This window comes from Gymnoscopelus microlampas (assembly GCF_963454915.1).
Source record: "Gymnoscopelus microlampas genome assembly, chromosome: 11".
Classification (NCBI taxonomy): Eukaryota; Metazoa; Chordata; class Actinopteri; order Myctophiformes; family Myctophidae; genus Gymnoscopelus; species Gymnoscopelus microlampas.
In genome coordinates, this window is record NC_139948.1 from 33,268,305 (window position 1) to 33,340,393 (window position 72,089).

At 44.1% G+C, this 72,089-nt stretch overlaps 1 protein-coding gene across 1 annotated transcript; it reads right to left on the reverse strand.

Annotated features, from left to right (window-relative positions):
- Nucleotides 1-25,539: 25,539 nt before the first annotated feature.
- Nucleotides 25,540-42,513, reverse strand: LOC311056273 (C1q-related factor-like; the record flags this gene model as incomplete). Its single annotated transcript, XM_084072769.1, has 2 exons — nt 41,815-42,513; nt 25,540-25,719 (listed from the first exon to the last, which is right to left on the reverse strand). Exons 1-2 carry the CDS (start codon nt 42,421-42,423, stop codon nt 25,540-25,542), a joined length of 789 nt encoding a protein of 262 aa, XP_083928895.1. The 5' UTR covers nt 42,424-42,513.
- Between the last annotated feature and the right edge of the window lie 29,576 nt (nt 42,514-72,089).

Genomic DNA, 72,089 nt, shown 5'->3' on the forward strand with positions numbered 1-72,089 from the left:
GGTGAATAGTGGTCATAACATTCCTGGATGTACTGTATAGGTGTAATGTTTTGTGTGTTCTTGCATAGATATAAAATAAAAATAAGAAGAATAACAAGAATGATTATGCAAGGGATAATTGCCGGGTAGGTGGTCATTATTGAAAAATAAATCCCGATGATTATGCAAACATCCTCCCCAATAGCCGATCGACAAGCCCCTTTTGGGCCGCATATGCCCAAAATAGGCACACCAGGGTTAACGTCGTTAATGCCGAACATATGCTTTCCATTGTAGATAATTAAACAATTGAGTTGGAGATAAGCAGAAAGCAAATCATTGTTTAGTTGCTTGTCATCAACTGATGAATGACTCAGGTGTGATCTCTGCTTCCCCGGTTCTAATCCTCATCAAGCCTCTCAGCTCGGCATTGTGTGTCACTGTGAAACAGAGATGCTGACGAGACTTTGATTGGGGTGGCACGGAGCTGCAGCATGCGGGTGGGGGAGTGGGTGTGGGTGGGTTGGGGGGGGGGTGGGGCGGGGGGAGGGGGGGTTAGGCAGAGGCAGTGTCACCTTGTCACCATGTCTGGCGTGCGGCCAAACTGCCGGCGGGGGGATTGGAGTGGGGGCATGTTGTCGGGGCGTGGTGCGCTGAGTACCGTGGTGATGAATCATTGTTGCTGCCGCAACCCCCCCACCCCCCAGCCACCGCCCCCCCGCCCTAACACAGTAATTATCCGCCTGCGGAGGCCGGAGGGTGGGACATCTGCATCAACACAAGACAAACAATCATTTGTGAGTGTGGTAAAGAGACGGGGTGACTCAGTGTTGTCAATGAGGGCAGGGCGATGAATGATTGTTTTTTTTTACTTAATGGTGGGAAGAAGACAATCCATTGTCAGATCAACAGTCATTCTACACAACGTGTGGTCTTTAGTACTGAGAGCTCAGAGAGCTGATACTCTTATTATTTAAATCAGTCTTTCCCAAACATACTGTAGGTCAGTGTTTGGGCTGGTGAACTCACTTTTAATGGCGCAGTTTTTTTGTTGTCAATTTAGTCATTATGCCAATTGATCCCTCCCACACACATGTCTGTGTTTCCACTGCTGTTGTATCCTGCTGACTCACCTGCCAGTGAGGAGCCCCCACCGGGAGGACGTAGAGCCTTCGTCCTACTCCTATTACTTGCAGTGACTATTATCACCCTCCCCGCCCGGCTTCCCTCCCCCCGAACACGGGACAATTGTGTAGACGCTCGACAAAGCCGGATGCACCACGGTGGATTAGAACCCACAACCTCCGCAGTGGTGGGCAGGCACTTTACCACTTTGCAATATTGCAATATTGTGCCGTTTAGCCTTTCCTACAACAACCCTCCTCCCCAAAATACATGTAAAAAATATAATATAGATATTTCATTATTATTATTTTCAAACAAATAGGGGAAAAAAAGAAAAATGCAGATTTACAATTAACAATATGAGCTTATAGAGCTTTGCTTTCTCAATTAATTATCATGACATCTAATACATTACATATCAGCAACAACACTAAAAGCAATAACATATACTGTGTGGAGGAAGAAACAGCGAGACAGGAGACGTAGGCACGTTGAGGTAGTTTACTTAGAACACCGTGAGCAGTACATACATTTCATTCATTCACTGCGAGCAGCATAACAACATCACATTAACCCGGAACCGGAAGTGTCTATATTCCCTCGAGCCTCGCTCTTAAAGGGACAAGCCCTCTTTGGTGAATGTCTCTCAATGTCTCTTTATGTGGGTCACCACACAGGCCCCCCCAGAATTCACCAATACAAAAAGTGCAACCACATAATTAGTCAACGTGGTGGGGGACGGATCAAGCGGCCGAATCGACTGCGCTTAACAGGAGGGGAATCGTGGGCAAGAAGTGGCCCCTTCCCCGCCACGGAAGGGGCCAGGGCAGGGACAGAGGTGGGGGCTGAAAGCGGAGGGCGCCCCCGCCGCGGGGGTAGGGCCAACTGAACTGGCTGGTCCTGGTCCAAGTGAGCAGGCTTCAGACGGTCTATAGTGACCCGCTCTGGCCTGCCCCCCATGTCCACAACAAAGTTTTTAGCGCCCGCCTCCAGGACCCGGAAGGGCCCGTCATAAGGGGGCTGCAGCGGAGTTCGATGGCTGTCGTGCCGGATGAAGACGTACTTCGCCGATGGCAGGTCCCTGGGGACGTAGGACTGGGGGAGGCAGTGGCGAGATGTCGGAATGGGAATAAGGGCCTCAGCAACGCCCCGGGACATAGTTCGATGTGAGGCTGCCGACCAGGGAGCCGTGGCATCCGGAAGAAACTCCCCCGGAACCCGCAGTGGCTGGCCGTACACCAGCTCGGCGGACGAGGCCTGGAGGTCCTCCTTGGGGGGCGAGCGAAGACCGAGCATGACCCACGGGAGGCGGTCAACCCAGTCGCTATCCGTAAGGCCGGCCCGAAGAGCGGCCTTCATGTCCCTATGGAACCGTTCACAAAGTCCATTGCCCTGCGGGTTGTACGCCGTAGTGCGGTGGATCTTCACCCCCAGGTGCTCAGCCACCGCACTCCAGAGCTCCGAAGTAAACTGGGGGCCCCTGTCGCTCGTGATGTCCCCTGGTGTGCCGAAGCGGGCCACCCAGCACCCGATGAACGCCCGAGCCACCTCCGCCGCCGTAGTGGAGGACAGTGGAACAGCCTCCGGCCATCTGGTGGTCCTGTCCACCATGGTGAAGAGGTGAGTATATCCGTGGGAGGGGCGCAGTGGGCCCACCAGGTCCACATTCACATGATCGAACCGCCTCTCTGGCACTATAAACGGTGCCAAAGGGGCTTTAGTATGACGGTGCACCTTGGCCCGCTGGCACGCCACACACGAACCAGCCCAGGTCCTCACATCCTTCCGGAGGCCAGGCCAAACAAACTTGACCCCCACCAGCTTAGTCGAGGCCTTCACACCTGGGTGGGAAAGGCCGTGGATGGTGTCAAAAACCTGGCGCCGCCAAGCAGCAGGCACCATAGGGCGTGGTTGGCCGGTGGAGATGTCGCAGAGGAGCGTGGTGTTGGCCATGTCGAACACCACCTCCTCCAGCTGCAGTGCAGTAGGGCCCGTCCGGTAGGCTTTAATGTCTGAGTCTGCGGCTTGGTCCGCAGCCATGGCTGCATAATCGAGTCCCAAGTGGACTGACCCGACGACCACCCGAGAGAGGCAGTCGGCGACGGAGTTGTCCTTGCCCGCCACATGCTGGATGTCCGTAGTGAACTCGGAGATCGCCGAGAGCTGACGCTGCTGACGCCCCGACCACGGCTCCGAGGTCTTGGCCATGGAGAATGTCAGCGGCTTGTGGTCCACGAAGGCCGTGAACTGGCGGCCCTCTAAGAGAAATCTAAAGTGTCTGGTGGCGAGGAACAGACCCAGCAGTTCTCTGTCGAAGGTGCTATATTTGCGCTCATTGTCGCGGAGCTGTTTGCTGAAAAAGGCGAGTGGCTGCCAGGCACCGCCCACCCACTGCTCGCACACCGCCCCCACTGCGTAGTCAGATGCGTCTGTCGTAAGGGCGACCGGGGCAGTGGGAGATGGGTGCGCCAGTAGAGCAGCGTTGGCCAGTGCGGTCTTGGCCCCACAGAAGGCTTTGTCCATCACCGCGGACCAGTCCAACTCGTCCTTGGGCCCTTTTCCCCGCAGGGCTTCGTACAAGGGGCGCATGAGGTGGGCAGCATGGGGGAGGAACCGGTTGTAAAAGTTCACCATGCCCAGAAACTCTTGTAAAGACTGTACTGTGCGGGGACGAGGAAAACTGGCGACGGCATCCACCCTGGCGGGAAGGGGGACGGCTCCCTGTGGGGCGACGTGGTGTCCGAGAAAGGTGATGGCGGACTGTCCGAACTGGCACTTGGCCGGGTTGACGATGAGGCCGTGTTCGCTGAGCCGCTCAAACAGCTGCCGGAGGTGCGTCATGTGCTCCTCCACCGACGCACTGGCTACCAGAATGTCATCTAGGTAGACAAATAAGAACGGCATGTCTCGGAGCACAGAGTCCATGAGGCGCTGAAACGTCTGCGCCGCCCCAATGAGACCAAACGGCATCCTCAGGAATTCGAAAAGGCCAAAGGGTGTGATGACAGCTGTTTTTGGCACGTCCAGCGGATGGACCGGCACCTGGTGGTACCCTCGCACCAGGTCCACCTTAGAGAAGATGATGGCCCCCGCCAGGTGGGCAGAAAAGTCCTGTATGTGCGGGACGGGGTACCGGTCGGCGGTCGTGGCGTTATTCAGGCGACGGAAATCGCCGCAGGGGCGCCAACCCCCGCCAGCCTTAGCAACCATGTGCAGGGGGGAGGCCCACGGGCTGTTAGAGCGGCGCACAATTCCAAGGCGCTCCATGGTGGAAAACTCCCCTTTAGCGATCGCCAGCTTAGCCGAATCGAGGCGCCGGGCCCGGGCATAGACTGGAGGGCCCTCGGTGGTAATATGGTGTTCCACGCCGTGCTTCGCCACTGCCGATGAGAACGTGGGTGTGGTAAGGTCAGGGAACCCGGCGAGCAGGCGTTGATACGGATCCCCGGTGGCCAGTGTGTTTAACAGGCAGAGAGCTCCGCCCCCACCAAGCGTACAGCGGTACGAAGCAAAGGAGAGGGCATCGATCAGGCGACAGTTCTTAACATCCACCAGCAGGCTGTAAGCACAGAGAAAGTCCGCGCCCAAGAGCGGCGTGGACACAGCAGCCATAACGAAGTCCCAGCCGAAGCGGCGCCCGCCAAAACACACCTCCACATACCTGGTGCCATAAGTACGTATGGGCGTGCCGTTAGCGGCGTCCATCTGGGGCCCGTGTCCGCCAGCCATGGTGTCCACGGCCTGTGCTGGCAGGATGCTGCGTTGAGCGCCCGAGTCAACCAGCAGCCGCCGGCCAGACACAGAGTCGGTTATGAACAACAGCTTGCAGTCCTGGCCAGCGCCCATAGCCGCTAATGAGCGCTGGCCCTGGCGTTTCCCTGCCCCCTGAAACTGCATGGCTTACGACACTGCTTGGCCTTGGCCCCAAACCTAGCGTGGTAATAGGAAAGCCCGTCGTCGGGTTGGCGTCGGGCTGTCACCGCAGCCGCGGTGTCTGTATAGTCCTCCAGGGATGGAGTTGAGGAGTCCTGGTGGGGCAGCAGCGCATGGACAAACTGCTGCCGGTTGGCCAAGAATACCCTGTCTGCTTCTGCAGCCAGACCTCGATAGTCCTTGGTGGAGGAGAGGGGGGAACTGGCTAATGCTGTGCGCACCGGCACCGGAAGCTGCCGCAGGAAAAGATGAGTAAACAGAAAGGAAGGATCAGCTGATCCTAGCACAGCTAGCATCTTCTCCATTAACTCAGACGGTCTGCGATCGCCGAGGCCGTTGAGGGACAGCAAGTGATCTGCTTTCTCCAGTTGTGATAGCTCGTACAGCTTCAGAAGGAATGTCTTTAGTGCCTCGTACTTGCCGGCTGCTGGTGGATCCTCCAAAAGCATCATCGCTCGCGCCGTCGTCGAAGCATCCAACGCCGCTACAACATGGAAGTATTTCGTTATATCCTGTGTTATTCCTCTCAGCTGGAACTGGGCTTCGATGTGCTGAAACCACGGGCGCGGATTATGCTGCCAAAAGTCGGGCAGCTTGATGGTAGCGGCGTATATATTAGCCTGAACGTTAGCCGCGGCGTTAGCTCCGTTCGGTGCGGGAGCTACTGCGTCCAATGCGGGGGCGTCGTCGTCGGACATGTTCGTTTTTTCACAGGGTCACCAATGTGGAGGAAGAAACAGCGAGACAGGAGACGTAGGCACGTTGAGGTAGTTTACTTAGAACACCGTGAGCAGTACATACATTTCATTCATTCACTGCGAGCAGCATAACAACATCACATTAACCCGGAACCGGAAGTGTCTATATTCCCTCGAGCCTCGCTCTTAAAGGGACAAGCCCTCTTTGGTGAATGTCTCTCAATGTCTCTTTATGTGGGTCACCACAACTGTATGTTTACAGAAAAAAAGTGTGTGTGTGGGGGGGGGGTGCCACTCACACAGGGCTCGCTGAGGGAGTCAGGTGTTTGCATCTCGGGGGGCAGCCTAGTAGGGGATGTTGGTAGGGCATTCCACATTTTGATGACAGTATAGTGGAATGCATTTCTCCCCATATTTGTGTCAAATTTAGGGCGAACAAGGTTCAGAGGAGCTCCCTCTGGTGTTATGCCCATGGGCGTCTCTCACTCTGGAGAAGTAGGCAGGGTCTGTGTATGGCAACACATCTGATCAGAGCCTCTTGTCACTGATCACATCTCAGTAAGAAGTCATCTAGGATCAATGCCTGACCCCTCAAATAAATCACAGCTGTCGGGCAGAAACCTTGTAACTCCATATATGTTTTTTTCCATAAATTAATGCAGCACTTTATACTTCATTGTATGGCAGTGTCGCGCAAAACTAGCGGAAATAACCAATCTACAAGCTCAACGCATTGTGGGCTTGTAGATCTGCTATTTTGGAAAATAAATAAGAATTTTGAAAACTTTCAGCTACTTTATAATGACATGCCCAAAATAGGGGCGTCAGGTTGAAAGTGTTCAAGTCTATCTGTAAGTTGTATAAATATTCAATCAAATATGTATTAACAAGAGCTTGTGAGTATAATAACTAGATCCATAGGAACACAACAAAGGTTATTTTTTTCATTTCCTGAAATGTTTTGTACAAGGCTTCTGCCCGACAGAAACCTTGTCGGGAGAGCATCCCCGGGTAGCATTCCTGTCACAATAGCCATGCACAGCAAATGTGTGTGTGTGTGTGTGTGTGTGTGTGTGTGTGGGGGGGGGGGGGGTGGCAGAGTGACCCTAGGGCGTTTGTTTAGTGACACAGGCGCTCGGTCCCAGTGGGGGTTGCTGGATAACAGACGTGATCGTAATGGTTGCTGATGCTTGATCATCCAGTGGTGCTGTTTAAGTGACACTCCAGTGGTTCCCTGATGGAGTGGAGTGAAGTGAGCACGGCTCTATCATTGAATGAACACTGCTGATTTATTAAGTGGTTGACTGACTCTATAGACCGCAGCCCCATGCAGACTGCATCATTTCATTGTGGCTGAGTAAATTGTACATTTTTCGGTGTATCGACAAATTGAACTTGGACAACTTTCTGTCTAACTATACTTGAAGCATGCGCTTCTTGCTTTACTTATTGACTTATCAGTAATTGAGCCGTGGTCAACTGTCCATGTTTTTAGTGTTGCATGCCCTCATGAAATGTGATGGTAGAGTGAGCCAAATGCAGGCCGTGGGCCCAGGCTTAGCAAGGTCACTGATCTCCAGCACTAATTATCACCTGAGGGTGCTCACTCTTCTTTTGGGACGGGGAGACTCCCCATACAATCACGGCCCGATACAAATGGTGTGAGAATGTGTTTGTGTGCTTATGTGTATTTCTTTCTTTATTTGTCCATGCATCTTTGTCTCTTTCTATGCACAGAGGGTCTGGGCATAGAAAGAGACAAAGACGGATGGACAAATAAAAAAAAGAAAATTGTTGCGGTGCCGTGGTCTGTGAATTCTGCTCTAGTCTAGTTAACTGGTTCTATAAGACCACTGTGCATTCTACCCATGTCTTGTTCTAGTCCCCCTTGATTTCTACAGAATGAGACAATATCAGAAGCCAGCAGACATCTAATTTGAAGACTAATTAGGTTATTCAGAAGTTATGAGAGTGGCCTGCCTGGCACTAATGGCTTAATGTCTGTTTTGTTGAGATTATGAACATTGAGTCACATTTTATAGTGCAGGGGCAAGTGATAACACTGTTATTGTTATGATATGTAGGGTGAGTGGGGTGCTCTGCCTTAATGTTGTCATCAGATAGACAGTGGGATATACAGTATGGAGGACCATAGCACTATTGACAGATTATTCCCAGTGATGGAAATAAATAAAGGCAATGTAAGAACACCTGTCAATTTAACAAAATAACGATAAACAACATAAAACAAGAAATTATATAAAAACTAAACGATTCAGATGCTAAAGCCTCTGTTAGTTAATCTGTAGGTTTGCCTGTTGTGTTATGTGTTCTCTGTTGCTCCCCCTGCCCCCATAATTTCCCATGGTGAATATGACAAGGTTAAGAGAAGGTGACAAATATGAGCGATGTGGCAGCGCACGCGAGAGCGCAGATAACGACGGCACACCGACACGTGCTATACTCACACAACCCGCCACTTACACTAAACGCAATCTTGTCATCTCCAGTGTTTGTGTGTGCGTGACTCATGTGGCAACCTATAGAAAGAGAAAGAAGAGAGAGAGAGAGAGAGAGAGAGGGGGTAACAGGGAGCTCCCTGGGGCGTTACAGAGGACAGTGTGGCTACAGAGGAGGTCCTCGCCATGACCTCTGTGTGTGCGTCCGGTGGTGCCACTCGCTCGGAGCACAAACTTGCACTATGGTATCCGGAGGAAATCAAAATTCATTGTGACGATCATTATTGTTTATGGCAGCTCACGGATTTGCTCTGTATTCCTCCCCTGTCCCTTGATTGGAAACACAGCACTGGCTGGAATAAAGTTAACGACAGAGAGAGAGAGAGAGAGAGACAGACACAGAGAGTGAGAGAGTGGGCTGTCATGGGTGGATGGGTGGGTGGGAGGCAGGGAGGGAAACCTCAGTGATAACATCTCTTAAGACTGTGACACACCACGCTGACGTCGGGCCGTCGATAAGCGTCTGTGGCCGAAAAAAAGCCTACAGCTTTGAAAACCAATCCTGATACCATCCCGCATCCCAGTATGAAAAACTGCCCTAAAGTATTTTAATTAGTTCTGCAGTGCAGTTGTTGTTTTTTAATCTCTGAATCTTTTCCACCCAGTTTAAGCGACTTCATTGAATTTAGATGTGTCCAGACGTATCGGTAGGCGGAGATGTCAGATCACCTGGCTGCATGAGACAAGACCACTTGAGACCTTACTGTAAGTCTCTCTGTTAAGCCATCAGTCTTTCTGGCCCTCATAATTAGCACACAAAGAGCAGCAATGGAAAGGGCCTAGCTTCAATTGGTCCCTCTGAGACTCTGGTCTCAGCCCTACAAATAAGATATTGCCTCATAGGCAGTATTTTACTGAAGCCAGAGAATAGATTTGTCTTCTGGCAGACACAGCATATATTTCATCCACGGAACAGCTGCAGGTTAGAGAGCCTTGTTGGTATTAGTGGACCTAAAAGTTGTTGAGAGTATCGGGGACACATGGGGATGCTTTCACGATATCAATTGCCCTTTGCACTCTCTTTCACGCACGCATGCACACACGCACGCACGCGTACAGCATAAGTGAGACACCAAAGAACACTTTTGCTGGAGAGAGGAAACGGGTTGGCCGCAAAACGGACTCTTGTTTTTCTAATTGGCTAAATCTGTACTAATTCTGTGCTATTAGGGTGGAAATTTGCCTAATTCTGAGAACCTCCTCCTACTCCATTGGGGGGGTGGCAGCTATTTGAACACTCCACGTCCCCCCACAGTCAGGCAGCCCTGGAGAGTGGAGGGCCAGCATGGTGAAGTAATTGAATAACTACCAGCAGATCTCCATTTGGCTGACTCCAGCTCATTGGATAGACAGGATTGCTTAGACAGCGATGGCTAGCTGTACCTGTACTGTACTGTACTAGACTGGACTGGGCTATACTGTACAATACAGGACTGGACTGGACTGAATTGAAATTGAATTGAATTGTATAATACTGTACTGTACTGTATCCCTCCATATACAGTACAGTACAGTACTGAACAGTACAGTATTGTACTGTATTATATATGGAGGGGATGGGAGAGGGGAAACACACTTGCAGCGAGGGAATATGAAGACCTCTAGAGTTATGAATGTGCACATGTGAGCCAGCATAACGGCATAGACAGCATAGACGGAAAAGTGACCTTGCGACCTTACCGAGGACCCGGTTCACCGGCATCCTCTCCAAGAGCTGTTCATCATCTGTTCATCTCCCTGTTCACTTTGACACTTTGACTCCAGTATTTTTAGCCGCCAGGGACTATAATTACTGTACAGCGTAGCACTGTAGAAGCCAAGCCATCTAGAAGAGGGTCATCTCTTGTGTCCAATGCCAGTGGGCCGAAGAAGTACGGTAATTCCTCAGTTAGTTTTTTTCCACATAATCGTCTCTGTCGGGTGGAATGTCTAAAAACCAAAACTGTTACTTTTCAGGATTCAAATTCAAAAGTAGCAGAACTACAAGCTCAAAACGCGTCACTTCCCGCCACGTTTCGAGCTTGTGGATCTGCCACTTTTGATGCTTGTCTGTGACACTGTAGTATGATCAAGTAGAGTATTTATTTACGAGAAAAAAAATACAAAAGTTAAAATATGGAGATAGGAGGTTTCTGCCTGACAGCAACGATAAAGTTTTATCTTTTATCAAAACTTTTAAAAACATAGTAATGCTACTCGGGGACCACTTATTTTGGCAATAATGCGAGGTGGGAATGCATGCCCCAATACCCATTGTACCTGAGTACTCGCTGTACCCTTTACCACAGTACTAATAGCGTTAGATATAAGATATTACAATCAACGGGGTGATTTATAAATGGGCACAGGCCTACTCGGGAACAATGCAAGTTGGGAATTCATGCCCCACCCATTTCTGTCAGAGTACCCAGTAAGGTACAGACTACCATACAACCGCTTGTCCAAATGGAGATATAGGGATCCCTGATATCGTCAAAATTGTCTGACTTTGTGTTGATGACAGTATATGGACATAAATGGATGACAGATGGACCCGCAGAGTTTCATTGTACACACTATACCACCTATATTGAGGTAACGGCACAAACGTGTTGCAAAGCTCGGCCAGTCCGTGAAGCCGATGAGTTGGGTTTCTCCCCCCCCCCCTCCCCCCGACAGACACAGAAATTCATGTTTTTGAGGTTCTCGACAACCGAATTCCCTCTCTGCACTGCACACCTCCAGGTTATCGCTGTGGTCGTCGTGTCTGGGCTGTAACCATGCCCAAATACAGAGGCCACACCATTAATAGAACATTTTGAGTGGGAAGTTCAGCATTTGAAGCTAATTAAGTATTGGAATCAAAATGTACTAAAAAGTAGATTTTACTACAAAATAGCAGATCTACAGCTGACAACGTTGTGAGCTTGTAGGACAGGTATTTTCGATTATAGCCTAAGTATGGGTTTTGTATTAGTAAAAATCTGCAAAGTAATTAGTAAGTCAAATAATTGTTGTAAAAAGTACAATATTCGCCTCTGAGATGTAAAGGAAAGTGAAAGTACCTCAAAATTGTACTTAAGTACAGTACTTGAGTAAATGTACTTTTCACCACTGCATGTATTGGAGGACACATGTGGCTGTCTACACCCTCCACAGACCAGCAAGTAGAGGTTGGCAGTGACAGGGACTAATTGGCATAAATTAGGGAGAGAAATTTAAGAAAATGTTGATTCAAAAAAGAGTATGACCAGGAGGTACACTATGACGATACTGTATTCTCAAAGCTGTTGCACTTCAACTTTCCTTTTGTTCCCGCCGAAAGTAAGGGACAAAGACAACGCATGGCGGGCGGTAGCGCGGAGGAGGAACTAGTTTACTTATTCATCAGGTTTACAAGACCTGGCGGATGCTGGGGGCTCTCAGGGATGATAAATGACATCCGAGGGACCCAGGTAGAAGTGGTGGGGTGGGAGGGTGGGTTGTAAATAATGAAACAGCATGACAAACAAAGGAAGCTCCAAAAGATGCATTGGCCGGGCCAAAACCCAAAGCCACAGGTGTGTGTGTGTGTGTGTGTGTGTGTGTGTGTGTGTGTGTGTGTGTGTGTGTGTGTGTGTGTGTGTGTGTGTGTGTGTGTGTGTGTGTGTGTGTGTGTGTGTGTGTGTGTGTGTGTGTGTGTGTGTGTGTGTGTGTGTAAATTGTTCTTTTATGGTTAAAACACATTTTTGGGGGTTAGGATTAGACATTTTTGGAGGTTAGGTTTAGGGGTTGGGGATGGAGTTATGCAGATTCATAGTTGCATGCTGGTGTCGCGGACCAGAAAATTGCCGATTCACAAGCTCACAACGCGTCGCGCTGTAGATCTTATATTTTTTGGGCTATTTCTCAGATTTTTTTGGCTATTTTCGATGCCATCCTAAAATGTTGATGTCCTCTCAAGAATAGTAGTAAAAACCTGTGCGTGCATGCGTGCGTGCACAGGGACTGATGGGTTGCTGCTGGGAACGTTTCGTCTCTCCATCCATCCCCTCTGAGGAACATTTAGGTGCAGCTCTTTCAAGAGAGCCTTTCCCTCCACGCGGGGCGGCTCTTGTGAAGTCGGCGTGACGACGACGACGACGAGGCTGAAGTTAGCGGGCAGTCTGGGCATGGGCACAGAGAAATAGAATAAATATATAAATATATGAGAGGAAATGTCAGCCCCCCCCACCCCCCCAGAGTGGGAAATGTAACTCCTAATGCAGCCCGAGGAGGTGGTGGACGGTAAAGCCATTAAGGTTTAGCGAGGGCCTGGGGTCCACTCAAGTTTTACACTCCTACTCAGAGCTGCAGTGTGTGTACCCCTCTCTCCCCCCCGCTCCTGTGCGCGTGCACACACACACACACACACACACACACACACACACACACACACACACACACACACACACACACACACACCTATCCTTGCGCACACACCACCATAACCTCCCCCTTTCAGAGCATGTTCCAGTCCGTTCCGTCTGAGCTCTCTCTCAGCGCTGGGCAGACTCAAGGAAACGGTTCATTTAAATGTACATAATTTGCTCTTGGAGGCTCACTCTTGGTCTCACTGTTCCCCTGTGGTGCCACACAGAAACAGTCCTGGAGAATGAGAGACAGAGAGAGGGAGAGAGAGAGAAAGAGGGAGGGAGGGGGTTTTATCGAGGAAGGATCCAGTAGAATGGACAGAAACGGGTAACTGGCCAAAAACAGGCAAGGGGAAGGAGGAAGGGCATTTTCTTGTGTTTTCATCTCGTCTTTGGCCATGACGATCCCTATACTCCCTATATGGGAAATCCAAAACATCTTGTTTGTGCATTCATCACAGAAGGCATTCAAAATTACTTCTAAAAAGGGTTGAGAATGGCTGAGACATCCCGGCATAATCCGATGGCTTTTTAGCATTTAAATGCAAAATACCCCTAGCCAATTGTATTTTACATACAATACCTTTTTCATGGCAGGCACGTATAGCGGCATGCTGCTAAGAGTGCTGGGACTTGCACGATATGCACACACACAAACACACACAAACAAACAAACACACAAACAACACACAAACACACACACACACGCACACGCACACACACACACACACAAAATGAAGAAACACGGTAATAAAGAATGAGAGAGTGAAAGAGAGAGAAGGATGAGGATGGAACAGCAGAAAGAGGAAGGAGGTGAAAAGGAGATGGAAATCGAGGACAGAGAGGCGAGGCAAGTTGCCCTTTGTCAAAGTCAACACTTGGCCTTTGCTGATCAGGAGGAGATTGTGCTCTGTGTGCGCCTCTGTTACAGCCGGTGTGTTGTCAGTGCGTGCAGGACACACGCCATGTTAGAATTAGCACGGGACATCCGAGCATCCGACGTCTGTTTGATTGTTTGTGCATGTGTGATGGTTTTTATAACATCAGGTTTATACTGACCCTGTCTTAGCACTGACGATGACCCCCATTAACCAGCGATGGGGCAGCATATGGATGGAAAAGAGAAGGAAAGGTCTGAAGCTTTAAGCATTTATCTCCCCCTCTGAAATACAAAGCAAAAAAAAAAAAACACTGTGAACAAATCCTCATAATTGCTTGTATTTGGGCTGAGTCAATTCACATCAAGTAATGTGCAAACAACTCCAAGCATGCAGAGGCTAAAAGATGTGCCTTCCTCCCATCTCCTCAACTTGACCTTCACGTCACCATGGATGGAGAGCAAAATAAATATTTACTGATTTACAGCCATGTATTTACATCAACGGGCCTGTCTGGTTGGCTTCGTTATTTACCAGATTGCAATTATTACCTAAGCTCCTCCATTTTATCCTATCCAGAAAGAGCCTGCCAGTGATTTTCCTCAGCTCCAAAATCCAAGCACTGTGATCAACTCACAAGAGGGGTTTGGCTTGTGAGTGTAATAAAAACTATAACAAAAGCATAATGCCAGTTAAGGATTTTGTATAGAAGCTTTTATAGTTGAATGAATAATTATAATATCCTTGAGGGTGGAATGGTTCAACTGTAAGTGATGAACTTTAACTGAACTGAACTGAGCTGAACACTTGCCCCGAGTATTGCTCATAAAGTGTTGTAAGACATCAAAACACATCCTAAGAATATAATAAGTGCATTAGAGTGATTAGATTCCAATCAGATTACTGTCACGATGTTACTGGCTGATTTATCACCACTCGTTTCTAGGGGCTTCCAGGCATTTGAATGGCCCAGGCATAATAGTTAATACTCAAGCAGCTGTCAGATCAACGGTACGGTTTGGGCCTACAGTACTTGTGTACTTGTCATCATGGCACCCAATCCGACGTCCATCTCTCAGCCAGCACGCTCTTGGTTGTCCTTCGTAGCATCAGTGTTCAAATAGCAGTTCATTATTTTACATTGAAGGCACCGACAATAACTCAAACAAAACTTGGGGAGAAGTGAAAGTAGACTTTTTCTGTTATCACGTCACGCACCACACATTCCTGTGTAACTCCCGTCTGCCACTCCTGGGTTCAAGCATCCTCTGGCAGCACGCAAGCGATTTTCTCTGACATGGTGAATTCACACTAAATGCGTTGACATACATCAATTCCAAGGATTCCAATTAATTTTCAATGGAGAGCATGCGATGTACGCGGTACGACACAGCAAGGCTTTTCAACCAGTTGCCATATCCTCGGCTCATGAGGATCTGGTAAAATGGTCAAAGTAGACCATGATTCAAGATTCTATTTCTGCATGGTCTATTTCACCTCAATTGTATTCATAAATGTATTTTAGTGTACTGTTTTGGTGTCAAATTAGATTGTGTGTATTTCTTGGCAGCCATGACAAACCGCCCAGTGAGAAATGTAACTGCGATACAGCATACTCCCTAGGAAAAGCAAGGCAAGTTTATTTGTATAGATTAGAACATTTCAACAAAAAGGTAATTCAAAGTGCTTTAGCTTGCATAAAACATTGTAAAGGACGACTTCACCCTTTTTCAACCGATCCATATAATTGGTCTTCACTAATGCTCATGATAAAATGGTAAAAAAAAAAAATCTACTCGTTCTGCGTCTCATATAGGAGGGCTGTGGACAGTTCAGAAACCCACCCACCATTTAATCATCGTTAAGGGCACGCTCCCACCGCACTTTCATTTTACCTCTGGGGCGGAATCTGCCAATGCTTTGTCAATGTAAATGCGTGGATTCACACAAGAGCGGATCTTTCCGGATGTCGCGCAGACCGTGCGTTTATCCGCTCTACACGACTTGGCCATTTGAAGCATATAACTGCTGGAGGCAGGAGCTGCTTTTCCTCCTCTGTCCAATCGGGTGAATCGAAGGCGGACCGTCCCAAGACTCAGGAAGCACCATGGTGCTCAAAGCAGAAGGCGGAGCGGGCTACGGGGAGGGTCCTGAAAGTGAGTGACAGGTGCGTCACTCACGTTTTTTTAGAATCCGCTGGCTGCAAAAAACTGTGGCCGTCCACAACCTGCGTTTAACAGCAGCCGACCATGTTTTGGTGGGAGCGCGCCCTAAGCAGGGTTTTTTTTTTTTCAAACAATATTTATTTATTTTAAAAAAGAATTACGCGAGAACAATGACTTCCAGCATGCACATTTTCCACAGTTTAGGCATTTAGCAGACGCTTTTATAGGAATAGAAAGCCTGCCGCTTCGATTCCCCATGGATGATGTCACTGGTAGGCGGGTTTCTGAACTGTCCACAGCCATCCCAATGTAATCTTTGATTGAAATGGTCTACTAATTATTAGGCTCTGCTAAGTCATAATTTTCTATAGGGTTAGCAATACAATGGCAGTTTTACCATTACAGCAACAATGTGAGCTTGTAACATACTGTAGATAATCACCCACATCAGCTTAAAGCACAACAAATTGTCTGCTTAATTAATGATTTGATGCATATTAGCAAAGCAAATACATATCAGTCTCATATACTGACTGGCAATCTGTGACAGCTAAAGGTACATTCTTCATGTATTTTCATATGAGCCACGTGCATCTGACTGACAGCAGAGATCATGACATTTTCATTTGAAGGACTACTTCACGAGTGTAAAATTACATATACAGCACAACTCCATATGGTTATGTGTGTATAAAAAGCACAGCATCAACATTATGTTCAAGTTCTATGAAGGGCACATGCACCAGTGCATGTTTGGACATCGCTATAAAACTGACAATCTTACTCTACAGTTCTGTCTCTCCCAATGACTCACTGGGTGAACACGTGCACCATGAGTTTGGAGTACTGCAACGCAACCCAACAGAGTTACCAGCTGGTGCTCGCTAATTGTCTATTTAAAATCTGTTCACATCCATAGTACCATGACTACAACTTATTTAGGTAAATGTACTGTAATAAAAGAAATGTTATGTTGAATGTTTCATTCCCAACTGAACTGACTTTCACTGTTATTGCCTTAAAAATGTGGTTGATTATTGATCACCAAATGACACCTCCAGGCATTCCTCCAGACCTTTCGTTTTTCCTCTTCACCTTTGGTTTTAATAATAGTTCCTTTGTTGAAGAAACATCCATGCTCCAGCAACCATTAGGAGAGGTGGGGCCTCAAATTCCACAGAACATCAGGCAGGGGGGAGTCATGACACACTCACGCTATTATTAAAAACTTTCATGATGTTTCGGCCAGGCTGTCTCTCATCAGAAGAGTTGCCCCCGTCAATATTGGTGACATGTGACCTCAGAATGCTGACTCGTATACCGCCAGTGACCATTTGTAACTGGCCAGATTCCTAATTACACTTCTTCAGCACTGGCATTTGCTTTTGTTTTCCTTTCATGTTGTATACTGTATCTATGAAAGAGCAACTGCAAGTTCTCCTGTGAGTCTGTATTTAGCCCATCCTTGTATGCAGTACACAATGCACAAGGCTCAATTAGCCACACTAGATAATCTGGCCTTTAGCTGGAGTACTTCAGCCCCTGCCAAACTTTGCCGGCTGCCATGGCAATGGGCGACACTGACATTTTCAGGCGGGTGCGTTCGTTGTCTCACCCTCCCTGATCTATACGTCTCTGACCTTTGGGATGGGAAGAATCTGGCATTGTTTGCCTGTTGACTGAGGCTCTCTGTATTTACGTTTACGGTGCTGCCAACATGCGTGCATGCTCATGCGTATGCATGTATGTATATCAGTGTTCTTGTGTGTGTGTGCACTGCTTTTTTATGCAAACCGATTTCTTCTTGAAGAGGCTGTATGAAGTGCTTCTTCCTCAAACTCGTAACGCCATACAGTAGCATCATTATGGAACAATAATGAGCGACACTCGGGCATGTTTGCATGATTAATTTGTATACCGTATTGAATGCACGCATGTGACTATGATAATGTATGTTGTATTAATGTGTGCATGTGTTCAAATTCTTTTTAATAAAAAAGTGTGCATAGACCTTGTGCATAAGCCTCTAGCCCAGTAATTGAAAATTGAATAGAACAGAGAAGTTGTGGGGCTCACGGCTCATGGCCTAATTTGGCAGATGGCTCACTGAATCTCTCTATGGAGTCATTCCCTGAAGTGTGTGTGTGTGTGTGTGTGTGTGTGTGTGTGTGTGTGTGTGTGTGTGTGGGGGGGGGGGGGGGGGGGGTGTGGGGGGGTGTGGTTGTGTGTGCCTGTCTGTCTGTCTGTTTGTCTATATGTGTGTGGCTCCCTGGAGACAAGCACTCGTCAAATCGTCCTCTCAACAATTCTTACGCTGTGATCTGCAGAGCAATGTTGTATGGGTGGAAGTCAGGGGAGGGGGGCAGGTGTCAGCTTTTTTTTTTTTTTTTTAACGATGTCTCTCTCAGGGCTGCTTTTCTCGTCTCTTCTCTCCTGTGGCCTCCTTCACCTTGCAGAGGCTCATTGCCCCTTTTTTTCTCCTCTGGAATCCTTGTCTCATTCTGGTCCAAACCCCACGCATGGAGCTGATGGTTGCTCTGTACTCTAGTACCCTGTGTCTCTGTGGGGAGTCGCTCATTCAGTCAGGTAATCCCCAAACGACTGAGGACCATAACAGGGCAAGTGGTTAGGCCCCACTATGACTCTTTACAGCAGTGGTTCTCAAACGTTTTCATGCCAAGGACCCTTTAATTTCCCCTTGGGGATGAATAAAGTACCACCAGTGCCAGTGCCAGTTCAGGGAATTTTCAAATAGCCAAAAAATAAGATAAAATAGAGTTTAAATTATTCCTAATTTTTCTGGCAACCTCCTGGAACTCCTTGAAGGACCCCTGGGGGTCCCCGTACCCCACTTTGAGAACCACTGCTCTACATTTTAGTGTGTTCACGTGTACGTGTGTGCTTGTGTATGTGTGTGAAGTCTCCCCGAGCATATGGCAAAATAAATACTGTACCAAGAATACTGTCAATTCTAGTTCCAAATCTGTTGTTGTCTAGTGTCCAGGAGGTAGTCAATGACACCATCAAACAGTTCATTCATACGTACCATATGTGTGTGTGCATGTGCGCCTGTGTGTGCGCGTGTGTGCACTAAAAATCATTTGTGGCTGTGTTCACACACAGAAGTATGCATTGATTCTATGCATTACATTTAAATAATGTGCTGTACTGTATTTCATGCATTTTGTCTTGACGATGCATGCATATGCAGTTTTTCCTCATGCATACTGTAGTGCATGCACACATGCAACTCCTGTGCATGTTCGCCAGTAGCTTCACCTTTGTGGCCTTTCGCTACGATATCCTCCCCGAGTCCTCCCAGTCCTGGATATGGGAAAACGCTAGTGATCACGGGTATGTTGTGGGCAGCTTCCTGTGCCCAAGTTACCAATGTGACACGTGTCTGTACGTGTTAATCACAGATGTCTGCTCTACCAACCCTAACCCCTCCCCCCCCAAATCCCACCCGCCCTGGCCCACTCCAGACCTCCCACAGCTCGCTCACTGTCTCTCCGCCCAAAGCGTGCCCAGCACAGGTGACACAAGGCAGCAGGAGTGGCTTGCCACACATCCATCAGGCTGAGAAGAGCAGCAGGGGGGGCTAAGTGAGTTATATTTGGAAATTATTACTCAGTATCAACAGACGGCTCTGAACAAAAAGTTATGCAAGAGTCTGGAGGCCTATTCCTTTATTGATAGAACAAGACGGGGTCTAATAACAGCATGGCTTCCCTGTGGATCTCTGACGTCATGTTAATAATATCCTATTGATGATGTGCGTCTAACCCAAATATCACGACTTATAAGCGTATGAGTATCTAGAAAAGCACTATATAAATTACATGATTGTTATAATATGGAGGGACGGTGGATCTGAGATTATGAATTCACAAAATGTGAGAAGTATTGACGCAAAAAAGATGTGAAGAATATTCAGGGATTTACTTCCTTGACCTACAGTATACTGGCAGTACAGTATACACAAGAAAGCTGGTGTTGATCAGTTTGCAAGATTAGCCACGGACACACACACAGATACACAGGCCCTCTTCTAGACGGCTCCCCGGTCGCCCCCAAGCCCCCGGTGAAAACAGAGCGATTGGAAGAACGTCACATTTCTCAATGCTGTGTGTCTGTTTTTTTATTTGCACAAAAGTTATACACAGTATCAATGCATGTGACATTCAGTGTTCATTCAGTGTGTACTCTTGCAGTCTTTAAGAGTGGGAGTGGTGTGGAGGTTAATATCTTCTCTATGATACCTGCCCTCTAACTCACAATGTATCCATCTCCCCATGTCCCATAGGCTCTATAGTTCTGCCTGATGTCCACTCACATAAATTATACACCACACGTACTGTGCACAGGAGAGAGAGAGAGAGAGAGAGAGAGAGAGAGAGAGAGAGAGAGAGAGAGAGAGAGAGAGAGAGAGAGAGAGAGAGAGAGAGAGAGAGAGAGAGAGAGAGAGAGAGAGAGAGAGAGAGAGAGAGAGAGAGAGAGAGAGAGATACACCCAGCAATTAGATTCATTATGGGCTGAAGTTACTGCCACCCACGTTTCTAACCGATTAGGTCATTTGTACCAGAAGAATAACAAATGCTTCCATTTCATCCCATCTCTAAAGCCTGATTTATTGGTGTGATACGACAGTGTCACATGCCAAAATAGCTGATCTACACAGGACAAGCTCACATCGCTTCACGGATGCGACACAATGTGAGCTTGTAAATAGACCTTCTATTTTATATGCGCGACGCCATCGTGGGACTGAGCATAAATGAAGCGTTATGGGATGTACAGTCATTACTTCTCCCAGTGATTGTGATCCTCTTCTTACATTGTTTTTTCTTACATTTGAACGACTCAGATGCACTCCAAATTTATTTACATAAATTTGCACAATTTCTGTTCCAAATGTATTTATAAAACTACAACCTTGATATATTGTGTTACCGCTGAACCATGTACTATACAACATTTTTTAATCCAAGGTGCACAATAGATTTAAATGTGTTATTCAAAGGAGAGAAACAATTTACTAAAATGTACAGTATATTTTGTTTTCTTAAAGTAAATGAAGAACTCCCTTCGCCCATTGAAGATTCTAGTGACAGATTCTAGTTATATGTGGTTTAGACAGATGCCAGGTTTTTTTTCCTGTTACTTTGCAGCTCACACTTCTTTTAGTAGCAATCTGATTCCTCAACCACTTAAGCCTGAATGGTACTTTGTATTATGAAGGTGTTGCACGCAGAAGATTGCAATGCGCCATATTTTGAGCTTCTACATTTGTATTATATAAATATAAATTGGTCATTGACTACATTAGTATTTCCGACCTTGCACTTTGTAAGTCGTCCTGGATAAGCTAAATGCCTAAATTGTATTCTAATCAGCCTCATGATATGGTACTACAAATTGCTTTCCTACTGTTTTCAGAAGAAGAAGAGAATGAATTAAATGAGCAATGGAATGACGCTGCGTGCGTGGACACATTGACGTGTGAACAGTTTCACACTCTTTGTTATCAGTAATGAGAAAGATGCATACTGGAAGTGAATTCAGCTTTTGAAAAATAATGCAGTGTGTTCATGTCATTACAAACATTATGTAACATTGTTCCTCGAGCTGTATTTGTCACATTTGACTGCCAATGGCATCTGATGTTTGTCCACAAAGATTTTTTTGTGTAATTGAATAGCATAATTGAATAGCATTTACCCGGCAAGCAATATCCCATAGCTAGAAAACAGGTTTGAACTTTGTTTAGCCTGTCAACTTTTTAAGCCTCTAGTAGTTTGTTCTTCTTTGGGGGTTTGTGCAAAGTACCAAGGAGGGAGAGAGCGCTTTGAAAGGTCACTAATGTACGCATCCTTCTTTTAATCTCTTTTTTTCAGTGTGTTCTCTGGAGACATCGCGCTACATCTTGTGAGTTTTCACTCTGCGGAAGAGAGACAGAGCGAGAGAGAGAGGGGGGAAAAAAACAGATATACCAAATTTTCGCTGCTCTCCATATTGACCTTCCCTGATCCGCTCTGTGTGTCCGCCTGCAGCACATAAGGGCCATTAAAAGCTGTGATCATACATTTAAAAAAGCAGAAAGATGCAGAGGGAGAGTTAGAGCAGGAGTCTGCAGGGGCTATCGCACAGGAAAGGACGGAAGCGATCCGTGAATGTTAAAGGTGTCTGAAGTGCTTTTGAGTCAACTCGCTGTTGCTTGCTGTTATGTCTAGTACACAGCGCTGCAACAGCCAGGAGAGGGGTGGAGTGGAGGCACACCGAGGCCCAAGGGCAGCCCTGCAAATAACTGGCTGCTTGCTGCTTGGGCTCATCTACAGTACACCTGCCTGGCACATTCAGCCCGTCTAGAGGCCAACTAGGTAAGGTTTACGCCTTGGCTGGCGTGCTCAAAAGTGTGTGTGTGTGTGTGTGTGTGTGTGTGTGTGTGTGTGTGTGTGTGTGTGTGTGTGTGTGTGTGTGTGTGTGTGTGTGTGTCAGAGAGAGAGTGAGTGTGATGTTTATTATGTACAGCAGAATCTCTGGAAGAAGCTGGAAGAAGGCTAAAAGTGCTTTCCTAAGTGTTGTGTTTATCAGACAGGTTAAAGGCCAGGTGAGGGTGAGACGAACAAGATACCAATGGAAAGGGAAGGGATTGCAGTGAAGTTGCTGTAAAAAGAATTATGCAACCATTTGTTACTGAATATGGTGCCCTGGCCCCTTATGAATACCTGCATATAAGACTACAGCCCTATAGCCAGCCCTTCCACAGTTGAGTTGATACAGTGGAAGGGCTCTTGAGCAAGGCTTTGAAACCTCCAATCCCTGGCAATCCCTGCTACAATACCTTGGCCAGTTGGCGTAAATAGGAGCGTGTTTTTAATCAGCTTTTCCTTAATTAAATAAGGATTAGGCGTGTATTAATTGAACACCAGCACGTATGTCGCCTGCCCAGAGGGAAGCGGCAGCACTTTACACAGACAGTTGTGTTGTGTCTCCCTAAAGAACACAGCAGCTAGCGTCACATCCCATTCCTGCCAGGTCGGAGAACCGTCCAGCCACTGACACTTGTCCAATCCCAGCCATCTCCAGGTCCATGTGGGCTAATCTCCCCTGACACCCTTGCACGCAGCCCCAACCGCGACTCACTCTAGCTTGAAACAAGCCAGCCCTCCTCAGCCACCATCCACCACAGCAGCCCAAATCACTATTAGCCCCCTGTCCATCTCATGTCTCCGCCTTGTATTGGTCTTATATTGTACTCTCTCTCTCTCTCCCTGCCTATCTTCTCCCCTCTTTGCATCTCTCTGCCGCTCTCTCCCTTTCTTTCTCTTCTCCATCCGTCTCTGTCAAACTATATTCTCCGTGTGCTTTATCTCTTTCAACCCCATTTCTACCTCCATCCTGCCCCCGCTCTTCTTCCTCGCCGGGCAAATCATTCCTTTGTTGATGAATATCTACAAATGCGGCGCCTGTGATCGGCGATTGAGGGATAGGCCGTGTTTCCGCCAGGAGTCTGCTGGCATGCAGAATGGCCTTTCATGATGGCGGCTCTGCCCGTTCACTTCGCTGAATTCGGGGGGTCTTTATCACCGAGCGCAGCTTTTCTCGATGGTGAGAACCTCCACCGGAACACCCCTCCCCCCTGATACCTATCACGCTAAATAAACTTTTTAGGTGTGGCGGTGCGGAGGCTGATATGATTTTTGCAGTCAGTTACTGGAATCTTTTGGAAAAGAAATAATGAACACCTTTCAAGTCCTGTTGTTTACGCTGTTGCAACCTGGGGTCTCACAAACCAAAATTAGAACCTTCACACATCGTTTTGCTAATTAGCGTGTTTGGGGTGGGAAAAAAAAAAGAAAAGGCAAGTGACTCAAAAAATTCCATTTATTATTTAAATGTATTCAACAATTCCAAAAGATAAAATAAGATAGACAAACATAGCATAGATTTAATTTACAAGCTGTTTGTTCTTCTCATCATATCTATAGACGCTATCCCCTCCATACAGAGCACAATCTCATTGGCTGAGCAAAATATCTGTCATTGGCCGTAGCACAGAATAACTCGATGTACAGAACAATGAACTGTAGCTATGGCACGGCACATGCTAAAATGCACTCACAGGTATACACACACACACACACACACACACACACACACACACACACACACACACACACACACACACACACACACACACACACACACACACACACACACCCACACCCACATGCACACACGCACACACACAGACAAACGTGCAGTCATATTAAGCCAAGTCACTCACCCAATCAGTTTCATTCTCAAGCAAGCTGTCAGGCCGCCATGTTGAGTAAATATTACCATAATGCCTGTGTGTCAGTGAATGTGCAGCTAATGAATGGATGACATCCAGTGACGCTCAAAGACCCTGAAAGAGAAAATTTGCCCTCACTTACTGTTACCACCCCAACCCCCAACCCCTACTCACACTCCTTCATAGTTGCTCAATTTAAACTCTCTAGCTCACTCTCTCTCTAGTCTCTCTCTCTCTCTCTCTCTCTCTCTCTCTCTCTTTCTCTCTCTCTCTCTCTCTCTCTCTCTCACTCTGTCTCTCTCTCTCTCTCTCTCTCTCTCTCTAGTCTCTCTCGCTCTCCGGTGCCAGATTTCACCACGCAGCACTGCCCTACTGTAGGTCGGCACAGCAGAGGGGAAATGTGCGCTGTTAAAATGGGTTAGCTCTGAATCTGCTCTGAAGTTTGCTTTTTCACAAGGCTGTGCCAGGTAGAACATCTACATGAAACTAGAACATCTAATAGACACTTAAACTCTTTTTTTTCTTCTTCGTGTGAATCCATACAGAAGGACACTGTGTGTGAACAGAGTGAAGTAGATTGGGTAAAGAATGTGGGCTATATGAGGAATTTTATTTTTTTAGATACATTGTAAGGTATGGTGCAAAATGTTTTGTTCAAGGTTTTACAATATTCCTCACAATGTGGAGTTGTACCAACCATTTCTGTGAGCACATAGATGAAGTCAAACATCCGTTGCCATGAAACGCCCACAGTCTTGAATTGAGGATTGATCTCCAAGCAGCATCACAATTAACATCTCATAAACCTGCGCCCCCGGTCAGACAGGATATTTTCACAGGGGACAAATATATATATTTGAAAACCTCTTTTGTGCAGATATTATGCATCGCTACAAAATAAAATACACAATCTAAGGGAAAGCACACAACAACACTACAAATTTCAGTCAACCGATTCCACTGACAGTACAGCTGAGCACAGCCACTGCGGAAAGAAGAGTATGTCCTCCACTGTATGTAGGGTTTGCACTTGTGGTTGTTGGGATCGTTTATTTTTTATTACATTTTCTTTTTTCTTCTCTGTGTGATGGAACAGTCTCTAGCGGAGGAACACTGAAAGCAAGGAGCGTCTGACGAGTTGCAATTCTGCCGAGGAACGGCGAACAATCGGGCATCCGCCCAGCTGCCAGCCGCTCCACCCTCAGCCCAACCTACTCCTTCCCCTTGCGGCCCTGCCGTCGTCAGTAGTGTGTCCTCTGGAAGCCACCACCCGGGCCTCAGCTGGAGAGGAAGCGGAGGCCGGATTGTCTGGCTGGCTGGTACGTTGATGCAAAGCAGAGGTGTCTGTGATGATGGCGAGAATCAGGATACTAGAACGCATTCCATATATTTTTTTTTTAACCCTGTCTCCCCTTTTACCCAAAAGCCCTCCCAAACCCCACCCCCTTCCCCATCTCTCCCCCCCTTCCCCACCACTCCCTCTCCTGCCCTGCAATGCAACTCTCTTATCTCTCCCTCTCTCTGTCTGTCTGTCTATCTGTCCGTCTGGCTCTGGCCTGGCCGCGGTTTGGTCTCAGTCAGCGTAGAGGATGAAACCAGAGAAGGTGCTGTACTTGTTGTTGTTGCCACCGTGGGCCTTGCCCCCGTCCAGCTTGATGTAGACCTCGTCCCCGGCGTCCAGGTGGAGGATGACGCTGTTGGAGGCGTAGTCGTAGTTCTGGTCTGCATCCTGGGCGATGGCACTGGCACGCACCTGCAGAGAGAGCACAGAGAGGAGGTGAGTGGATTAGAGAATATTGTTACCCACCTATTGTGTTATTATACTAGCCCATCTGCATGAGCAAGCCCATTGAATTTAACTCATTTGTATAAATTGTGGTTCAGTCTGGACCACATAGATATAACCATTTATTGCAACTAATGGAATATAGCTATGCACTCTTAAGATGTTCCCCATTTTAGTTAAGCAGCATGCTAAGCAAAATCAGGGAGCACTATGCCCCCCCCCCCCCCCCCATAGGTACTGTATATAAGAGCGGGCCCATAGCAAGATAGTTAATCAGTTTAACTTGAGTCATGCAAACTTGAATTGCAGTTTACTTTTAAAGCCATACAACATTGAATTTCAGTTTAACTTTGGAGCCATGCAAACACTGAATTTCAGCTTACTTTGGAGCCATGCACACATGAAATTCTGTTTAACATTCAGTTTAACTTTTGAGTCATGCAAGACTCTGAACTAGAAGATGGAGGCAGGGTGGTGGAGGCCAGCTTTACCAGCAGCAGCAGCGTGTGTTGGAGCAAAAAAGCAGATATCCAGTGTAGGAGGGAGCCATATGTACTGTAAATGGCCGGCTTGTTGTGGGAATGAGCTGTGATTGGCGTGTAGAAAAGCGTGGTTGAATGAATCATGATAATGAAGACATAACTACTATTTCTATTGATTTCAAATAAACAGGAAAAACTCAAGGGTCAGCCAAACCGTGATCCATTTCAAGTGGTCTTTCACATGATCTAACATTCCACTTTGAAACAAGAGTTCTACAGAAAGAAAACACCTTAGAAACTCGACAACTGAGTTGACTGTAGAGGTGGCCAGCACTCGGAGTCGGTCTAGTGATAATTACTGAGAAATGCAATAAATACCACAACAATAATAATCAAGGACAACCATTGCAGATAAGTTCACATGTGAAAGAAAGCAGAAAAGAGACAGGTGTGTGTCCTGTTGTGTATCTTTGTGTACATTTACTTGGGCATGAGTGGTGTATGTGGGTACTTGTATTACTATAGGCCTACTAGGAAAATATTCAGGATATGGTTAGGGTACAGCGTGAGTGAGCTATTGGAACACAGGTCATTTTTTCCCATTTCCGGAACAGTGACGGCTTTGGGCATACAAGGTTTCCACGCGACACATGTGATATTTATCCCTGTCATCGTTACATGACTAACCCAGTGGTCCTCAAACTTCTTCGTGTCAAGGACCCCCAAATTGATATGTATTTGGCTGCGGACCCCCATCTGAAAAGGTTTTGTGCCAGGGACCCCCAGAAGAGAAGATTTATGTAAAAAATTAAAGAAATCAAAATTCTCCAAACATTTTCGATATTTAAAAATAATGTTTTGGCTATTTTTGAATAGCCAACCTATACAAAATGGATAAAGTGGTTAAAATGATTGTGATGCTGTATTAACAGAATTTACTGGGGACCCCCTGGAATCCCCCCCCCCCAGTACCCCTGGTGGGGGGGGACCATTGGGGGTACCCCACTTTGAGAACCATTGGACTAACCCTTCAACACCCCAGACAGTATTAGACAATTGTTCTCCCCTGCTATGCTACCAAGAGGAATACTGTGACAGTGCTCACAGGTTGGTTTCTGGGAGCTATTAGGGAGAAGCGCTGTCCCTACAATGACAGATGTGATTATGGTCATGATGATGGAGTGTTCACAGGAGATTAGATGTTCCGTTGGAATGTGATGTCACTCACACATATATAGCTCTTAGCTCAGTTTAGTCAGGTTTGAAATAATGTGTCACATCGATAATGCCTTCCAACCTAAATGCATTTTTGCAGCACCGGCAAAGGAAAGCCATTCTGTAATTTGATTTTACGAACCACTCCAATCTTAATGTCTGTCTGACACTCATTGCTTTGCTTTTTTTGAGTTTTATCACTTAAGACATTGGTTACATTTTGTCGTACGGTAGCTCTTACTCCCTCCACAACTAGGAAGTATTTAACACTTAATATTAATACAACCATTACTCCCCCTGTTATATTAAAAAAAAGTGATGCATTTATCTTTATGGCCAGTTTGAGTATAAAGCACAGGAAATTACATTGATTTTAATCGTGCACCTTGCCAACATACAGTAATGTGTTCCTATTAACCAAACTATTCATGGTAAATGTAAAAGTTAAACTAATTTCCATTTTCATACACAGTATACCATTCCAATTAACATTTAATTTAAAACTACACAATTTTACATACATTTTATAGAATTCCTTTGGATTTCTTTAATCCAGAGTGTACCCCTGTCAGGTTTTGGGCAAGTTCTCATATTTGTCAATATACCTGTTATATGTTGTCTTTGGTTAACTCGTCCAATAAATTATCTGGTATACACTGTGCCACCTGTCTGGCTACATTAAGGAGATAGAAAAGTATATAATGGACATTTCCATTCCTACACTAGGAACATGCTTCAATGTCAAATATGGAACCGGAAGTAATCAATCCATAGGGGCCTCTGTGACATGTGTGCTCGGTGTGGAATCATTCTGCTTGCCATGCTGGTCCCCGTATCCATAGAAATAAACGTCATCGAGTCCCCCAGCAAAGTAGGTGGCTCTGAACACTTAAGTAGGGCACATGACATGACCCATCTGTACTATTATATAGGTCACATTTACAGTATGCGGGCAGATTAGAGAAATAGACTTTGTTTATTACGGGTTATGTTGTGGACTGGAGTTATTCAGGAATAACCAAACAGTCATTAGGGCAGGAAAAAAAAACATTGTTGCGATGCATTGTGAGCTTATAGATCGGCTATTTGGGGTATCTGTCCTACGACAAAGTGTATAGGGCTTAAGTGGTTAAGAGGTTTTGATTCAATTTAAAATTTGGAGATATTGCTGTAAGCTGTGTAACAACGGTCAATGGTTTCGCTGTATGCATTGCATTCAAACATTTTTGATGTGATACCACACTCAATAATTGTCTCGTGTTGTACTATATGTTTTGTTCCAATACATCTAAATGAAGCCACAAAGAAGGAGCACTTCCAACAAATCAGCTGAAGTTGAATTCAGTTACTTAAATTACTTAAGTAAATTAAATTACTTTGAAGGGGAAAGCTGCATAATGATGTTGCATTTGTGCAATATTCTTGGATATAAATGTCTTTGATCGCACCCTGTTTGTAAGCTAGTATTTAATCATGCAAGGATTCATGTGATTAAAGGAGTTTCTTTTTTTTAATCTTTAACCAGTCTGTATGGTAAAGTATGTTAATACAATAATAGTGGTGGGAGTCTAGTCTACTCTTCCATTGAAACATTTGTTGTTGTTGTGCCAGGGACCAGATTTATAAGATCGCAGCGAGTTTGTGAACACTTAGTTATATGATGTAACAGATTAAAACACTGTTAACCTGTTGTCCCACTTTTGGGCATGTCACAATCGGCATTATAGGTTTTCAAAAATGTGCAAATGTTTTAAAAAATATCGATCTACAAGCTTTTAGATCGGTTATTTTCACTACTTTTGCACAACACTGTCATAAGACGAAGTACAAAATTTGACATACATTTATGAAAATTATGTTAATGTTTCTGCCCGACAGCAACGATATGCTGTAGTTCCGTCCAAGGCATATGCATGCATCACCACGATTTTTGGACATTTGACAATAAATGAAACGAGAGAAAACATGGATCTCAACACAGTTCTCAAAGCATTTGTGACAACGGAATCTCTTGTGCAAGCTGGGACCAAAATTTACTGGGAGCTGAATGTTTTTTTTTTCCTTCTTTTTTCTGTATTCTGTAAGTCATTATAACTGAAAAGTTTTTTGGCAACCGCCAACTTTTTATATGATTTGCCTAAAGAGAGCTCTTGCTATCTGTCAGATAGCATCTGTCATCAATACCCTCAATGATTTCCGAGGGTTCAAGTACAACCGCTCATTGCGTTTGCCTTCAGCTCACTAAAACTGAATGACGAGGGTAGCAGGCCGATATTTCTTCACCCCTCTCTTCTTATTGTCAATGATAAAATGCAATAAAAAAAAATCCAGGCAAAATGAAATGAAGGATTCAACACTAAAGGGAGTATACACTATGATGGAGCTATAGCTCTATAGCGACAGAGAGGGAGAGAAATTGAAGAATAGAAAGAGGCCATTGTTCTGTCAGAGGACAAATCAAACTTAGAAGATGGACTGAAGAATCAGCCACAGTCACAGACAATGGCACTCGCACTGGGATGAGAATTGCAAGTGCTGCTGCAAAGGGTAACGTGGATAATGAAAGTGGTTTTAAGGTGCAGGGATAATATATGGAATATTCTAAATTCTCCCCACTGTTGTTTATCCTCCTGATTAAATCTAGCAAGGCTCATATCGATGTGCAAACAAAGCCTCGTATTCTGATTCTGAGAGGCAGGCGTCCAGTGCATATTAATATGATATGATCCGCCCTGATCGCACAATGTCAACACACCCTTATTAGAGGGTTACCATACTTTGGGCTGCCAGCGAGCGGTGATAGAGGCTCAGCAGGATTTGTCTTTGGGGATTTTAATGAAACTTGTTCAATAATATTGTTTACATAGAGCCTGGAGGCATCTGACAATGTCAGAGATATGTAATAGCTTAATTTATTCGTATTTGTGTTTTAAAATATATAAATATAAATTCATGTCTTTTTTGTGTAAAAAAAACATAAATCTAACTACCAATTGTTCCTCAGCCAAGCAGTCAAATTACACAACTAGAAAGGTGCGATCCTCTGAGTGCAGATCTTTGCGGCGGCAGGGTGGATTGTACGACCTACGGTTAACGGCATGAAGTGGCCTCTTAAATGTATAGCGCCACCTTGAGGCCGATTTGAAAAGGTTCTTCCTTGGCCTACTGGGAGTGTGCATGTTAAGTTTCACACTGATAGGTCCAGCGGTGCCTGAGATTAGCTGCAAAAGGACAGGGGCGAAAACGGCAGGCCGTTCCAGCCTGGCGGCGATAAATAATTTACTGTATACAGACCTCACACATTGTTGTCCTAGAAGAGTTCTACCTACTATGAGCAATACAGATTTGTATCAAGGTAACTGGGGTTATTCAATTTAAATGTATTCAAGTGGTCTGACATTTGACGGGAGTGTAATTAAATGAGATTTGTGTTTAGAAAGTTGAGGGGAAAATTAAACACATAAGAACTACATTATCAAAACCACTCGGCACAGCGGTTGAATGATGATAGACAGCTGGTGCAGTGTTTTGTACCTGATGGTTATCACTGATCTGGTGTCAGTTGTTCAGCTTTTTATCCATTTCCAAATTCACAAAGCACTTCCCTTCGGTAATTTGTTGTAAATCAAATAAAGATAATGTTAGATAATAATAATATCTGATCTACAAGCTCATAATGCGTTTTTGCAGAATGTTTGCCTATTACGACCTGCCCTAGCAATGCTAGGGTTCATGTGATTAAAAGAACGATGAGATACTTAATTTCTTCAGGACAGCCTTTGGCCAACTATTATAACCAATACTTTTTATCTCTGAAGAAAGACTATACAGTAGAAGGAGCACATACGGTACTGTGGCAGGAGTTGAAACTTGTAGATTGAAATGATTCTTGAACTTTGTGCTCTAGCCATGGCACGTGACCACAAACGTCAGATGTGCTCTTGTGATTGGCTGAAGATTGGCAAGGATTATGGATATTGTAGTAGATGTCATGGGAAGGAGTGAGCGTTACATTATAAAACATATAAAATATTTCTCACAAATGAAGTTCAAACATTTAACTTTATTGGTTGTAACTGTAAAATAATGAAATAATCTATACCACTTAGATTAAAGATTATGAGCCTACACATACGGTTCGGCTGTAATTACAGATAGTATGATTTTTAATGGCTGGCTACTGTGGGGAAATCACTGTGGAAACTTGCTGCTCTGGTCTATAGGTAGACTGTTTATATTCTGAGGTGAATTTGATACTCTTGTAAGAGTTTACAGCTACGTAGTTCATCCTCAATGATGAGTGGATCAGTGTGAATAAACTCTCTCTCTCAGGTTGTGGAATAACGATTGAGAACCCCAGACTGCTGGCTCCTTGTTCTTATCTGCACATAAAGCGACTCAGACAGAGAGATGAACAGTTAGAGAAGGGAAGAGTAGGTCTGGTTGTGCATGACCTTGACACAGAACGCGTAGCGGAACTTTGACAAGACAAACAAAGCGTGAGACTGTGTGGAGCCCCTGCTCCAGCGACTGTAAACAGGGTGTCAGGCGATGTCGCCTTCCTTGTGACTCCTTTGCGCGCGTCTGCATCTGTCATCGCATCAACGTGTGATGGGTGTGATTGGATGATATACTGTGTGGTGACACGCTCGAGTTTACTAGATAACGCCTGCCATGCCAAAGTCAAGTGTGGTTTCCTTCAACTCGCATAGTGAACAACTGCGAATGTGAATGCCACAGTCATCAATAATGACATACTTGTGTCTCTAATCGGCTCCAAACATGAAAGCGTGAAATGTTGCTGCATATCGACTGTCACAGCTCCTTTGTTGAGCCTGATTGCTTTCGCAGAATGGTATATCACGCTTATTTCAAACGACACATTACATTATCCTCATCCAACAGCCGCACTGTACAGCATCCTATGGCCAGCTCAGTTGTCTATGCAACAATTCCAAATCATTACACTTATTTTGCGATATTTTGAAATGTGTTTATTGGGGTGGGGGATATTTGGCTTTTAACTGTTGTTGCTGCCTCAGGAATCGTTTTGTAATGTCTCTTGTGAATGGTGGTCCGCTGTGCTGTGCGAGACGAGACGTCGACAGCGTGAGTGACAAGGGCATGTCTGGACGGAGGACGCACGTTGCAGTGTCTTTGACAGGGATTGGTTGCCTGGATGTCAAGCCTCCATTTTAGATCATCCAACTCCGTGCCCCCCCCCCCCCCTCTAAATTGGAGTGTACCTCTGTCTAATTGCATTTCAACATTTTAACCGTGAACTCCATGCTTAATGGCAACTGAGATGTACTTCGTGCAAGACTTCACTTGTAGACATATATGTGCACGCACACAAACACACACGCGTGTTGGACATGCACACACGCACGCACGCACACACACACACACACACACACACACACACACACACACACACACACACACACACACACACACACACACACACACACACACACACACTACTTTACTGAAGACAGAAAAACGAATTTACACACACACTGGAAAAATGAAAAATTGCTATTGATTCCAACAAAGATGCCACAGTGTCGAAAGGTAACAGTCCTCGCTTGTACTATGGGTCATATTTGTGGGACTGATAGAAACATAATAATAGAAAAGAAATGGCATGTCCGATGGGATCTAGAAAAGGGCTCACTAAATAAATTACACCAGCTGCTCTATTTGTACCCACACGACCTCCTGAAACAGAGTCTTCATCACACAAGTTGCAGGGTGTTATGAAACGTCTTACACAATTCTAAAGGTGAATTCACAGGAGGCACTATTTCTGTTTATCACCATTATCATCGTTATACTTGTAAGAGATAAAATAAAAATGTAAATGCTTTATTGAGGTGCACCCTCAATAAAGCCTTATTTATACTTTGTCGCACATGCAGCGGTGTCTCAGCCAAAAATAGCACATCTTTAAGCTCACAACATGTCAAAGAATCAATTGGAACAAAAAAAAGAGAGAGAAACGCTGGCAGCAGAGGCTTGTCAGTGGGAAATAGGGGAGGAAGGACGGGGCATCAACTCTGACCTGCGTCCACTCTCTCTCTCTCTGTTGTGTGTGACTCATCAGCTTCAGTCAATTACTGACACACTGCTCTGTCTGCCTCCAACACTAAAACTCCATCATTGCTCTCCACGTCGCCTGAAAAGGCACTTTTACAGAAATATATCTCCAGCCATTTGTTCACACCTGGCCCCTTTTTCCAATAGGAATCCTTGTAACTGATGGGTTCTTTGCCTCGCACAGCATCTTCCAGTAAGAGTTTCTTTTTTTTTTTTTTTCTTTTTTTGTAAAAAAAAAAAAAGCTCACATGAGGCAAATATGACTTTCATTATTATAGTTGAGGGTGAGAAGCCGGTTCTCGGTTCTGCTGTTTTATGCATTTTTCATGAAGCAGCCAATTCATCATCTTTTGCGTGAAGGATTGTTGATATCTTACCCATATTCATTTTAAACAGGGGGGGGGGCAGCTAAACAAATTCAGTTGCTTGGCAGGTGGGTGGGAAGTCATTGCACCTCACTTAACTTGTGGGTTTCTCCGTGAAGTAAGAGAGGAAAGCAGTGGGTATCCCAGTGGATTGAACTCGGGGACAGCAAAATGTCAGTGGCTTGGAGGGAGAGGGGTGTTTATATTAAGAGGAGGGCCATGGGGGCTGTGCGCTGTCTCCAATATCAGTCCTCATTATAATGAAGACAACCTTGTGAGTCAACACCATATCGTGCCTGAGTCAGCCCGCCAACAGCTGAAAACCCATAGCCTATTTTAGCTTTCGGGTTCACGGTGCATGAGATGTTACAGCACTTCATAAAATAGACCATCTCAAGATGTCAGCAAAGGAAACGTGTGCACTGGCGAGCCCTGGCCTGCTCCGTCTGTATTTGAAGGGCTGGCTGTAAGTCCAAGAGGGGGAACCATTGAAAATGAGCGGTGAGCAATCATTTGAGCTTTACAGCAAGCTTTTTGTGAAACTTCACCAATACATGATAGATTTTCTAACCCCTCACTGTTGCCGATGACAGCCTGATGTCATCTTGACATTTCCAATCTGTGTGGTATTTCCAAACAACACTGGCAAATCTTCATTTAATAGCCCCCCCCTTCCTAATTAGGCCAGCTCTAATGTTCCACTCAGCGGAGTGTCAAATCCAATGTCCAATTACACAGCAGATCAAGGCCAAAGGTCCACCTCCACTACCTCTCCTGCTGATTATGGAAGAAGTGCCATGGTATACATCACGGAAAAAGATATGGTTCTGACTGTCAGAGGGCGTGAGGGACTCAGACACACACACACACACACACACACACACACACACACACACACACACACACACACACACGTGTGTGAACGTACAGAAAGTCAGATCAATAGCAAGGGCTAAGCATCTGAGGGTGTCTCTCTCTCTCTCTCTCTCTCTCTTAAATCCAGACACGGCTGTCTGTCTATACCAGACAAAGTCTCTCTGTTCCACCAGGCACACAGAGACCTCTTAGTCCTGAAACCAGCGAAAAAGAATAGCAGGTGTTTATGTGTATCCTATTGCCAGAATGTGGATATCAAATGTCAGTGTATGCCGTGATTTTCTCCAACTCTGGTATAAATACACGTGTGTATCTAACACGCCAATAAGACCATTGGTTGAAATGCTCACTGCTCTAGGCTTCCTAGGTCTTTATGTGGATGTGTGGATGAGACAGAATGAATCGATTGCTGTATCTTTACCATAGGGCCAGGCAATATTAACCACATGAACCCTAGTGTCCATATTCTATATATCTACAAGCTCTGCTAGTTCCAGCAAAGTATATTACATACAAGTAGCAATACCACAATATAAAAGTACTAACTTTTTTTTATTGGTCAAACCTTCAAAAAGTGCTATTCTACAAGCTCACAACGTGTCGCAAGCTTGTACTGTAGATCAGCTATTTTTGAATAGTTGAAGTATAAATAAAAAAGCGTAATTGGTTATCGCATGTTTTGTATTCATAATCTAAATCTGGGTTAGTAAGTAACTGGTAACTAAAGTTGTCAAATAATTGTAGTAAAAAGTACAATATTTGCCTATGCGATGTAGTAGAAGTATAAAAAATGCACCTCAAAATGTTACTTAAGTACAGTACTTGAGTAGTATGTACTTAGTTACTTTACACCACTGTATATTATAGGGTTTATGGTTAACAAAGTATATCCTAAACCTAAATGATAAGATGTGTTGTGGAATCAGTCCAGTTCTAACTGTACTTCTGACACCTTGTCTCAGAGCAGATTTTCATTAATCAAAACAAACAATCCTAAAACAGAGCTGGCCTACTGTACTGTATATCCAGATGGCTCTTGTCTATTTGTGTTTATTGTTGAGATCGACTGTGCATGCTAAACACGCTGCGTGGGTTACACCTGGATACACACCAGTTGGATAAACAATGCAATGCTCATGAGCACAGGAACTTGAGCACCCCCCCACCAACTCCATATTTCCCCCCTGTTTGTACACTTGTCAGTTGGGCTGGATGGCTAGAAGGGAAAATGGGGTTCGGCTGAGCTAAAGTGAGCAGCGCTGACCCTCTAGAGTTTAAAAACAAGAATTGATTTGCTTTGAGCTGTGGTTGTCACACAAAGTAAAGTGCACAATGTGCAGTAGTTCTCTGAAAGGATATTGGCCTTCCCAGTATATTGTTTGTGGTGTTAAACCAATGTCATACAATTCCAATGTTGAATACCCAAAGGTATAGCACACACACAGATGGACAAAGTTTACTAAACTCAATTTCACTCATTTATCACTGTCCAGCACAGTCCTTATTTGATCACACGGCGGCGTTTTCAATAAACCGTGATGCAGCTACCCCACGTTTCTCTTTATGATGTAAAATGTTGTAACCCTGTTGTGTTTGTAGAGTGTGCTACTGTAGACAATGAACTGAAGCAGAGGAGAAATGGAGGGCATGCACACAGTTGGGGTGGTGGTGAGGTTGGCGAACATGCGTGTGCGCGTGCGTGTACGCGAGCCCACATCTGCACAAGTGCATCTGTTTGTATCTATGAGTGTGTGTCTTTGTGTATGCGCGCTTGTGTGCACATGCAGGTGTGTGAGTGTGTGTGGCGGCGGGGTGTTGTAATTGCTGGGGAAGAGCCATGTGCACGAAGGACGCTGAGGCTTATTAAAGAAGGAGACAGAGTGATTATTCACTACGGCTCTCTTGAGAGACTGACGCTGAAGTCATTGCTTTTAATTAACTCCGAAACGGTTTTGCGGATTAATAACAATATTAAGGAGGGAACAGAGAGGAGGAGCAGAAACACATCTTGGATCTAGTTCAGGCTTTTTTTTTAATTACAATTAAGTAGACTTGTGTGCCAGGGTCTCTGTCTTTTACGCTTCCCCTATTTATTGTCTCCCCCGTAGACATGAATTTGTCATTATTTGTGACTGCCTTGCCTCCAAGGATGTATCCAAGCCAAGCCAAGGCAAGATTTTGTGACATGACTGAAAAATTCGTGAAGGGGTCGTCAATATTTGACACATGAGTAAAAGATGAGGAAGAAACCAAAGAAAGAAGGAGGGAATTGAGTCATGACAAACGTTGGGAAGACAGATGAAGAATATAGTACTACTCTTCTGAAAATAGCTTCTTATTTTTGTTTGTTTGCTGAGGAGCTCGCTCTTTGGTCACGCATGAAATGTGTCAAGGTTTCTGGGGACAGGGTTGGAATTCTTTCTTTTGCTGTTCTCTGAGCCAAAAGAGAAAGATGGGGAGAAAAATATACCCAAAGCTTGTTGACGTTGGACGTGACTTGTAAGAGCTCCCGGCGTGGGAGGAGCATACGCTGTTGCAAAGCAGCACTGCAGGGCCTGGAAGTGCACGCCTGACTAAGGCGAAAATATGATAAAATGCTAGGATTGTCTGCAATTCCCAGGCCTCCCCAGACTCGACTCACACTGTAGCCTTTTTTGCTGCCTTAAATGAGCTGAGGAATGCACCAGGCCGGCTGTAGCACCATCGGCTCAGCCTCTCAGCACTTCATCAATGACATAGCACAAGTTAGACCAACATTTATAACCATTCACAGTCATTTAGGCCGACAGAGGGTCTGGGGCCCCTGTGGGTGCACCGAGCACACAACCCAATAAACATCACCATGAAAGGTTGTTTTTTTGTTTTGTTCTGGCAGGGGGAAACTATATGTTGTCTACCATCGGCCCTCTCTAAGCTGCTGATAGAAAGAGAGCGAGAGAGAGAGAGAGAGAGAGAGAGAGAGAGCAGTTACCACTTTATAAACATTACACCAGTCTCTGGAGATGCGTGCTGCGTGTGTCTAACTTAAGTGCCTCCACACCCTCCTCTTGGGAACAGGAACAGAAGGTGTTTTATAGGAACATATGTTTGCCTTCGCCTATTATGTATCAATGCTTTTACACCCTCCCATAAACATTATAGCGGACTGAGACATTATGTATAGGAGGCCCTTCGCGCTGCTCCAATTCTTTTTATTATTGAGCTCTTTTTTTTCCGTTCATTTTTTGTATACGCTGCGTGTCTTAAACTTAGTTGACCCCATGAAGGCAAAAGAGTGTAACCTCATACTGTAACTGTCTTCCAGGTTCACACGAAAAAGAATACTGATACCAACCATCCTGCTTTTGTCTAAAAGTGGTTATTTGTCTAGTAATGATAGGGGAACCTCTTTTAGCATTGCACATTGAGGGGCCTCTAAACAAAGCTGAGCGAATAGCAATTTCACATACACCCATATGGGGCAGCATGGGTGTAAATGGTACAAATGATCTTGTGAGTGATGTGACAATGAGTGTGAAACAGGGTTTTGATATTTCATACTGTTTGCCTGTAATTATCTTCAAACATTTGTGGGTGGGGCCTATCGGCTATTTGACACACAAAAACACCATATATCATGAACGCAACATCCAGTCAACCCCAAATTGGAATTGCATGTTGAGGGGCCTCTATAGAATCTCCAAAAGCGTTGTCACTTCTGCCCATAGGGCGCCGTGTGAAAAGTTGAACCGATGCTGTTCCCCCCCACAGCTTCCTCATGTCCTGCTGGCTGCAACCCACGACTGACACAGCCCTGGGTAGGCAACCCAGCCTGGCGGAGACCTGCGCTCAGAGCAAGGCAACCTTTTTTGATGTATTGACAGCTCGGCTCATCCGATCAATGTTCTGAAGGATTATCTTAAGAGCCTAATTATGTGCAATACCATTTGATTTTCATGTCCACAATGTGGGGGGGGGGGGGGGTAATTATTTGAAAACACATTTTAAAAGCCAGTAGTGAACCTCTAAAGAACCATACCAGGATGTAGCAGTATGTGTGTAGCAGTGGTGATAGGACCTCAACCATCCCAAAGAACCATTTATTTGTGTAGATACCGCACAGTAAAATCCTCAGTGTTAAACTCTTGAGTGTAACAATTTATTTACCAGTCTATTTGGGTTCATTTTACATTTTACACTGAGTTACACATACATTTTTTACCCTCTCCGAGTTAAATTAACACTGCGATCTTATTCTCAGGATGTCAGTACCTTTAAACACAAGACCACTTACACCACTGCATCCTAACCCTAACCCTAATCTAGCGCTTGATCACTTGATCGCATTGATACAACACTGTGTTTTATTGTAATTCTTGACACACTTGTAATCAAGCTTAAAGACACCCACGTAAGTACAGTATAATTTCACTTTCATATCTGGTCTCTAGTAATATCATATATGTCAAGTGTGCAGTCCCATGCATGTCAAAGATGGAAGAAAGAGGCTGTCATACTTGGATTCTATTTATCTTTAAATGTCCACACTCCACAGAGGAACTCTTTGATGTACAATACAATGGCACTATGCTGCATGTGTCAGAGGGTCTGTTCAGGTTCAATATTATACAGTAGCCTCTCTTTCTTCTGTACTGGCTGTGGAAGCAAACTTCTCACTGAGGAAAATATGCTATTTAACTTCTATTCTATTCTAATTAATGTAACTGTGAGAGTGTGCAAATGGACAAATTTACAGCAAGGATTTTACTGTGCGTCTGTAAAGGACTGCTTGTGATAATGTCACTTCTTCTCATCTTAAGACTTTTTCTTTTTAATCAAACAGGACAATATTCATGTGCTGCATCATAAATTGCATAAGCATTATGCACTACAACTTATAATGATGGGACTACTTTCACACATTGAACCTCTTAGGACCGAATTCAAATGATGAGCTATTTTAATTTTAAATAAATGTTAATGTGCAAAAACAAGTGTAAATTAATCCCCCTTCACGAAATTTCTATTTTTCCAACTGTTGAATTCAACTTGCTGAAGCCTGCATGGTGTGTTGGTACAGAAGCTATTGTAGTAATTGTACTGGGACTTTGGTTTTAAAGCATCAGTGACATTTTTTTTTTTGCATGGACAAATAATACTAATTTAATTTAAAACGGATCATGCTATTGGGCACATTAAATAACGCTTGTTTTGTTACTTTGAGAGTTATGCCATGTCCATGCTTTTATTTGTTGCATAAAATGTGCCCTACATTTTCCAGGTTTAAGTTCAATAATAAATGATACGAATTTATAAAGAAGCCGTTTAGATTCGAGCAAACAAAAAGAAAGCAACTTGTGATTCAAAGACATGCTTTTCAGTCCAAAGGTGCGTTTGAGAGGTTGAGAGGTGATTCTACCGAGTCCCGACCGCTCGCAGACTAGACCTCATCATCAGCACCGTGGCCAGCGCCGCGGTCACTTCACACACTAACACACAGACCCTCCATGAGGGTATACTTGATCCCCGTCAAGATGTGTTACTTCTAATCCAGTGGTTTTCAACCTTTTTCATATCAAGGTCCATTATTTATTGGGCATTTGAGCCACGGACCACCGTTTGATGAGATTTAGCCTCTCAGACCAAAAACTTAGAATATTTTGTTATCGTTGGATGAGATTTTGTCAAAATAGCAATCCTTCTACATTCTCTAATTGTGTAGACTTCTTGTAAATTAAGTTATGCAGATGTTTAACAATAATGTAACTCTTGAGAGCATAAAATAACCATTTGGTTTCATTTTAAACTCGCGAGAGTTAAAGATCTATACGGGTCCATTTCAACTCTCCATCATTTAGCTGGGGAGCTCCTGGAAACTCCTCAAGGACCACTGGTGGTCCCCGGACCACTGATCTAATAAGCCAAAAATAGATCATGCATGTCGCTTATCAAACGAGGTGCAGAAAGATGATGCGTGCGTGCAGCGTTCTTACTCATGCGGTGACCAGACAGCAATTATCTATACCGTCTGCCAATAAAACACCGCTCATTAAATTATATCACACAGACGAGTATAGCCTGCAGTCATTGTTTGGGATCAACATTTCCATTTAGGTTAATTTCAACTCGTATAAACGCCCGTGCGGTGAAGGCTGAAGTGAGAAATACAGAAGTCACAAAAGCCCAACGATCTATATGAGCGATTGTTTCATTTTAAAAGCAGACACGGTAAATGCGTTCGTTTGCACCGTGCATATAGCCTACGGATCATGAATTAACTTTTGGCTGTAGCTACTATAACAGAATATTAGCCTCGGTATACAGAATATAGACATCGAATTTTACAAAACTGTAAGGGCTTTTTTAAAGTAGCACTTATATGCGCCTGCCTATCCTAATAGCTTTGCGGAATGTTTTTGCTTATTTCCTTACAACGAAATAATGTCTATTTAGCCTATTAAATAGCCTATAGTCTGTTACGTGTGAGGGCATTATACACCCATCGACTTTTTTTTTGCGAAATCAACAGTCTCTGCAATAATGGGACAAACATTTCCCCAACAATAAGAGAAGTAAAAACAACAACTTCGTGGTAAGTAGCTAAGACATAATATCCTCCTCTCTCAATCCAAAAGTGATCAGATATTGGTGGGACATGACAATGTCACAGCACACATAATGCGATGTGTACAGAGTCAGACAACAATGTCTCCAGGCGCATCGCTGCTACAGCTGTAGGACCGTCGCTCTGGTCCTCCAGGCACAGCGCAGATGCTGCTGGCTGCTCAACAATGTCACTTTGAAGTTTTCGTGTGTGTGGTGCTGATGTATGTGCGTCTGAACAGTATGGGCTTTAACTGTATTGGCTAAAAAAAAAAATGTTCAACGTTAGTTTACCAGCTCAAACGGAAGCGCAAGAAATTGAAAGCGAAAGAGAGAGACAAAAGTCAAAGTGACAGACTGGTACACGGACGGGAAATTGTGCGTTTACACTGAAGCAAAGGAAGCGAATGTAAAAGTTACCCAGCAGTGTTCTTGACACTCACCTGTCCATTTTTGCACAGGTCTGCCCACATGCTGGTTCCGTCGCCTCCTCTCATCAGCACATGGTAAATGAAGAAGTAGGTGCCTGGAATGCTGCAGATGAACTTGCCCGAGATGCCATCATAGTTGTTGCCAAGGTTGGTGACCACATCATCAAACTTGAGGATCTCATAGCCTTCGTGTGGGTTCTTAAGCCCTGCATAGAAGGCCACTCGGGGCACTGTACTGTAGGTGGCCGTGCTGATAGCTCCGTTTCCCCCCAAGCCCAAAATCCCAGTCTTGCCTCTGTCCCCTCTGTCACCGGGCGGGCCCACCGGTCCTGGTGGGCCCGGCTCTCCAGGCGGTCCCGGGGGTCCAGGCTTGCCCGGCCTGCCAGGCTTCCCCTGTGGGCCCTGCACCAGCGTGGAGGGCGGAGGCATGTTGCTTTGGTCACTCAGTGCCTCAGCCTCAGCCTGGAGGCCAGTGGAGGTGGTGCTGCTAGCCAGAGTGCCTTTGTTCAGGTAAGGGTCGCACACCATGCGGCAGGTGCCCAGCATCTCATAGTGGCTGGCGTCTGTGCCCACGGAGCTGACCAGCACGGGAATGAGAACCACCAGCACCAGGACCAGCATAACCCCTACGGCAGCCGCCACCAGGGTCTTCCTCCCGATGCTGAGTCGGGGAAGGGGCTGCGCGGCCAGCGTGGGTCTCCCGGGGGCGGAAATGGTGACTGCTTTGTGTTGGGAGCCTTCCACCGAGGAACGGGAGGACCCGAAGATCCCAAGAAGAGTTGGAAGAGGAGCGGCAAGCGTGTGAGGGTAAGAGAGAGAACCACATACACTCGACACACCTCACTCAGTCACAGGCAGTCAGTCAGAACGCGCCAAACGCCACCATGCACGACTGCACGTACTGTAGCGCAAACTCACTTTTCTGGTGTGAGAGGAAGAATCAGGAGGGAGAGGATGCAAAGCCCAGAAGAGCATTCAGCAGAAGCTGAATGGAGTGTGTGTGGGAGAAAGAAAGAGAGACTCAAAGAGAGTGAGTGTGAGAGAGAGAGAGAGAGAAAAGAGAGAGAGAGAGAGAGAGAGAGAAAGGGGGGGGGGGGGGAGAGAGAGAGAGAGGGAGGGAGGGAGGGATGGATGGAGGGAGGTGGGAGGGAGGGAGGGAGGGAGGGAGGATGGTAAAAGTAGAATGACAGTGGGTGAGGGTGAGAGAGAGCCACTGAGTCGGTGCGCGTGTGTGTGTGGTGGTGTGTTTGTGGTGGAGGATTCTCAGGCTTGGCTTTTTATACGCCGGTTGCAGTGGAGCACCCCCCCCCCACCACACACACACACACATACACACACACACACACACACACACACACACACACACACCCTCCCCTTACCCCCCACACATACCCACCAGCCCACCCGCCCTCCAGTGAAAGGTTGGTGTGGTTACGTTCCCCTCTCTCTCGCTGGCTCGCTCACAGGAGGGGCTGTCATCACATCGCATTACTTTCCACGACTCTCCAGTCCCTCTGAACCAGTATGGCTCACCTCCCCACCCCCATTTGTCTTCCTCCATCCTCTGTCTTCCCCAACAACCCCCGCCCCCCCTGATTTTCTTGTGTTGATTTTATTTCTCACTCCCTATAGCTTTCTCTCTCCCTCCCTCCCTCTCTCTCTCTCTCTCTCTCTCTCTCTCTCTCTCTCTCTCTCTCTCTCTCTCTCTCTCTCTCTCTCTCTCTCTCTCCCTCTCATCAGTACCGAGCCTCTAAAAATATAGACAGTGCTGGAACTGCCCTTTTTTCCCTGGAGATGGATCTCACAGCACAGATGTGTACCTTTGTGTGTTCAACACACACATTTAAACAAACTCACTCCAACAACACTAACCATAGTCAACAGCTCCAATGCTACTTGTATAGTGTGTGTCTGGCAACAAAACCTTTTCCCCCCCGGATTCCTAGCTGATAGCAAAGGAGGTATGTCATGAAGGTCAAGGGGCACAGGGTAGAATCCACTTGCAGGGCTAGCGGAGGGCATTACAGTATACGCTATCTGCCAATATCAGAGCCAATGACATTGACTGTGCTATGTTGTTGCCCTCTCTGTCTGTGTCAATAAACCTGTTTCTCCGCCTGAATGCTCTGACACCATTTCTTATTGGTGTCCTTTTTTAGATATTGATTTCATGGTTTTATCAAATTACGGGTCCTGCTTGGGAGGGGAAAACAATCTATGTGCGGTAGCGATGTCATTTGTTTGACATTTTCATTCTTAGAGTGATAAATGGCAAACCATGGAAAATGACAAGTTTGTAGATTGTAAACAAAGAAGACAGCCTATGAAGTATGTGTATGTTTGCGGGAGGGATGTCTTTGGAGTTACTGGACTAGCTAAGGCTCAAACTAATACAACAAATCACTCGACAAGCCAACAAATAGAATACCTAAGTCCTGACGTCAATTAAACAATGTTCCCATTCAAATATCCCATTGACTTTTGTTTTTACATGACTTTATATTTGTTCCAGAGGCCAAAAATGCAAGCACGCCTACAAACAATAAAATAAAACTAAATATAATTTATGGCATAGAACCACCACCACCAGTGCGTTCATAGAAACCAGTCTTTTCCGGAGCCATGTGGAGCAAGACATTACTCATTACATGGCTTATTTCCATATTAGTGCAAAAACTCCATATTTGGGCAACATGTTTGGTGGGAGATATACAGTACATACATACTGGGGACTTACAGACAAAATGCTGTTCTAGGCGGCTGACCCCTTTGGTACCATACCGTAAAAAGTCAGAACTAAATTGAAGTGAATTTATGTCCCGGGGGCGTGAAATCAAACTTTGGTACTCTATAAGGACATACAGATAACAATGAGGATGATACTGCCGTGGGCTATTGTTAAAGCTGTTTGTACCGCATTTTCTGAAAAGAAGCGGGAGAAATCTCGGCTGATATGCTCTTGTCTAATCCAGACGGAAAGCTTAGATATTGTTTGCACTAGAGCTGGACGGAGCTCTCATTGTAGATGGAGATGGATCAATGAAGCAGGATGGCTGACTATTTGTCACCGCTAGACTTGACGTGTCGCCAATTATTTTGCTGCTTTCCTGTCTCTTCATCATCATTAGACTTCCATCACAGAGTTATGGGGTTGCCAGTTGGCTTTCTAATTTATCTCCAAGCAGAGTTTGTGAAACATGCAACCTGAATAACTTGCATACCAGGTGTGCCTGCATTGCATATTTGCCTTTTTCATTTTATGCCTCATAATAGTGTCAGAGTTTGCCTATACAAGGAAGCACAAGCCCTTAATTGCTTTTGGGATTTATTTAGGGGACTATTGTTTGTCCTCTGCACCTGCTTGCTGTACCTGCCAGTCAGATAGCTGTGCCCCAAATCTCTAAATCTCTGAAGTAGAGATCAATGCACACCAGAGAGGACAAATATAGAGATAGAGATGGGGGAAAAAATGAGACTGAAGGCAAGCAATGGAGATCTGGACAGGTAGGGAGAGTTAGAATATGGTGGGGGAGTTAACAGCAGTGTCAGTTGTGGTGTATATCAATGGAACTGGTTTATTTTTGTGTGATTGGTTGCGAGAATTTGGGTTGAATGTCAATGTTTTGATTTTACTGCCATTGATTGGCTGGAACACAATTACCTTTACTTTGGCCACTAGTAATGCTAGATTGCTAAACCGCTACTTGCTAAATCATACTTTAAAACAATTTAATTTGATGCTAGAAGTCAAATTGAGCTGAAACTTTGCCCAAATATGGAGATGACTGATGTCTTAGTAGTGACATCATAGTACAGAGATCCACAGAGAAACCACGCCCCCCCCCCCCCATCTTGTATTTTATTTGGTATTAGATCAGTGGTTCTCAAACCCCTATGTGTCCTTGGGAGAGGGGGGCGTTCCAGGGGGTATTGATAGTTGCAGTAGGAACCAAATGAATCCTTACAGGTCTGTAACCGCCCCCTGTAATTCAATTAAGATACTGTAATTCACTTACTGTAGCTCAACGAGTACTTTAGTACTTTTAACGGTACAAATGAATCTCTATACAAGGAATGATATTGTTACGATCCTAATCTTTTACAAAATCACAGGCTATCAGCGTTCATATTTTCACATGTGCTCTTTCAGCAATGTATTTCATAATGTTGACATGGCTTAACCTTATTGTTTACAGTATGTACTATGTAGTATAAAATACTATTGTCAAACAGTATAATAACTGTATACATTTCTGTATGGGTGGTCCCAGTACAGAATCTAAATAATTATAATATTATGATAATAATAATAATAACCGAGTATTAACCCATTAAGATCTGAGGCCGATTCTTCAAATGTCAGTTTTCTGGCAAAACATATATTTCTATGTCAGTGGTTCTCAAACTTTTTCTTGTCAAGGACCCCCAAAATTATACGTATTTGGCCACGGACCCCCTAAAGCAAAGATTTGAGTTAAAAATGTTTGCTTTTGAAAATATATATATATTTGCACACATTTTCATGATTTTTCTAAAATAGCAGATATACAAGCTCGTAGCGCGGCACGAAGTGACGCGCTAAGAGCTTGTATATCTGCTATTTTTGAATAGCCAAAGTATAAAATGGCTACAATCTAAAATGACAAGGATGATTTCCCGGTTTGAATGGGTTAATTAATCACTGTGTACTTATTAGCTACAGTAAAGGTGCATACAAGCAGGGCAGCACAATAAATTAGATCTCTTACAATTACAATGTGTCATGCTACAACACGTGACTTTGTAGATCTGCTATTTTCAGTGCGCGGCGGCGACGCAATGCCCAACCAAGTTTAAATCGGGCATTATGCTGCATTGCCTTGTGGGAAACATCGCTTCTGATTCCACTGATTCCTTTCACTTCCTGTTTTATTGTCTGTGTATTTCTGTTTCTCCCAGTCCTTGTCAAAGTTAATCCATTCAAAGCTAGACTTGGAGTGTGTGAGAGGATGTTTTCATTGTTTGCTGTTGGCAACAATGTTGAAACTCCGGCTTGCTCCTGTGAGGTGCGTGCACATCACTAGCATAGAGCTTAACCATGCTCGACTGCGGTTTCCATGCGGGCAAAGACGGGCTTCTTTTCAAGCAAACAGCCAGGTTCAGTCAGGTGCCCTACCTTGTGAGTTATACACGGAGCTGTCCCATGGTGTGGGTGCTGAAAGTAGTCCAAGGTACAGGCACCATGTAAAGTCAATGTTTCAAATTAGAAAGATTATTTAATAGATATTTTTTATTATACACTAAATGCAATTTAAAAGAATAATATTCTATGCATTACACTATAACAATGTGTATGAAAGTATATAACTGAGCTCTACCAACTGAGAAGTATAAATGGAAAGAAGGTTTTTCAGGCTGTGTGAAAGCTTGAAAATGCAATCATAAAGCATTTTAGGCAACATTATTTTGAATTGGAATTTGGATTGGAAGTACTTCAATTGGGCCAGGTAACAACCACGTCATCTTCCCAACTCTAAAACACTCAATCACATTGTTGTTCTCTGTGGTTACACACACACACACACACACACACACACACACACACACACACACACACACACACACACACACACACACACACACACACACACACACACACAGAGAGAGAGAGACAAGTGTTTCCGAGAATATCAAAGCGCCACAAGGGGAAATGTGATGTCTGAATAACGAACGGTTTAAAAAATGTACTTTTGAGGTTTTGATTTCTTCAAGGGAAAAGTTGAACAGGTCAAAGGAACAGAACATCAAAACAGACATACAAGCAAACACAGTGGACGCCTCATCTCCAGTCGAGACTGTGATTGCTTCCCTTGTGTTGCTCCTGGCCGTGGCTTATCAAAGAGCCCCTTTCATAAGTGCCAGGATCAAGCCACTGCTGTGGTCCCTTGGCGCCCGCTGAGGTGGTTTAGTGGGGTTGTTGCAAACGGAGAGGAAGTCAAAAATGGAAGATGCAGAGGGAAGGGTAGAGGATGCCTGCAAGGGGAATTGGGGATGGGAATATGTTCAGTATGTTCTGAAGAGAGGTGCCTCTGGCTGCTGCAAAAAAATGTATACAGTGTGTAATGTGGAGTTGTTTTCACATGCTATATGTCCGGGAAAATGAATATGTATTTGCTTTAAGCCTTCTGTGCTCCATTGAGTTTTTGCTGACACACCGCCTCATGCACGGCAAATCCAGGTGAAAGCAGAAACGGTGAAGGACACGATTCTAGAGGAAACAAGCAACATGAACACAGAATATCCTCAGGCCATGTGTTCTTCCACGCCACAGCGGTTATGGCTCCATGAAGCCTGATGTATGCCTCGTAAGCTACAACAAGCGGCAGCGGTGCTTAAAAAAAATCTTCACATAACATATTGACGCTAACTTTGGCGACCAAAGACAAGTCAGCCTTGCCTGCGTTGCATTTCAGGTGCTCATTAACCTCCGGCCCCAGGCTTGCATCCTCTGGTCACGTGAGACTAGGTGCTCATTTGCCACCTAATCATCATGATTAGGTGGCAAGCTGTGTGAGTCAAAACAGCCGTTATTGCACACACTTTTCGATGCTGTGTGAGGTGAGTGGGATGATCACAGCCAAAGGCCAGATTATAAAATATTTACAAGTTGATTCCACAAAGACACACTCTACCACAGAGGATGCTTTCTCAGAGAGGAAACGTTTTTTATTAAACACATTCAGTCGAGTGAAATTTTGTTAGCCGGGCAGGCACACAGCTTAAACTTTGCATAATGTAAATGTTGTCTTTCTTTCTCTGACGCAGCAGTGGACCTCCAGGGAATGGTTGCTGAAGTCTTTGCTATCCACTCCACAGGACGGTTGGCAATGGACATCCGGTAACACCACAATGTTCCTGGTGTACAAGCCTACAGCAAAGCTCTGAAGCCTAACAAAGCATTGATGACATAACAATATGGAAGTAAGGCTTTATCTGATAATGTGTGTGCCTACAGTATTGTGATCATGTATTTGAATTTCAAGTCATGTGGTTTGGCTTTTCCTTCCCTGCAGTAATTGCTGGCCATATTGCAATCCCAGCCTCCCTCCCGTCCCTCCACTGTTGGAATGACCTCTTCACCCTAGCCAGGACTGCAGAGTCATACTGTGGATGTGTCTTCCAGCATGAATTGAAAACTCTCTCTTCAAGAAGCTCTTCACGTCCCACCTGTCCCCTGCCTTCCTCCTTCACCCGGACCTGTCTTATGAAAAAATCATAATGGTAATAATTCTACCTGGGTCTTTTTTTTTTGCATAGGGCATCTCTATTATACATGGCTGGTCTAGAAGCAAGAATAATTGTCATTTTTATTGTTTGGAGCCTATCTCATTGTACCCTTGCAGTTGTTTCTACTGGCTGTTTGTAAAGTTGGCGGCCTACAAGATTAACTTATTCTGTTGTTTCACTCAGTGGATAAGAGTGTCAGTGTTTGTTATTGTTGACCCACCAAAAGAGCGATTTAGAATCTTCGGGCCATTTATTCTTTTCATGAAACACTATGAAGCAATCCACCAGGAAAATACAGAGCGTCGCAATCAAGCCCTGTAAAGGTTCTCTGGCACAACATGACAGGGAAAAATATTTTTCTTATTATTTAGACTTGAATTCTTGATTGTAAAATGGGGGAAAAAACAACAACAACCACAGCCAAGGTAATAATTACTAAGCTAACACACAACAATAACGGAGATATGGTTTAGTTTTTTCGGCTTTTTTGTTTCCAGTCCACCAGTTAAACAATGAAATGCTGCATCAAGGTCATAGCAGTCAGAAATGCAGTGTGTGTGTGTGGGTGTGGGTGTGTTTGTGTGTGTCTGTGTCTTTGTCTTAATTACTTTCGGCTTGATCTAAATTGATAGACAGTACAGTGGGTACTGTAACTCATCCAATTAACTACAGTTCCTGCTCACAGATACGTGAACCTGTTCTGAACCTGTACTGGCATGGGTCAAAGAAGTTGCCGGGAGTATTACACAACTTTTTGAGTTTAGTTGGATCCAAATGTATCAATGTGTACAGAACTTTCACATGGACAATGCGCCTGCAAACAAAGCATGAAGTACACCGTGAAGTTTGTGTTGCAGTAATTTAACCCTGAAGGTGTAACTTTCTTTTGCACCATTTACTTGTACTGTTCCTCAAATTACTTTCAATATCTGAATGCTTTCTAAAATATTGTGTAAGCTACCCAATATTTTAGAAAGCATTCAAATTGATATACTGCGTCATAACACACTTTGTCTTTGACAATAAAAAATACAATAGTTTTGTATTTTATTTCTATGGACCCGAGCCCGCTAATAATTTTTTTTAATTTAATTTGTCCTTTTCTTTTTCTGACCCAGGGGACGTCTCCCACACATCGAAGAGAAGAGGCTGTCAGATCAGCAGGAGTCCAGCAAGACTGTTCAGTGTCCTGGTCATGCTCCCAGTATGGCTGCGTCCCAGTGGAGAGGAAACATGGAGAATCTTGCCACTCCCAGGGGGAGGACATCCACATTGGAACCAGCTGCTTCCTCAAGAGAGGTGATGAAGAAAATGAGGTGAGGGAGAGGTAAAACTCCTGTCTGCTGTACCTTCATCGCATCAACTGTCACTACCATCTCACGTCCCAGAATAAGCCTGTCGTTGGTGATATGATATCAGATGCCTTTGTCATGCAAATTGTGTATTGGCTGTTTGTTGTGTAGGCTATTTTTAGTGTCCATAGTTGTTTGTAATTCATTGTCAGTCCAGTAATGGGCCATGCTAATCCTGACTTTTCCATGTGGCATGTCAATAATTTGTTGGAAATTAAGGGCATTCGTCTCGCACTGAATTTTTGAGAAACAAAGTATAAAAGCAGACAAGGTTGAAAGCATAGGAGTGACCAACCCTTCCTTTGTGGAGCTGGGTGAGTCCCATGGTATTTCCCATCATCCTACCTCATGAGCTAACCCTCTCACTCTATTACAGTAGAATTACTTTGCATAAACATGTAACATGTAGCCTCTAATCCTTCAAATACTGTATTAAAGTAATACTAGGTAACGTTTTCAGTAAAACTAAAGTTAAATTGTATATCTTTTGTGAGTGGCAAATGTTTCACAACACCCACTCCAAGAATTTCACCCCCGAAAGCCTTTTATTTATATATTTTCTATTGAACGCCGTCGAGCATGACGTTCCCTCGAAAATGACGTAATCTGGCCGGAAATGGAAGCGGAAATCCACGGGGTTCCTGTTTGGCCAGGAACTACCGCGCCGGTTTCCTGTTTGGCCAGGAACTACCGCGCTAATAACAAAAGGAAACTCACGCTGATTTTAAGAGATTGTATGATTTGAAGAACAAAAAAAAACAGAAAAAGAAAACACAGCTCACGGTAACTAAAGCTCCACTGGCTAAGAGAAACGATCCACAGATCGTATAAAACAATTAAAAGAACGCTTTTTGAAACACTTCCGTCTTCCGGTGAAAACGAATGGAATTCTGGGTAACAGAGGATAAACGAACGGCCTGCAGTGACGGTAATGACCAGCAGAGGCTGCTAAAAGTCGTTTTTTGGAAATTTGCACAGAACAACTTTAAGTAAAGTATAAATCTAAGCTCATTCTAAAGTATGAAAATATATATGTGAATGCTATATACAGTATCTATCCCTAGAGGAAGAAAGAGGAAGAAAGAAAGAAAGAAAGAAAGAAAGAAAGAGAGACAGACAGACAGACAGACAGGCAGGCAGGCAGGCAGGCAGGCAGACAGACAGACAGGTAGTAGTAGGTTACAGTTGATAGATTTATAGGTAGATAGACCGAAAGGTTGGTAGGAAAGACGGTTAACCAGACTGTCGGACGGATGGAGGGATGGATGGATAGATAGATAGAGTGGGCATTTCTGGGCATTTCTGTGCATTCTTGTTCCAGATCATTGGTTCTCCTCCTGTAAGTGCATTTCTTCCATTTTGTTAGTAAGACGGCATATTTGTACAGCAGCGCTATCATCCTCAATTGTCTCAATGTCTCCAACTCCCTCCTGCAGGTACAGAAGGGAGTTCAGAGCTAAATATGTGGTGATATTTGAATCTCTTTCCTGTAATTTGTAGCCTTGACCTTTTGCTACAGTATATTACTACTGCAAAGCTAAGAGAGCCAATAAATTGTTATCTTAGACCAAACTAATATAAATTCTAACTACAGGGTCAGGGACTATGTATCTATCTATTGCCTGTATCCTACTGATCTGTCTGTCTGTCTGTCTGACTATTGGCTGTATCATCTGTCTAGCCCACCCACCCATGATCTCTATCTGTCGCTCTGTCTCTTTCCCTGTCTGCCGGTTAGTCTGTCCATCTATCCCTATGTATCCCTTGGACTGCGAGGAAACTAAATGTCGATGAATTCATATTCATTGCTGTGCAAATGCTTGTATAAGAACTCTGCCTGGTCTCTGGTGGGCAGTGAAGCAGACCAACAGTATAGTGTCATACGGAGTCATCCTCAACCCCGACCACCCCCCTCCCCCCCAGCCACCAACACCACCCACACACATACACACACACGCTGCCTGGTACCTGGGGATGCTGCCCACCGTATGTTTTGTAGCAGAGACCATCCGTGTGCTTTGTCTCCATTAGTATTTATGTGTATGAAGTCATCCAGATTAATCATGAGTAATGTGAAGAGAATTCTGATGAAGTTCCAGTGCAATGTTTCGGTCCCACGAGCACACATTACACTGAATGCACGTCTCTGCGTTCAATTATATATCGTCTAGCCATCAGGGAGAGAGTGTACAGTATAACACATCATTAATTTGAGTATCATTAATATGGATCTGGGAGCAGAGAGAGCCCTAGCTCCTTCATGTAATGAGAGACCTGTGATTAGTGCTGCTCTACCTTATAAGAGCTACAATTAGCTACAATTATAATATATATACTGTATACATTGTGTGTGTATATATTATATTATATATAGTAGAGGTTCGAGCCGCTACGCGGCCCTCACAACTTGTCCCTTTTATGCCCATATATGGAGATCCCTGATGTCATAAGTATATGCCCATATATTGGAACGCCCATATATGGGCATATTGGTTGGATCGGCGGTTCTGGACAACGTTTGTTTGTGGTTATGTCAGAATGACGTGGCTGTGGTTCTGTCCGCCCACCGGCCTGCCTGCCCTCTCATTAGCCAATTTTAATATAAGGATAGGATATATGATTTATATATACTAGAGGTTCGGTCTGCTACGTGCCCTCACACCTACATCGCACCGCCGATCTGACCGATATAACTGACTAGTGGCAGGGGCTTTATCAGAGTACCCATTATACCCATCTGTCTGTGTCAAGCCCCCAGAACCCAGTGGTTGCATTGAAGCGGAATGGACATTCTGGCCATTTGAGGTATTGCAGGTGGGGCCACTGTATATGAACGAGCCCATAGGGCTTCTGTGACCCCAAATAGGCCTCGCCCATCACATTTTCCAATACGTTTCCAACCCGGAAGAAGGGATGATTTCGGCCCATGAGGAGTAGACGATCGCTACCAGCTCCTCAGTGTCATACATGGCCAGGCAGTGGATTTGGTAACCACTTATAAAACATTTTAATTTGATTTTAATACTGAAATGGTGTGTAAGAAAGGTCAGCAGCACCTCTTCTGTTTAAGGAGGCTAGACAAATTTCAGGCGGATAAGTCATTGATGATTTTGTTCTACAGAGCTTTCATAGAGTCTGTTATTTCCTTTGCTGTCATTTGTTGGTATGGAAACCTTTGCATTAGACAGAAAATTTCCCTTAACAGGGTTGTGAGGGGGGCTAGCAAGATTGTGGGGGTACAATTCAGACATATATATATGACCAGCAGGTGCTTAAAGGGAAACTTCACCGATTTTGATAAAAAATCCTATTTTTATGAGGTCTAGGACCCATAAACATGATCCTGGTGTGTTTTTTGTGTTGTGTCTGTGTTTTTAGATGTTTTATCCGTGAGTATCTCATTTGAGATACTCACGCATCAAATGACGCTGATGGATCAGCTCACCTTATGTCCGCACTACATGGTGTCTCAGTGAGACCAAACCCACACACCCCAGGGGGTGTTTCCCAAAGAGTGGGACCAGCCTTCTTTTTTTCCCCTTCCTCAATTGTACAATAGCCTCGGTAAACACTCAGTGGAGATTCTCCACTGGAGAAACGCTAACGCAACAGATATTTATTTGAACCATAAAACACAGAAGAGCAGCTCCACCACAGAGGAATTCAACAGGCTGCGTGCTGAAATAATGCTGGACATGGACACAGCTTGTATGGATTACTTTAGAGTAAGTATGATTGCTGTAAACATTATGCCAACTTGACATAATAATCCAACGTGTAATTGTACTTGATTGCTTTAATGTTAGAGATTAATAAAGTTAGGGTAGTGTACCATGTGTAGGTAACTTCTGATAGACTGCGATGCACGCAGCCCATTGTTTACATTGTACCGTACCGTTCCAATAGCTAGCCAAATGCTAAGCTAAACCACTTGTGTGACAAGCCTAATTTATGCTTTGTTTCTCGTCAGATTTTAAATATAAAGTGCTTATGCCATGGCCACAGATGTTACAATTTGAATCGGGTGGGTGTAAGTACCCGTATCTGTCGTATTGTTAAATAAAAAAGCATTTTTAACCGATCGGTGGCCATTTTCTCATTGATATATAATGTATGGGAAGTGCAATACACCTCCCCACCGATAGGATCGGCATAATAAATGGCCGCCGATCGGATTAAAATGCTTTTTTATTAAATAATACGGAAGATACTGGTACTTAGACCCACCCGATTCAAATTGTAACATCCGTGGTCATGGGATAAGCACTTTATATTTGAAATCTGAACGTTTATGTAGATGTACGGATTGTACATGTAGAAAGTGCAAACACCAGGTTGAAGCGCCGCCATGACAGTCATGTGTCACGGCTATTTCGTCCATAGACTCGCGGGTCGGGTCCCGAAAATAGCAGATCTACAAGCTCACAACGCGTCAGACTCGACACTTTGTGAGCTTGTAGGTCTGCTATTTTCGGCTCACATGCAATATTAGTATAAATTAGGCTTCACCTCGGATGACATCTAATCTACAAGTCTAATTATCTAATGTGTTATTTTCAACAGGACAGAATGGAGGAACTGCTGATGAAGAAAGACCTCGGACTCACGAGATATTCATATATATAATTTTTCTAAATAAAACGGTTACATTTACAAACTGCTTGCTCTACTCATTGATCATGGTATATTCTACATTGTGTAAGCATTTATAATGACAAAATGTATGAACACCCAATTCTATAAGGGTTCTTTTGAACTGTTTCATGATATAGTAGATGGTCTTCCATTTGTCAGAATGGTACATAATTACATGACTGTAAGCATTACAGATATAATAGTGAAAAACTCTTGTTCATTCTGTTAGTATTTACTTGTGTACATGTAATCATTATTTTTCTGGGGACCCCAGCACATTGGATTAAACTTTACTGGTCTTAGATACAATAGGCTATAGTAAAACCTAATATTATCCATACACCAATTGAAAGCATGAAACGGTTTAGTTTAGTCCAAAGAATATAACTGGAAATGACAGTGAAACATTATGCTCTCAGATATACGGAGTCACACATGACATGAGTATGAAACATTTTGTTTTATTATATTGTTGACTATGCCGCATCTCCATGGATGGCCGACTCCCAAGTAGAAGATGGACGTCATGTCACCAGCACCGGACTGTCTAGACATTCATCATTCTAAAGCATTCAGTGTTGCCAGATCTTGTGAGAGAAATAAGCAACCAGGTATATGAAAACAAGCCCAAAAGAAAATACGTAAGCCAAGAGCACTTTAAACCTAGACATGGGCTATTTGAAAAATGCCGATCTACAAGCTCACAACGTGTAAGGATGTGATGCAGTGTGAGCTTGTAGATCTGCTATTTTCCAAAAAATCTTGAGGGGAAAAAAGTGCAGATTGTGGAATATTTTTTAAACATTTTAACAACACATTTTTGGTAGGGTCTCCCTGGCAAATGTTGGCGCGCAGTGCACAGATGAGGGTCCTTGGAAAAGTACATGAACATGTTTGAGAACCACTGGTTTAAACAACAATCAAAACATTTGGAAACGAGCCCAAATATCAACTACATTTTAGAAACCAGCCGCTTATAATAAGCAGACGTGGCAACACTGGCCAATGTGCTGTATGTGTTGTTGTTGATATGTTGTAGTGAGAACTGGGAGGGGAAAGTTACAATGTAGACCACGCCCCCACGCAGCCTCCTCCCCACAAGGAAGTGCAGTGCCCCAAAGCATTGTGGTCATTGTAGTAATGCAGCCAAACCCCAGTCATCCAGTCAAACCCCAGTCAAAAACACAGACTTCTATATTTTTCTGGCCATAGGGTGCAAATTTGAAATTTTGCTACTGTTATCTACTACTAATATTATTAACATTGAGTGACTGGGACTTCTTCCAGGGGTGAAGTGCTCCTTTAAGAAAGCATCATCTAGTAGAGCAGACAGCTCTCATCCCCTAAATCCTGAATATGAATTCTTGCCTTCCGGCCAACAGTTAGAGGCCCCTGCAACTACAAATTCTCATTTATACCTAAATCCATTTTTTGCGATTTTTTTCCGTGTTTGTGACTTTTTTTTTCTTTTTTGTTACTTTATTTCGGTTAATTTGGTGAATTCGGTACAAAAAATGTACTTCATGAAGTGTAAATGTCGGAGGTTTTTCTATTTTCTCTTCATCACAAAAGTGGGAGGGATATCCCTGAGTCCCTGATAACTGAGTATGTTCAAATCCCCCCCACCCCCCCTCTGCGTCCCTGTTATACAGTCTATGTATAACTAGACGCGTCGCAATTGGCAATTGCAAAGTGTGGTTGCGCCGACGCCGGTCGGGACTCGAGTAATACGCTGGGAGGAATACCGTCGGAGACTGCGCCAATTACATTGTCACGTCACTCCTGAGATCGCTTGCGTTTCATTTTGAAGGGACTGACTCCCCCAAAAATCATGTTTTTGCATCAAACGGTGACATTTTGCGCATTCGTGGCGCCCCCTATGGGTCAAAGTGGAAATGCTTTTGGGGAGTCGTTGAGTAAATCACCCTCGACATGTGATTTAAATTTGGGATCGATTGGACATTTCGTTCGTGATTTTTGACATTTTTGGTAAAATGGGTCCCTCCCACTAACTTTGGAAACAATTTACGGAAGAACGGTAAGGACTATGAAAATGCCGTTTGGATATGTTTACCGCATGGGCCCAGAGATCATGTGTACCGATTTCTGTGACATTTGGACAAAATATGTTGGAGGAGGAGCTAAAAGTGTGGTTTGAAGAAAATTCAAAATGGCGGAAAATCTATCCAGATCTATCCAAATGGGCGTGGCCTATATGGGGAGTTGCGTCGTGACCCAAGGAATCCAGGGGAAAATAAATTTTGATTTTACGACCTACGGTTCAAGAGTTATAGGCCAAAACGTAAAGTGGGCTGTTATAGCGCCACCATGTGGCCGACTGGTGTGATTATTTTTTAAATAATTTAGCAATAAACTATTAACCTCCCCTCCAAGTCTTGTAACTGTAGCCCTTACGGTTTCCGAGAAAGAAATACTTGAATGGGAGTTTTTGCAATTCCCATGAAAGTGAATGGGGAAATTTAATGCACTAATAAATCAATATCAAAAAATCTATCCATACGCAAATGGGCGTGGCCTATATGGGGAGTTGCGTAATGACCCAAGGAATCTAGGGAAAAATACATTTTGATTTTACGACCTACGGTTCAAGAGTTATAGGCCAAAAGGTAAAGTGGGCTCTTATAGCGCCACCATGAGGCCGAATGGTGTAATATTTGTTTAAATAATTTGGCAATAAACTATGAACCTCCCCTCAAAGTCTGGTAACTGTAGCTCTTACGGTTTCTGAGAAAAAAATACTTGAATTTTAGTGTTTTCACTTTTCCATTGAAGTGGATGGGGAAATTTAATGCACTAATAAATCAATATCAATTAAACTATGCAACCAATCTCTTAGCCTTATGCAAGTGCACGATTCCCGGTCAGACCGGTCATTTTGACATATAGCACTAAATTGGGAAAAATAAACTGTGGGAGGAGTAGCGGCCCGAAGTATTGTTTATCTATAAATAAATAAACAAAGTATAAGGAGTACTATAGTCTGGTTGCCCTGTTAGGGCACGGTGCCCCGTAGGGGGTGGGGGTGGTGCAATTTAAAAGGAGAGGAATATATCTAAATCAATTTTAGTTTTTTTAATATATATAACATTTTGATTTAAAATTCAATTCATAAGACCATTGTGGCAGTTTAATCACTTTAAATCTGGTATCCTTCTTTTGATAGCCTGGCATGGCCAGACTAATATCGCTGCGTAGATATTAGTCTGGAATCTCTGTGCGGAACCTGCATTTCCAAGGGAAGGATTAAAAAAATGCCTCTGATTGGTGCCCCACAACTTCGGGGGCAGCGAAATCAAATCACAACCGAGGGGGGCCAGACCTAATCTGCCGAGGGCTTCTTTTTTTTTTGCACTGGCAGATTTGTTTGGTTTCCAGGCAACTCTTTTGGTCATGTCATTTTTGCCAAAAATGTTCAGATTGAGGCTATGGCTACCGGTACTTGGCGAGGGCCGGGGTGTCTTAACTGACTTTATTCCAAGAAAAACTAGCAAAGAAGAATTGTATCCAAAGTAAACGAAGAAGTGTTTATTATTTCAATTAAAGAAAATAAAAAAAAAATACTATAAATAAATATTTTTAAAAAAAAGCCTTGATGCCTCCCAACCATCACCAGGCATTTCACTATTCCATCCATGTAAGATTACCTTAAACAAGATACACCATTTCCTCTCTAAGTGATCCTTTCAAAATAAAATGCACACATTATTCATAGTTACTACCGTGCAGAGAAGGAAATTCTGAAGGAAATCTAAGCTAGTTAAATCAACATGTCACATTCAATAATCAAATTAGTGATATACAAAAACTTCAAATTCAAGGTGGAGGCTGCTAAATAACAAACAATAATAACTTTATCTATTCCAAAATAATATTTGAAAACTTGTCTCCAACACATACTAAAGGCATACAGGACTACGGTTGGTGCCTTGCACGGTTGCCTCCGCTGTCGGTGTGTGAATGAGTGAATGTAACACACATTATAAAGCACTCTGGAAAGGTGAAAAATATATAGAAAGGGCAGACCATATCACTTTGACAGTTGTGCAACTACTCAAAGCTACTGTATAAGACTGACAAAAGCTTGTGAGTACTGTAGTGTAACATTTGGACAATTGTGTTTTTACAGTCATTTACAGTGCATGCCTGCCTTGTGTGCCACAACAGCGCACTCTGTTGACCCTGACCTGGTGCAGCTATTTCTCTTTTTTATTCCCCCCTCCCTGTTTTTCTATTTGTTGGTGCTTTCTGTTTATATTCCAGCTCACTTTTCACATCTCACATTTTTGCCAGTGAAGTCTGCTGAGCTCTGCGAGTGAACTGACCGCCTGACAACACACCTGGATCCAAAAAGCGATCCTAATTTATCCCAAGAGAGGAGGTGGTGGTGATGGGGGGGGGGGGGGGCAGAGAGAGAGAGAGAGAGGAGAGGGAGAGAGAGAGAGATAGACAGAAAGCTGGAGTGCAAAGGGGAGCTACCAAAATCAGTGGGCCCCTCCCTCTCCCTATACAGCACAGCAGTTCATTTAAATTCTGCAAGGAGACAACCCATAAATCACCTCCATTCTGACTAATGGCTTCTGCACTGAGGGGAAAACTCCTGCCTCTGTACCTTGAGACATTTCGCACTGCGAAAAATATAGGCTACATACTCTTGGGTGTTTGGACTGTGTGTGTGTGCGCGCGCGTGCGTGCGTGCGTGCGTGCGTGCGTGCGTGCGTGTGTGTGTGTGTGTGTGTGTGTGTGTGTGTGTGTGTGTGTGTGTGTATATATATATATATATATACACAGTATATATATGTACACACACACACACACACACACACACACACACACACACACACACACACACACACACACCTAAACACACACCTAAACACACACACACACACACACACACACACCTAAACACACACCTAAACACACGCACGTGCACGCGCACACAGTATATATTTCCGTACTCTCCCATCAAAACACACTTAGATGGACATACACATCAGAGTCAGCACAACTCCCAGTCCATGCATGCAGTTTTCACCTGAGGCAGAAATCCCTCAGTGTTGGTCCATAATTAGCCCCCCTGAGCTCTAACTTCTGACATCACAGTGTGACACGACACTAACCTTGAACTGGAATCCAGAAATCACCCAAGGTTAATACATGAGCACAACTCACACAAGCTTCCCTGTGAATCTCATAAGCTATTACTGCAAAGTTGGATTTTATATTCTGCAGTCTAAAAGACAGACACTTTTATAACGATTGTGTTCAAAAAAATGTTTTTTTTTTCTTTTTCCTGCAGCTGTTCTGAACATTTGTGATGCAAATTGTGTTTCAATTCAAACACTCAAATTTACATTATTCAACATGAACTCAGATAACATCAGGCAAAATTGACAAAATAATTACTTTACAATGAATAACATGGATGCATAATCTTATACCGCAAACCCCTCAGAGCTATTCTCTTTTAGCTACCCTAAGTTAATTAAACCTTAACTTGTTTGTAGCTCTCATTTGCAGACATATAGCCTTGTCATTGATCAAGTTAACTATGTGGAAAATAAAGACTTCATTACTTTGAAAACTGTGACTTTTACACCCAAAGCATAGCTACAGAACAAAGGCTTCAGTAATAAATTAGTTCTGTAGACTACAGTGTAGTCCCAGGTTTACAGTTTCCTGTTCTGGCTTCATTTAATTGGCTCGGCAGGAATCAATCAAACAAGCCAATCAAATCAGCCGATTAAATGAACCTGCTACAGTATGGGAAAATGAACCGGTACAGGAAATAGTAATGCCACCTTAGGGAAACCCAGGACTACTACAGTTATGCACAGAGCCTGTTAGCCTAATGTTATGTGACCAAGTTAATCATGTAGAAATTATGTATATAATTGATTTTACAATAAATAAATAAAACTAATAAATGATAAAACAAATGAAAAATATTGACAACCTAGCTAGTATTTATGTCTTTACAGTAGTTTGGAATGAACAAGTGTCTTGATCAAAACCAACTCCTATCATACAGTAGTGTTCCTGTCAAATAGTAGTGAATTTAGCTGACACCCAAAGTGATTGACTATGCTATTGTGTGTGTGTGTGTGTGTGTGTGTGTGTGTGTGTGTGTGTGTGTGTGTGTGTGTGTGTGTGTGTGTGTGTGTGTGTGTGTGTGTGTGTCTGTGTGTGTGTGTGTGTGTGTGTGTGTGTGTGTGTGTGTATGCTTTGACATGACATGATAAAAGGGTCTTCATTTCCATAGAAGCTTTTTTTTAAAGATATTTTTGGGGGCTTCTCTGCCTTTATTTATAGTGCAAAGTGTACATGGACAGAAAACAGGGAGAGAGAGATGGGGAGAGACATGCAGTAACGATCATCGGAAGCGGGACTCGAACTCTCGATGCACTGTCAGGCTACATTAGAGCCTAGGTGCCCGAACCGCTAGGCCAGCGGTCTGGGCCCCATAGAAGAAGCTGTATCTAAAGTGCATTGCAATGTGCAATATATTCACCCATTCACATGCATTCACATGCCAACAGCTGAGGCAACCATGCAAGGCACCAACCTCCTCATCGGGAGCAGTTCGGGTCCCGATCGGGTTCAGTGTCTTGAAAGGAGGAGCCGGGGATCAAACAAGGAGCCATCTGGTTTCCAGGCAGCCACTCTTCCTCCTGAGCCCCTAACATAACACCTCAGGGTCCTGCTTTTATCTTCATTGCCATCTTATGGCATATCAACCTTTTTCATGTCAAGGACCCCCAAAATGATACGTATTTGGCTGCAGACCCCCATCTCAAAAATATTTTGTGCCAGGGATTTTTCAAAAATAGCAGATCTACAAGCTCATAGCTATGCTATAGCCAGGACCATTGGTACACACAAATCTCTGCAAATCAGGGGTGTAACTACAGGAATAAATACATTAGATCAATATTTGTTTGAGTTTGAGTTGACACTACATTGTCTGAGATTCCGTTTTAATCCACCTAAACTGCCTGCGTTCTCAATGTAATGTCAGTCCAACCCCCCATCGCATGTGTATCCTGTGTAAATGTAACCTTTACATTAACTCCCACATGTACATTAGCACCATTGTGAAGTAATACAGGTGTGTTTGAAGATTCAAGCCGTTCTTTATTGTTATGTTTTGTGTACAGGTAAATAAGAGTAAATGATTGTGTTCTAGTTAAGGTTTCGAGAGCCTATAAGGCTTCGAAGCCTTATTGCATTCCTTGGCTTTCACTATTATTATTATTCTTCCGCCGTTTTTGCCAGTTCTGGCCTAACCGAGTGGTCACTTTTTATGAAACTCGGCAATATGGTAGAGGGCTAAACGGCGAAGACCCGAAACTCACAACGATTGGCCAAATGGTGGCGCTGTAGCACTCAATTGAAAATGCCAACTTTGAACAGGTACAGCTCATGCCCTGTTTGACCTACAGCCATGAAACTTCGATACACACATGCGTCTCCTCATGCCTAACAACTTTCACACTCTGACTTTTGACCTCTGACCTTTAGATCTCCCACCATTTCGAATTCTATGAAAAGCAGTAAAAAGCAGTAAAAGTCCATAGCTTTCTGGGATCTTTGAGCAATCTGCACGAAACTGTCTACACATGAACTTTGGACCAATGCCGACAAACGTGAGCAAGCGGATTTTCCATAAGTGAAAACGTTAAGCTTTTATAAGCCAATGAAAATTGCAGTTTTATAACAATTATTCATCTGCCCCTAACACATACATGCAGACTCACATTTGTTTGACACTTTGCAATATTGTAGAGGGTCATTCCAAGTATCACTGAAACCAATCTTACTCCAATTGGTCAAAGGGGGGCGCTATAGCAATTTTTTGAAAATGCAAACTTTAAACAGGCAAAAGTCATGCCTCGTTTGGCCGACAGCCGTTAAACCTGCTTACACATGTGCCTTGACTCATGAGGAACACATGTATCACTTTGACCAGTAAGCTCTGCCCTTAGATTGTCTGCAATTTTGAGCAGTTTGAAAAACATTTAAATCCAGGATTTCTGAGCAATTTGCGTGAAACTGTGTCAAATAAATGTCTGAGGCCCTTTTTCACAGGTTCAGGTGAGTTGGTTCAATAGCTTGATCGCTTAATCATCTGCCTTGAAACCACAGGGTTGCCGGTTCGAATCCCATCTCATGTAGACTTCATTATAATTGCATTGCACACAACATGACTGTATCAATGAATGCATGTGCAATTTTTAAAGATGACGAGAAATGCATACTTGAAAGTAGTTATTTTCAGTGTATGGTGTACTTCATTCGCCCTTTTGTTTTGTTTTGTTGGATTCTCCTTTCTCACTGTCTGATGCTGTGGATTCAGTAGCTCCACCAGTAGAGTGTGAGCCTCATGTGCCGAAGGTCCCTGGTTCAAATCCCACTGATTACAGTTTACATTTAAATTGCAATGTACAAAACATGACCCTGTTAATTCAGACATGTGCAATTTTTAAACAATAACATGAAATGCTTTTTTGAGAGTAGTTGTTTTTTATGTATGACATACTTTCTTGTGAAAATAGCCGATCTACAATCTCACAACTTTTCAGATAGCAACGCGTTGTGAGCTTGTAGGTCGACTATTTTCACTAGTTTCCATTCCAAAATATATTGAGCAGTTTGAAAAACATTTAAATCCAGGATTTCTGAGCAATTTGCATGAAACTGTGTCAAATAAATGTGTGAGGCCTTTCTCACAGGTTCAGGTGTGTTGGTTCAATAGCTTGATCGCTTAATCATCTGCCTTGAAACCACAGGGTTGCCGGTTCGAATCCCACCTCATGTAGACTTCATTATAATTGCATTGCACACAACATGACTGTATCAATGAATGCATGTGCAATTGTTAAAGATGACGAGAAATGCATACTTGAAAGTAGTTTTTTTCAATGTATGACGTACTTCATTCGCCCTTTTGTTTTGTTTTGTTGGATTTTCCTTTCTCACTGACTGATGCTGTGGATTTAATAGCTCCACCAGTAGGGTGTGAGCCTCATGTGCCGAAGGTCCCTGGTTCAAATCCTACTGATTACAGTTTACATTTAAATTGCATTGTACAAAACATGACCCTGTTAATTCAGACATGTGCAATTTTTAAACAATAACATGAAATGCTTTTTTGAGAGTAGTCGTTTTTTATGTATGACATACTTTCTTGTGAAAATAGACAATCTACAATCTCACAATTTTTCAGATAGCAACACATTGTCAGCTTGTAGATCAACTATTTTCACTAGTTTCCATTCCAAGAACACAAAACAAAACTTTATTGCTAAATATTTGTCAACCAGTAATCTAGAGTAGTTAGCAAAACAGAGGCTTGGTTCATAACGGACTGAAAAACCTATAGATATCAACAGACACCATCATGGAGGCCATATTTCTAGCTCAATAAGAAGAGAGGCAGCCTGTGAATCCATAGGTCGCTGGTTTGATCCCTGTCCCCAACAATGCATTGAGGTGATCATCATTTGTAATTCTTACTTTGTTACAAACATACTCCTGGTAGCCTGTCTGTCTGTGTGTCTGCCTCTCTTTCTGTCTGTCTGCATCTCTCTCACTCTGTCACTGTCTGTCTGTCTGTCTGTTTGTCTGTTTGTCTGTCTGTCTGTCTGTCTGTCTGTCTGTCTGTCTGTCTGCCTCTCTCTCTCTGTGTCTGTCTGTCTGTCTGTCTGTCTCTCTCACTCTGTCACTGTCTGTCTGTCTGTCTGTCTGTCTGTCTGTCTGTCTGTCTGTCTGTCTGTCGGTCTGCCTCTCTCTCTCACTCTGTCACTGTCTGTCTGTCTGTCTGTCTGTCTGTCTGTCTGTCTGTCTGTCTGTCTGTATGTATGTCTGTCTGCCTCTCTCTCACTCTGTCACTGTCTGTCTGTCTGTCTGTCTGTCTGTCTGTCTGTCTGTCTGTCTGTCTGTCTGTCTGCCTCTCTCTCACACTGTCTGTCTGTCTGTCTGTCTGTCTCTGTCTCACACTGTCTGTCTGCCTGTCTGCCTCTCTCTCACACTGTCTCTCTCTCTCTCTCTCTCTCTCTCTCTCTCTCTCTCTCTCTCTCTCTCTCTCTCTCTCTCTCTCTCTCCTATTCTCGAAACCGCCTATTGCTGCTTGCAGCTATATTTCCTTATGACATTGTCGGCTACGATAACAATAGGAAACATATTTACAACAATAGTATACAGTAAGAAACTGTTTACTGCCGCAATGTGTCTGAATATGGATCTTATTTGACTGATAATTGCTGGGGGGGGGGCAATGTTTTCATTGACAAACTGACACACTGCATGGTGAGTGCATACATTAACCAGTCAATGAAGCCATCAATGGTGACAGGTGAATGAATGGTGAATGGTTAACGAATGCTGTAAACACTAATCAAAGTGGCGTGAGATCCTCACAATCCTTTACTCTGTTCTCCCTCTGTTTCACACACATGCACACACACACACACACACACACACACACACACACACACACACACACACACACACACACACACACACACACACACACACACGCTCGTACAGTACACCCACATGCACTCATAGATAAACACCATGTCACCAGAGATGGGATGCAGTGGATGCAGTGAGTGACCACAGGACGGTTAAGGGGTGTGTTTTCCACTCCATAATCTGTTACACTCTGTAAGCAAGCATGTACACTATTCAGTCCAGATGAAATGAGGCTATCGTCTGTGCAGTGACCTGGAGTAACCCACTTCACTTGCCTTTGCCTCCCATTCCCTTCCCATAATACGGATGACCTCCAGCTGTGATTGGGGCCCCTGATCTCCCCTGTGGGTCATACATGGGTTTTAAAACTGAACTGCACAGTTTTCTCCTTCTCCTCCTGCATCTTACCCTCCCTCACTCCTCCCCTGCTCTGTCCGCCCTCATGTCTTGTCCCTTCCTCTGCCCCTTCTCGGAGCGCTTGGAAGGTGGCTTTAGACAGCCGCTGTGTCCTGCTGAGATCTGACAGAGCTTTGGAGGAGGTTTGAGGCTGTGGGGTGTGACACGGATCCCCAAAGTCATGTGGAGAAAGTTTTGGCTCCATCAGTTCTATTTCCAGTTTAGAAAGAGAGAGGCCATTTTTACATGCAGCTCTACAGCCAGCAGTAATGATGACAATGTGCTTTTATTTAGAATCTGGGATCCATCTCGATTTGGTCTATTTGGTTGTTGTCGTCTTTTTTTTTCTTTTGTTTGTTTTGGGGTTAGATGTTATATATCTTATAAAAGTCCTTTTTATCTCATTTTCTTAGGGAGCTGAAGAACACCCCCTTTGTGAAAAACAGACATACATATTGACTGTTAACTGCTGATTATAGGTTATTATTTGTTTTATTGTTTATGATGTACTTTCATTGTGGGCATCATACTCACCCTCTCTTATTTCTACTTCTTGGAGGCGGGTGTTTCAGGGACACACAGGAGCCAAATTCCTCCAATACCCAAATCTCTGCTCACTCGCTCACTCCACACTCTAGTCCTCTAGCTTGACCCGGAAATCGATCGCGTCCCAAATGGTAATTTGCTTTTGGAGGAGACACCACCACAAAACCTTACATTTCACATCCTATCTATTTCTTTTAGGATCATTTATCTGTTTTAATCACTTGGCTTTACTGTAATGTTCTATTACTGTGCAAATAAGTGAAACAAAACCAAACTCTCAGACTGTCCTCCTCAATATCACAAAACATGAGTTTCCTCTCTCACCCAAGATCTGCTCTGTAATCCAATCTCATTAGCCTTATGAATGGAAGGCTCTCTGTGTGAATCCATTAATAAGGCTTTAGTGTGACTCTCTCTGTGTAATCTCTCGAACCTGGTGGGATTAATCACCCACAGAGAAAAGAAATCGAACCATTTAATCACCAGAAGATGTGACAAAAAAAACGCTGTAAGTCTAGGATGTGGTGGGAAATTATTGGACAATTGAAATTCATGGGGGGACTACGACAAATAGAACAAGGTATGGGAGAGAGACGTCGAGAAATGTGGCAATCATTCCAGTTATTTATGCTATTTATTTATGCTTGGATTGGCAATTTATATGCTCTGGAAAAAACGCAGTGACGGAAGAAATAAAAGAAATGAATCCACAAAGAAAAAACATTGAAAATGAGATAAAAATAGTACTGTCCTATATTTACTAGTAAATAGACTATTGCTATTGCTTGTGTAAAGTGTGTGTGCAGCGCCACTCACTGTATTGATGCATTTCATGTTCAGCAGAGGCATACGTATTTGTGAAATGAGGCCAGGGTCCGCTGAGATGCGATGTAACGTTTTAAGTTTTGATGATGCCTCCATGAGCCCATAATGAGAAGAAATGAGGGTCGGCTGGCAGCGTTAACCCACTAATAAAATCTGCCTCCCTTTAAAGGGTGTTAGAAAACCACAATTACCCCCATGACATTTTTTACTGCATGATTTATGAAGTGAATATTACCTCTCCCTCTCTACCCCCCTGTCCCTTACACTGGCAGTAGAGCAATAAAGGGAAGTTAAGGGGCGTTATTGATCGGTTAAAAAGTACTCTTTGATTTGCCTCAGAGCTGAGGATGAATGTGGAGGAATGGGAGGGGGGGGGCAGAAAAGGGGAGGAGAGGAAAGGAGTGAAGAGGAGAAGTAGCGGAGCAGGTATAGGAAAGGAGTTAGCACATAGGAAAAGGAGAGGAGAGGGGAGGAGTATAGAGATGAAATAAAGAGGAGTAGGGAGGAAAGGAGAGGAGAGGAAATGAGTGAAGTGGAAAGGAAAGGAAAGGAGAACAGAGGACAGGACGAGACGGGAGGAGAGGAGAGGTGTGGAGAGGACAGGGGAGGAGAAGAAAGGAGTGGAGAGGACAGGGGAGGAGAGGAGAGGACAGTCTATTGATGGGTTTCGCTGTCCCACAGTGTTGTGCTGCCGCAGCCCGCTGGCCGTCTGGACACCCGCCACGTGTGAACAAGCTTTCAGCTCACATCATCTTCTCCACTTCCACCTATAATTGGCCATATGTGTCACCAACACCCCGCTGCCTCATGCTGCTGTATGCTGCTACCGCTGGAGGCAGAAGAAGGGGAGATTACAGCTTTGACAAGGTGATTGGTGGTTGATGGCTCTTGCTTTGATATGTCAGGTGGGCCCAGTCGTGATCCTCCTGCAGCCTTGAGGTGTTTTTTTTTCTTTCTTTCTTTGTTTTTTAACTCAGTAAAATGGGTTGTGTAATAGCCAATCTCGCACTGCCATCTCGCTTATGGTGACTTATTAGTCGTGACATTGTGACAGATAATGTAAAGACCGTTGTGTAATTGATCTGCGTGTTTGCACTTGCCTATACAGTAGTTGCCTCCCTGTTCCTGGGAGGAAAAACTTGAGTATAGCTACAATATAGCACACAGTAGGTCACTGTGCCAAACTATGAATGAATTGAATATAATCCTGAAAAGCTGCCTGTGAAACATCATGGAATTCAGTGAGCATTCATTAACCTTTACTGCTACCAGTAGTAAGTAGTAGCCTAGAATAAATAAGGGATTAGTTATGATTTTCAGATAAGATTATTAGGTAAACATTGTTTTGAACCCAGTAAACCTCCACAATAGTCAAACGTAATCTGTCCCGTCGCCTCACAGCTAGAAGGTCCTGGGTTCGATTCCCCGCCGGGGACGCTGTGGGCGCTGGGGGCGTGTCCTCTCCTCCGTGTCATCAGTGCCCATACCCTAGGTGGGGTTGGTGAAAGGGCCTTTCTGTAGGAACTGGTTGGAATAACGTGTTCCTTCCAAATGGGGTTACAAAATCGTAAAGTAAAAAATAATCTGCCCCATAGGAGTTGAAGTTCTAACTAGAACCTTTACTTTTAGAATAATCAAATGAATCGCAGTGTTGGTGAAATTGGTAGTGGACATGTCAGTGATGACGTGAGAGGAGGAGGAGGGGATAAGGGTCAGTTTGGATAAGGCTTTGTCCCGCTTCCCTTGTCTCCGTGGCAAAATGTCACAGTATAGCCGGAAGGGAAAGACGGAGAAAGGGGTGAGTGAAGTGAGCGAGGGAGTCGAGAAAGGTGTGTATGGTAGTGAGGAGAATGGTACAGGGCAGATGCCCACTGGACAGTGGTGGTGGCAGCGGTGCCAAGTATCATGGCAGAGCAGCCAATGCCAGGGAGCCAGTGGGGAGCAGAGATATACATGGCGTGATCAATGGCTAGAGCGCGACAGATGCCAGAGTTTTGGGTCCGATCCCGATTTTGGAAAGACTACGGATTATCGTTGTTCTGAGCGTTAAAAAAGAAAAAAGCACGAGTGGAGAGCACGTGCACGGCCAGTGAGGACGGCTGCATCCATTAACATGGAGCAGAAGAAAAGCAGCGTCGGTGCGCTTCTGCGCCTGGTGGGTTTCGTGCGTGGGTAGCATTCCCTCTCTTATCAGTTATCAGTATATTTGCAGTTGGAGTAATAATTTCACCCCAAGTCATGACCTGTGACCCTTAGCGAGGAGGCAGCTAACAAAACAAAGTATTTGATGTCCTTTGAAGTGAAGTATACAACCCCCAAGAAAAAGAACACGCCTGGTCAGCTCAGCCTTTAAACCCATATTATGTAATCACCATCTGCTGCTTGTCAGTTGAAATGTATACAGACTACAGAGTATTTGATGTATCTCATAATTCACTCACACAGAGTGACATTTGTGGCATCATTTGTGGCACCCCTGGTTGTAATTGAAATTGAGGCTCCTCACACATTGAGGCCTTTCAATGTGTGATTCAAATTTGGGGCAGATTGATTTATTTGACAGATTATTTGTAGAGTGAGCCCCTCACGCAAACTTTGGAAGGCAATCATAGCCAATTGGAATGGAATATGAAACATCTGAATGATACATGTTTATCACATTAATCCAGAGATATGAGTACTGATTTGTGTGAATTAAGAAAAATCTATAGTAACAGCCAAAAGTGTGTTTTGAAGATTACAAAATATTTTTTCTTTTTTAGTACGACCTATGGTTATGCGCGGAGCCCTGCTTCTACATTTCGCCGTTTTTTTTTTGGTGCCCCCCCCCCCCCCCCCCAGGTTGGTGCCCTGTGCAGCACCTCAAGCCCGTTGGATAAGCCACCACTGCTCAGACATAACCATAAACAAACCCGATATGCCCCTGACTATGTACTTTTACTCAAGTACATTTAGAATTCCGGACTTTTACTTGTAACAGAGTATTTCTATATTGCAGTATTGATACTTTTACTTAAGTAGAACATTTGAGTACTTGTGGGCAAGATTACATGTTGCACTTGAACAAATAATGAGGGTTATGTGGCCAGACTTGACACACTGTTTATTTGTGCCATCTGAATGTAGGCCTAATCATAGGCTGTTGTTAAAGTGCATTGGGGATGAGATGCCTTGTAGCATGGCAACCGCATCTTCACCATGCGATACTGCAGTGGGGAATGGAAAGTGCTGTCATTGTCATACTTTATACAGAAATATCCTCTTCCCTGCCTCTGTCTAGTGATTATCTGATAATAGACTGGTGCTGTATCATCACACTCACCACAGATGCTAGGAACAAAACAATGTTAATGAGACATTTCATTAAGGGAAATTATGTAGAGTGTGCAAATGGAACCGAATGGACCCATAAGGATCCATTTGTACACTCTTCGCAGTTGAATTATCACGAAGGACTTTGCTGTGAACCTTCGAACAACAGATGTAGATGATACGGTGTCTCACTAATATGTGCATACTGTATTAATTAATCAAAATTCTGAGGCATCCCGGTGATTTAGCCATTTACGTAGAACACAAAACATGTACACATGACTGCACAAATGCACTCCTTAGTTTGGACCCCTGGGGACCTAACTCTCCACGTGCAGTATGGTTGTACCACTACAGCACCGATACTAAACAGTGAAGTACCACATGAAGTGGAATGGCTATGACACACACACACACACACACACACACACACACACACACACACACACACACACACACACACACACACACACACACTACAAATCAAATGAGAAACTGGCAGTGAAGTAAATGTTAGATTTTAGATAGCTGTGATTTTGCAGCAGGATTTCAGACCAGCGCTCGTTCAGCGCAAGAGAGAGCTCTGGTCTGGGGGGGTGGGGGACAGGGAGGGAGGGAGAGAACGTATTTCATCCACGCGATAAACCCAGCCAATACTGGGTACCGGAATATGAATCTGTTGAACAACGCATCTGCACATCTGTCTGTGTGCCCCGACTATATCAGCGCAAATTGATAAATATGCACATTTGTGGATATATTGTCCACCGACCGAACCGTGACATCAGTGAATGTTATGTTTGTGAGTCAGTTAGTCAGTTGGGGGTGTCACATGCCCCTAGGCATGTGACGGGCCCCGTGCCTGTCACGTGCCCCGTGCCCGTCACATGGAGAGATGCACCTCTGCACCTCTGTTTCTGTTTGTGCCTGACATCAGTGCATGTTTGTCCACCGGCCGGCCCACCCACCCACCTTAGGCAATTTTAATATAGGATATTAAAATGTATTATGATCATATGATTCAGAACAAGAGAGACCTGTTTAATGAGAAGTTACGTGCTTCTCTTGTTGGCAAAAGTGAAAACAGGGTAAGCATTAATTATGAGACCTACAGTGCAGTAGGATAGCAGCATGTTCATTTTTCCCACATGCTCCGGTCTACTGCCGGAGCTGGAGGACACCGGTAAATGTGTTCATTTCCCGGGAAATGTAGGACACCGGTAAATGTGTACATTTACCTGTAAATACGTATACAATAGCCTATATACAGTATACTATATACTGTGTAACTCCACTCCCACTCCCCATCCACGTTTCTCTCTCTATACCAGCATATGAGTTAGAGCTAGGAGTAGAGCTATGTTTTCCCACATTTCAATAAATATACAGTACATGTGAGTAATGATGCAATGACATGAACCCCATCCCCATCCGTTGCCCTCCAAGGTCGCTCAGCAG